Source organism: Pristiophorus japonicus, chromosome 15 (genome assembly GCF_044704955.1).
Source record: "Pristiophorus japonicus isolate sPriJap1 chromosome 15, sPriJap1.hap1, whole genome shotgun sequence".
Taxonomy (NCBI): Eukaryota; Metazoa; Chordata; class Chondrichthyes; family Pristiophoridae; genus Pristiophorus; species Pristiophorus japonicus.
Genome location: NC_091991.1, coordinates 105,967,670 through 106,039,758, shown reverse-complemented (window position 1 = coordinate 106,039,758; position 72,089 = coordinate 105,967,670).

The following is a 72,089-nucleotide window of genomic DNA, read 5'->3' as shown; positions in this document are numbered from 1 at the left end:
GACAATCACTATCACTAGGCGGGTAGTGCTGGACAGGCTAATGGGACTCAAGGTAGACAAGTCCCCTGGTCCTGATGAAATGCATCCCAGGGTATTAAAAGAGATGGCGGAAGTTATAGCAGATGCATTCGTTATAATCTACCAAAATTCTCTGGACTCTGGGGAGGTGCCATCGGATTGGAAAGCAGCTAATGTAACGCCTCTGTTTAAAAAGGGGGGCAGACAAAAGGCAGGTATCTATAGGCCAGTTAGTTTAACATCTGTAGTGGGGAAAATGCTTGAAGCTATCATTAAGGAAGAAATAGCGGGACATCTAGATAAGAATAGTGCAATCAAGCAGACGCAACATGGATTCATGAAGGGGAAATCATGTGTAACTAATTTACTGGAATTCTTTAAGGATATAACGAGCATGGTGGATAGAGGTGTACCGATGGATGTGGTGTATTTAGATTTCCAAAAGGCATTCGATAAGGTGCCACACAAAAGGTTACTGCAGAAGATAAAGGTACGCGGAGTCAGAGGAAATGTATTAGCATGGATCGAGAATTGGCTGGCTCACAGAAATCAGAGAGTCGGGATAAATGGGTACTTTTCGGGTTGGAAATCGGTGGTTAGTGGCGTGCCACAGGGATCGGTGCTGGGACCACAACTGTTTACAATATACATAGATGACCTGGAAGAGGGGACAGAGTGTAGTGTAACAAACTTTGCAGATGACACAAAGATTAGTGGGAAAGTGGGTTGTGTAGAGGACACAGAGAGGCTGCAAAGAGATTTAGATACGTTAAGCGAATGGGCTAAGGTTTGGCAGATGGAATACAATGTCGGAAAATGTGAGGTCATCCACCTTGGGAAAAAAAACAGTAAAAGGGAATACTATTTTAATGGGGAGAAATTACAACATGCTGCAGTGCAGAGGGACCTGGGGGTCCTTGTGCATGAATCACAAAAAGTTAGCTTGCAGATGCAGCAGGGAATCAGGAAGGCGAATGGAATGTTGGCCTTCATTGCGAGAGGGATGGAGTACAAAAGCAGGGAGGTTCTGCTGCAACTGTATAGGGTATTGGTGAGGCCGCACCTGCAGTACTGCGTGCAGTTTTGGTCACCTTACTTAAGGAAGGATATACTAGCTTTGGAAGGGGTACAGAGACGATTCACGAGGCTGATTCCGGAGATGAGGGGGTTACCTTATGATGATAGATTGAGTAGACTGGGTCTTTACTTGTTGAAGTTCAGAAGGATGATGGGTGATCTTATAGAAACATTTAAAATATGAAGGGGATAGACAAGATAGAGGCAGAGAGGTTGTTTCCACTGGTCGGGGAGACGAGAACTAGGGGGCACAGCCTCAAAACACAAGGGAGCCAATTTAAAACCGAGTTGAGAAGGAATTTCTTCTCACAGAGGGTTGTGAATCTGTGGAATTCTCTGCCGAAGGAAGCAGTTGAGGCAAGCTCATTGAATGTATTCAAATCACAGATAGATAGATTTTTAACCAATAAGGGAATGAAGGGTTATGGGGAGTGGGCGGGTAAGTGGAGCTGAGTCCACGGCCAGATCAACCATGATCTTTTTGGGTGGTGGAGCAGGCTCGAGGGGCTAGATGGCCTACTCCTGTTCCTAATTCTTATGTTCTTATGTTCTTATTAATGTTGGGGAAGTCCAGAACGAGGGGTCACAGTCGAAGGAGAAGGGGTAAGCCATTTAGGACCGAGATGAGGAGAAACTTCTTCACCCAGAGAGTGGTGAACCTGTGGAATTCTCTACCACAGAAAGTTGTTGAGGCCAATTCACTAAATATATTCAAAAAGGAGTTTGATGTAGTCCTTACTACTGGGGGGATCAAGGGGTATGGCGAGAAAGCAGGAATAGGGTACTGAAGTTGCATGTTCAGCCATGAACTCATTGAATGGCGGTGCAGGCTAGAGGGCTGAATGGCCTACTCCTGCACCTATTTTCTATGTTTCGATGTTTCTATGCAACCCCTCCCCTCGTGACCTGAGAGAGGTGTGTAACCCCTCCCCTAGTGCCCTGAGAGAGGTGTGTAACCCCTCTCCTCGCCCTGAGAGAGCTGGGTAACCCCTCCCCTAGCCCCCTGAGAGAGGTGTGTAACCCCTCACCTAGCCCCCTGAGAGAGGTGTGTAACCCCTCCCCTAGTGCCCTGAGCGAGGTGTGTAACCCCTCCCCTAGTGCCCTGCGAGAGGTGTGTAACCCCTCCCCTAGTGCCCTGAGAGAGGTGTGTAACCCCTCCCCTAGCCCCCTGAGAGAGGTGTGTAATCCCTCCCCTAGTGCCCTGAGAGAGGTGTGTAACCCCCTCCCCTAGCCCCCTGAGAGAGCTGGGTAACCCCTCCCCTAGCCCCCTGAGAGAGGTGTGTAACCCCTCCCCTAGCCCCCTGAGAGAGGTGTGTAACCCCTCCCTTAGCCCCCTGAGAGAGGTGTGTAACACCTCCCTTAGCCCCCTGAGAGAGGTGTGTAACCCCTCCACTAGTGCCCTGAGAGAGGTCTGTAACCCCTCCCTTCGCCCCCTGAGAGAGGTGTGCAACCCCTCCCTTAGCCCCCTGAGAGAGGTGTGTAACCCCTCCACTAGTGCCCTGAGAGAGGTCTGTTACCCCTCCCTTAGCCCCCTAGAGGTCTGTTACCCCTCCCTTAGCCCCCTGAGAGAGGTGTGTAACCCCTCCCCAAGCCCCGTGAGAGAGGTGTGTAACCCCTCCCCTAGCCCCCTGAGAGAGGTGTGTAACCCCTCCCTTAGCCCCCTGAGAGAGGTGTGTAACCCCTCCACTAGTGCCCTGAGAGAGGTCTGTAACCCCTCCCTTAGCCCCCTGAGAGAGGTGTGTAACCCCTCCCTTAGCCCCCTGAGAGAGGTGTGTAACCCCTCCCCTAGCCCCCTGAGAGACGTGTGTAACCCCTCCCCTAGCCCCCTGAGAGAGGTGAGTAACCCCTCCCTTAGCCCCCTGAGAGAGGTGTGTAACCCCTCCACTCGTGCCCTGAGAGAGGTGTGTAACCCCTCCCTTAGCCCCCTGAGAGAGGTGTGTAACCCCTCCCTTAGCCCCCTGAGAGAGGTGTGTAACCCCTCCCCTAGCCCCCTGAGAGAGGTGTGTAACCCCTCCCTTAGCCCCCTGAGAGAGGTGTGTAACCCCTCCCTTAGCCCCCTGAGAGAGGTGTGTAACCCCTCCCTTAGCTCCCTGAGAGAGGTGTGTAACCCCTCCCTTAGCTCCCTGAGAGAGGTGTGTAACCGCTCCCTTAGCTCCCTGAGAGAGGTGTGTAACCCCTCCCTTAGCTCCCTGAGAGAGGTGTGTAACCCCTCCCTTAGCTCCCTGAGAGAGGTGTGTAACCCCTCCCTTAGCCCCCTGAGAGAGGTGTGTAACCCCTCCCTTAGCCCCCTGAGAGAGGTGTGTAACCCCTCCCTTAGCTCCCTGAGAGAGGTGTGTAACCCCTCCCTTAGCTCCTTGAGAGAGGTGTGTAACCCCTCAGCCCCCTGAGAGAGGTGTGTAACCCCTCCCTTAGCTCCCTGAGAGAGGTGTGTAACCCCTCCCTTAGCCCCCTGAGAGAGGTGTGTAACCCCTCCCTTAGCGCCCCGCCCCACACTCAGATCCCAGCTGGTGAATTCTGTAGCTGGAGACGCAAACCATTTCCCGGCGCAAAATTTACCGCCTTGCCCTGGTTAACGCCGCAACGGAAGGGTAACCGAATTACCACCCCACAGGTATTTGCTCCCCTGTATATTGCACATAACACCCCGAGGATACAGTGCGGTAATATGGGCCGATACCCCAGACCAGCAGCATCTCACCACCCCGAGGATACAGTGGGGTAACCTCTATAGTAAAGGCAACACTTGATCATTCAGTGCTTTATTTATTTTGTCTCCAATTTCAATCACCATCATTTGTATTTTAATGGATAGATTCGGCTCAAGTACTTTTTAACCTCCCAGAGCAACCTAGGTTTCAGATAGTACATCAAAACATTGGCACTGATGCAATGACAACTTGGCCAAATGCTCACGATCCAGGCGTGGACAATGCTCGGTTTTTGCAATGGCGCAATTTGTCATCAGTCAGGCAAATGGGCCGATACCCCAGACCAGCAGCATCTCACCACCCCGAGGATACAGTGCGGTAATATGGGCCGATACCCAGACCAGCAGCATCTCACCACCCCGAGGATACAGTGCGGTAATATGGGCCGATACCCACACCAGCAGCATCTCACCACCCCGAGGATACAGTGGGGTAATATGGGCCGATACCCACACCAGCAGCATCTCACCACCCCGAGGATACAGTGGGGTAATATGGGCCGATACCCCAGACCAGCAGCATCTCACCACCCCGAGACTACAGTGCGGTAATATGGGCCGATACCCCAGACCAGCAGCATCTCACCACCCCGAGGATACAGTGGGGTAATATGGGCTGATACCCACACCAGCAGCATCTCACCACCCCGAGGATACAGTGGGGTAATATGGGCCGATACCCCAGACCAGCAGCATCTCACCACCCCGAGGATACAGTGGGGTAATATGGGCCGATACCCCAGACCAGCAGCATCTCACCACCCCGAGGATACAGTGGGGTAATATGGGCCGATACCCACACCAGCAGCATCTCACCACCCCGAGACTACAGTGCGGTAATATGGGCCGATACCCCAGACCAGCAGCATCTCACCACCCCGAGGATACAGTGGGGTAATATGGGCTGATACCCACACCAGCAGCATCTCACCACCCCGAGGATACAGTGGGGTAATATGGGCCGATACCCCAGACCAGCAGCATCTCACCACCCCGAGGATACAGTGGGGTAATATGGGCTGATACCCACACCAGCAGCATCTCACCACCCCGAGGATACAGTGGGGTAATATGGACCGATACCCACACCAGCAGCATCTCACCACCCCGAGGATACAGTGGGGTAATGGGAGGTTGGGAGGTCTGATTTCCACCCATTATTTCCATCTTTCTGGAACTGGAGGCTGTGACAAACGTTGAAGATCTGTTTTGATAGGCATACATATGTTTTGAAACTGTGAGCAGTCGAGGTGAATGGTATCATCCAGCTGTCTGTGCGCAGTCTTTGAGAAACGTACTTGTTCTGTGGTAATGTTAGTCTCTGTTTGACTGACTGCAATGCAACACAAAGTAAAACCTCCGTCACTGTTAGAGTGACTAAAAATGCTTTGGGTTAAATATTCATCTTGGACAATCAAACTCGTCAAACAGCAGCCTTGTCAGCTTTTCATTGTGGCTGTTTGGCCCAAACACTTCATGCTATGTCAATGACTGACTTCGCAAAACAGCCAATTGGGCTTCAACCAACCAAATAAACATTGGGGATATTTAAACGGTTCAGAGTGCGAGCTAGTAAACAAAACACATGAACGCCTCAGGACCCAGACGCAACACATCCCGACATGGTAATGTTAGGTGACTCAGTTAACGTACAGGAAATGGATGCTGTGGCATCCTTAGGGGATAGTGACCATTGAAATAATCAAGTTCAACATGACCTAAGGCGGGGATTCTGTGAACCTGGGCAGGTCGGGTGGGGCCACGATCCCGTTCCTCATTTCATGCCACTCCTCAGAACGATTTTCCCATAATGAGGCCTGTTAAGGCAGGCCTGTGCATTACCCAACCCTATTAAATGGTGCGGGTCTGATGATGTCATCGATGATTCATTTCCAACCCTGATATTTAAAGGAGCCTTGGCCACATTGCATTTGAAGTTTCATCTCAGATTGCGCAGGCAATGTATTCGAGCATTCGGGTGTTGCTACACCTTGAACACATGACTCTACAGAGGCAGAGGGCTGCACCCAGGATCTCAGATGACTCCCTCCAGATGCTTGTGGAGGGAATGAGAACACGCAGGGAGATCCTCGTCCCTTCTGATGGGTTCAAGAGACCTCCCCATGAGACCAAACGAGCCTGGCTCAACATAGCAGAGGGGGTGAACAGCAGGGATGTTGTGAGGAGGGCCTGGGTGCAGTGCCTCAATAATCACATTAGATCAGGAAAGGTCAGTGCAAAGCCACCCTCAACTTCATCCTGCTGTGCCTCTCATCACATCCCCATCACTCTGCCTTCCCTACCCTACTCCTGCACATCCTTACACCAACATACCTTGCACATCCACCCATCCCTCTCTCTTCACATTATCACATTACCATCTGACTAACCACCCCTCACACTTACCCTCATCTGAATGTAATCACACCAACCATTTGTCATTGGCATCTCACTCCCTCATCGTCACCCTCTACAGATGTAACCTATCAATTCCTTACACTTATTCTATCTTTCTCACTCAAACTTTTCTTTTCCTCTCCTTATTGTGGACACTCTTCTCCTGCAAGAAGGGAGAAAAGCGAAGGTGGCCCTCCATCATTGGCCATGTTAACTGCAGTAGAGGAGGTGGCCCTGGACGTATCAGGAGTTGCAGAGCTGCTGGAGGTGGGAGACAGAGAGAGGGGGATATCTCAGCAACCTGGTGACACAATTACATCTCATACCACCACATTGGCATACAGCAGGCACTCAGTAACTCTCCACTGGCTGGAGACATACCGAGCACAAAGGAAGATGGTTGTGATTGTTGGAGGTCAATCATCTCTGCCCCAGGACATTGCTGCAGGAGTTCCTCAAGGCAGTGTCCTAGGCCCAACCATCTTCAGCTGCTTCTTCAATGACCTTGTTTCCATCATAAGGTCAAAAGTGGGGATGTTTGCTGATGATTGCACAATGTTCAGTTCCATTCGCAGCTCCTCAGATAATGAAGCAAGTTTGGGCTGATAAGTGGTAATTAACATTTGTACCACACAGTGCCAGGCAATGACAACCTCCAACAAGTGAGAGTCTAACCACCTCTCCTTGACATTTAATGGCATTACCATCGCTGATTACCCCACCATCAATATCCTGGGGGCCACCATTGACCAGAAACTTAACTGAACCAGCCACATAAATACTGTGGCTACAAGAGCAGATCAGAGGCTGGGTATTCTGCAGAGAGTGCCTCACCTCCTGACTCCCCAAAGGCGATCCTGGAGGAAGCAGCAAGAAGTGCAGGGGGCTCTGACAGGTTTTGCTACTGCGAGGTCTGCAAATGTCCAGAGAATGGAGGAGTCCATCTCCAACATGAGCACCACTGTGTTGCAGTGATGGCGACTGTTGGCTCTTCCATGGAAAGGATAGCCTCCTGCATGGAGCAACTAATGCTCCACTCACAGGAGCACATGGTCTCTATGGAGCATAGATGGCTATCTATGGAGAATAGATGGCAGAGGCTCAAAGATCTCCTCTCTAGGAGAGATATCAGCATAGACCTGGGTCCTCATGGCCCCTCTGCTGTGCAGCAAGGTGCTCTCCAGCTCTCCAGCTCCTTGGTAGCAGGGAGGTACGGCTGGCCCATGAGAGGGATGACGGTGAGAGGGGACATGGTTGCTCTCAAAGTGCTCACATTTCTCACCCGGTTGCCTCCCCCTCAGTCAGAGCCCCAGATGCCTCCCCCCCTCTCTCTTCCTCGGATCGCGAAGGCCGAGTCTGCCTCTGCACAGTTGCAGGAGGAGCAGACTTTGGCGGGGCCCTCACAGGCTCCAAAATCCAGAGGACATCCGTCAAAAGTGTCTAAGCAGTCGCAGCAGGGAAGTGAAAGAAGTGGCTTGGTCATTGTAGGGATGCTTTATGGTGTTGTTGTGGGGTGGTTCCAACTTGGCACAGCATGTGGCAGCCATATGGGTGTAAGGAGAGAAAGCAGGAAAAGGGTACTGAGAGAATGATCAGCCATGATCTTATTGAATGGTGCTGCAGGCTCGAAGGGCCAAATGGCCTAGTCCTGCACCTATTTTCTATGTTTCTATGTTTCTAATGCCTGAGCTTAAGTAAATCTGGCCGTGATGAGCCCATCCCTGGTCTCCCGAGCAGCAATGTGCTCGGGTGCTGGTGGGATCTGGGCCACACGTTCCTCCTGCTCCTCCTTGTCTTCCAGCTGATGTTCCTCCCCCTGTGAAGAGGCTGTGGGCTCAGAGCCTTGCTCCTCATGCTGTGCTAGTCTTCGCTGCTGCACTATGTTGTGCAGTGTGCAGCAGACCACGACCATTGTGGAGATTCTGGCTGGTGCGTACTGAAGGGCTCCTCCTGATCTCTCAAGGCATCTGAAGCACATCTTCAGAATGCCTATTGTCTGTTCTACGAAACATCTGGTGAACATGTGGCTTTCATTATATCTCTCCTGGGCCTCACTACTTGGCCTCCTCGTGGGTGTCATGAACCACGTCATCAGTGGATAGCCCTTCCGGCCCAAGAATAGGACAAAATTAGGGCCAGGAGTCATTATATTTTTATGTGATGTTATAATCCTACATTATTTTTAAAAATCTATCTTCAACAGAGTAAGAGAACAGTTGAAGCAAGTTGACTGGAGATGTTGTTCAACAATAGTAGACAAGTGGAACACCTTTAAAGACATAATGCAGAGCATGCAGAATAAATAACCATGCAGAATCAGCAAGTTCACACTCACTGAGCAAGACGCTGAATGGAAGAACAAAAACAAAATTAGAGGATGAGAAAAGGAGGAAGAAAAGTCGTACAAATCCTGCAGGGTAGAAGGTGAAGGAATTCACTGGGATAAATATAAGGATAAATTGGGCTCCTTTGCGCCTGATAGGATTGTGACCATGCGCGGCGTGATCAGCGAGTCCCGCTAAATTCGGCGGCAGGTTTGGGGCGGCAGTACAACATTGCGCCCCAATCTCCTTCGCTCGGAGAGTGTGATATCATCGCCGTGCAAATGGCCCCGGTAGTGTCCCGGACCAGAAATTGTGTTCCGTCCCCTGCAGCATCGCCAGACGGAAATACCGGCAGCTGCAGGAGTCACGCATCGGGCAGCCGGGCACATCAGGGCCATTACTTAAAGGAGAGGTGGCCTCGGTAAGTAAAAACAAAGACTTCCCTTCACTCTTGCAGGTTTTCCGTGGGTTCCAGCCCATGATCTGCTCGAGTGCCGAACTGATCGAGCGGGGTCAGGTCTGGCGTCGTGGAGAAAGAAAGTTTTTTTTCCTTCACAGAGCGTGCAGCGATGGCCCTTCCCTTTATGGGAGGAAAGGAGTGTTTCAACACGGCAGCGCTGCATGGTCTAGTGTGTCGCACTCCACTCACCGCCCCGACTGCTGTCGATTGCGCTCTAGGAAGGAAGTGGAACGCTTGATTTAGCGTACCATTTCCTTCTTGGAGCGGCAGTGCTAAATTTTTTTAAAGTTTGACATTTTTGAAACCTTTAAAAGTTAGCACCCCAAACGGGACACTCCCCAATTTCACCTCCAGGGACGTACACTGTGTCATGTATGTAACCTCTATGTAACACCACTGCAATACTGTATATACTTAAGCCATGCACACCTTAACCACAGGGGGTGAACTTGTGGGAGACACTCCTTACCTGGTCATCCAGGTATATAAAGGGAGGTCCCATGGAGGGTCATGACTTCTTGGCCCTGTGAATAAAGGTTCAGATCATAGAGTGACCTTGTCTATAGAATGTGCCTCGTGTTGATTTTGTGCCATTGAGTAAGGACTTTACATTGGCGACGAGAAACGGGAATCAACGAACCACGAGAATGGCCACCGGTAGCATAGAGGAACGGTACTATGTTGGTGAGGACTGGGACGATTTCTTTGAAAGGCTTCAGCAAAGCTTTCTCACAAAAGAATGGCTGGGAGATGCAGCGGCCGACAAGCGAAGGGCCCATCTGCATACCAGCTGCGAACCTAAGACTTATGTGCTCATGAAGGACCTACTAGCACTTGAAAAGCCGGTGGACGAAACCTTTGAAGAGCTCAGCAAACTAATCGGTGAGCACGTCAAACCGGCGAGCAGCATACACATGGCCCAACACAGATTCTATACCCACTGACGTCATGAAGGACAGAGCATACCGGACTTTGTTGCGGACCTCCGGCGTTTGGCCAGCCTCTGTAAGTTCACAGACGCCTGCAGGGGGGAGATGTTAAGGGATTTCTTTATTGAGGGCATCGGTCATGCGGGGATTTTCCGAAAGTTAATTGAGACTTGACTTGACTTTGGAAGCGACGGCGTTGATGGCTCAGACCTTCATGGCGGGGGAGGAGGAAACCAGAATAATATACGCGTGCAATTCTACCTCCAACACGGCGGGGGATCAGGGAGTCAATATCATAAATGCAACTCAGAGCCCCGCAGGCAGGCAAGGGCAGTTCAACACACCCCAGGCAGCAATAGACCCCAGAGCAGGTTTTCAACAGAGACAATGGCAGGCTGAACGGACATTTACGCCATCACAGTGGACAATGCGGTCCGGGATGGGGCCATTGACACCCACTAACAGGGTACTCAAAGGTAGTCTGAGGGACAATCAGTGAGGAATGCCGGGTCATAGCTCCTTTGTTCACAACAATGGGAATCTCAGCTCATGCTGGAGGTGTGGGGGAAAACACTCCGCCAGGACTTGCAGGTTTCAACAGTTCGTCTGCAGAAATTGCAACCTCAGTGGCCATTTAGCTCAAATGTGCAAGAAGCCTGTAACCAAGCTAATTTACGAAGCGGATGGACCAGAAGAAGGGTCTGTGATGGTGGATGACTCTTGGGGCAAATCAATGGACGCTGAAGTTCAGCGGGTTCATGTGGCAAACATTCACAGCTCATATACCAAAACGCCACCAATGATGATGAAGGTTTTATTAAACGGCATCCCTGTACGCATGGAGCTGGACACGGGGGGCCAACCAGTCACTCATAAGCGTTCAACAATTCGAAAAGCTATGGCCACACAAAGCCAGTCGACCCAAACTAGAACGCATTGAGACACAACTACGGACGTATACCAAAGAATTCATTCCAATACTAGGCAGTTCAATGTTGGCGGTCACACACAATGGATCAGTGAACCGACTGCCGCTCTGGATTGTCCCGGGCAATGGTGCCGCACTGTTGGGAAGGAGCTGGTTAGCTGAGATGAACTGGAAATGGGGGGATGTGCACGCAATGTCATCTGTGGAGCGAAGTTCGTGCTCACAAGTCCTATAACAATTTGAGCCATTATTCCAATCTGGTGTCGGGATGTTCAAAGGTACCAATGTAGTGATACGCATCACCCCGGACGCCAGACCAGTGCACCACAAAGCTAGAGCGGTGCCGTATGTGATGCGGGAGAAAATTGAGAGCGAATTGGACCGTTTGCTGAGAGAGGGCATCATCTCGCCCATTGAATTCAACGACTGGGCAAGCCCCATCATTCCCGTCCTAAAAGCGGATGGTTCGGTCAGGATCTGTGGCGACTACAAGGCCACTATCAATCGGGTGTCCCTACAAGACCAATACCAGCTCCCGAGAGCGGAGATCTTTTCGCCATGCTGGCAGGCGGCAAGCTGTTTACCAAGTTGGAACTCACTTCAGCCTACATGACCCAAGAACTGGCCGACGAATCTAAACTACTGACCACCATCACCACGCACAAGGGACTGTTTGTTTACAGGTGCCCGTTTGGCATTCAATCAGTGGCCGCGATTTTTCAAAGAAACATGGAAAGCCTGCTTAAATCCATTCCTGGAACAATCGTATTTCAGGACGACATCCTCATCACGGGTCGAGACACCGAGGAACACCTCCACAACCTGGAGGAGGTGCTACGCCGACTGGACCGGGTAGGCCTGCGACTCAAGAAGTCTAAATGTGAGTTTTTGGCTCCTGAGGTTGAGTTTCTGGGCAGGAGGGTTGCTGCAGATGGGATTCGGCCCACCGAATCCAAAACAGAGGCGATTCGACGAGAGCCCAGGCCCGGCAACACATCGGAGTTGCGTTCATTTCTGGGATTTTTGAACTATTTCGGGAACTTTCTGCCGAACTTAAGCACGTTGTTGGAGCCACTTCACGTGCTCCTGCGTAAGGGTTGTGATTGGTTTTGGGGGGACTGTCAAGAACGGGCTTTCAATCAGGTGTGGAACCTACTTTGTTCAAATAATTTATTGACCCTATACTACCCCTGTAAGAAATTGGTTCTGACATGTGATGCGTCGTCCTATGGGGTCGGGTGCGTGTTGCAGCAGAGTAATGCTGAGGGCCAACTACAACCTGTGGCCTATGCTTCCAGGTCGCTCTCTCAAGCAGAACGGGGATATGGGATGGTTGAGAAGGAGGCACTCGCATGTGTCTATGGTGTAAAAAAAATGCATCAGTATCTTTCTGGCAGGAGGTTCGAATTAGAAATGGACCACAAGCCGTTAACATCCCTGTTGTCAGACAGCAAGGCCGTCAATGCCAACGCGTCAGCTCGCATACAGCGATGGGCTCTCACGCTGGCTGCTTATGACTACTCCATCCGGCACCGGCCTGGCATCGAAAATTGCTCTGATGCGCTCAGCAGGCTCCCACTGGCCACCACCGAGGGGGCAGCAGAACAAAGCACTGAGATGGTCATGGCTGTCGATGCCTTTGACAGCGCAGGCTCCTCATCACAGCCCGCCAGATCAAAACCTCAGAAGACAAACTCCTATCTCTGATTAAGAAATGTGTCCTGACTGGGGATTGGGTGCCCGCACATGGAGCATGCCCTGAGGAGGTCAGGCCATTTCACAGGCGGATGGATGAGCTCTCCATCCAAGCTGACTGCCTACTATGGGGCAGCCGGGTAGTCATGCCCCAGAAGGGAAGGGAGGCATTCATCAGGGAACTCCACAGTGAGCATCCTGGTATCGTTCTGATGAAGGCCATTGCCCGGTCACATGTTTGGTGGCCGGGAATTGATTCGGACCTGGAATACTGTGTTCCCAGGTGCACGATTTGTGCCCAGCTGGGTAATGCCCCCAGGGAGGCCCCGCTCAGCCCATTGCCCTGGCCCACCAGGCCATGGTCACGTATTCATGTAGACTACGCGGGGCCGTTCATGGGAAAAATGTTTCTCATTGTGGTAGATGCATACTCGAAATGGATTGAGTGCATCATTTTGAATTCGTGCACGACATCCACCACTGTGGAGAGTCTACGTGCGGTCTTTGCAACCCACGGCTTGCCGGACATCCTTGTTAGCAATAATGGCCCATGTTTCACGAGCTACGAATTCCGGAAGTTCATGTCAGGCAATGGCATCAACCATGTCAGGACAGCAATGTTCAAGCCGGCCCCCAATGGCCAGGTGGAACGTGTGGTCCAAATCATTAAACAAGGTATGCTCAGGATTCAAGGGCCCTCCCTTCAATGCCGCCTATTGCGCCTCCTGCTTGCTGGCCTATAGATCCCGACTGCACTCACTCACGGGGGTCCTGCCCGCTGAGCTACTTATGAAACGAACACTCAAAACTCGGCTGTCCCTCATTCACCCAGTCCTGACCGACATAGTTGAGGGCAAGCGCCAGTCCCAAAACAAGTACCATGACGGTAACTCAAGGGGGAGATGGATAGAAATAAATGACCCCGTATTTGTCCTCAATCACGCCTTGGGGCCCAAATGACTTGAGAATACTGTAAGAGGGGAACAAGGTCATCGTGGTTAAACTTAACAATGGGCAGATATGCCTTAAGCATCTGGACCAAGTTAAAAAAAAGGTTCAGCATAGACACTGAGAAACCCGAGGAAGATCATGAGATGGTGCTCACACCACTGCCAGTGAACGAGCAACAAGAACATTCAGCAGCATGCACAGTCCCTGCGGTCAGCCCGGACAGGCCGGAATCACCACAGGTGACAGACACTCACGCCAAGGCTCAACAACCAGAGCCCCAATTGCAGCGCTCCACGAGGGAGCGTAGACCACCTGAAAGACTTAACCTATGATCCCAATAAGACTTTGGGGGGGGAGGTGATGTCATGTATGTAGCCTCTATGTAAAACCACTGCAATACTGTATATACTTAAGAAATGCACACCTTGACCACAGGGGGTGAACTTGTGGGAGACACTCCTTACCTGGTCATCCACGTATATAAAGGGAGGTCCCACGCAGGGTCATCACTTCTTGGTCCTGTGAATAAATGTTCAGGTCATTGAGTGACCTTGTCCATAGAATGTGCCTCGTGTGAGTTTTGTGCCATTGAGTAAGGACTTTACACACTGTATAGCACCTCTATTTGTAATTTTCACCTTAAAATCATTTAATAATAAATAAGTTTGATCAGTAATTTATCACTAGCACTTTGTGGTTAGAATTTCATACTTTCTATATGGACAAGGGGAAACCACGTTAATTGATGGGACTGAATCTTGTGTTTATTTATGGGACTGAAGCTTGGGGCCGAAATTGCCCCTTCCCTTAAGGCCTGTTACCATTGGAAATCGGCGGCCACACTGTGGAGTGTGAGACTACAGAGCGTGATTGATTGACAGTGTGAGACTACAGTGGCCGATTGATTGACAGTGTGAGACTACAGAGCGTGATTGATTGACAGTGTGATACTACAGTGGATGATTGATTGACAGTGTGAGGATTCAGAGCGCGATTGATTGACAGCGCGAGGATACAGAGCGCGATTGATTGATAGTGCAAGGATAGTATTACAGCGTGCGATTGATTGACAGCACAAGGATACAGAGCGTAATTGATTGACAGTGCTGGAGGCACCTCCACTTGCCGAACACAGAGCTGACATCCAGGAGGCTGGGCTTGGGGAGGGGGTGGAAATGGGGGCAGTGCTGGCCGGCCAACGCCTCTTGCACATAGTGTGTGTCACCGAGGCTCGTGGGAGAAGGGTGCGCCGGGGGCAACGGCTGCAGAGGCAGCGGGCAAGAGCCACAGCTATCATGGCGTCTCAGCATGGAGTGGGCCAGGGAGATGTTGACAGAGGGGAGACCAGAGAGCTGCCACAGGAAGGCCCTCAGCAAGGGTGTCCCCTAAGGAGGAGAGTGAGGTGCATGGACCCCCTGCACCAGATACTGGGCGAGGAGGGCAGGAGGCAGCCTGCAGCAGAGCCAGATGCTGGGCAGCAGCAACGTACAGAGGTGGAGAAGCCAGCAGACCAGCAGGGAGAAGCCAATGGGCCACAGCAGGGAGCAAGATGGCTGCACAGACGTAGGGGGTGCCGGGCCATGTCAACAAAGGGTCTTCCATCACCAGCAGCAGTCAGATCTGGCGTAGCCTCCAGCTGAGATGGCATGACAGCAGCCACACTCTGGAAGCCATCAGAAACAACAGCAGTCGGATGCTCCGAGGCCTGTTATCCAGAGTGCATGGGAGTACTCTGAGCTTCCAGGGCAGCGGCTATCCTGTCCAAAGAAGCACAGCCACGCTCGCTGCCTCGTGCTCATTCTGCGATTCCAACATCGTCTGCACACTGGCAATGATGGTCCCCATGGTGTGCGCAGAGCTGTCCACAATGCAGGAGGTGGACTCCTCCACGCTCCTCCCCACTTACGGGCACTTCCTGCATTGCCCAGTGCTCTGATTGCACGACCTCCACCCTTTGCTCATAAGCTCCAACATTGACGGGCTGGTCTGAGTCCTCCTCACCATCGCCCCACCCCCAGGAGAGATGGCACCTGAGCTTCCCTTGGCCCTACACCATGCTGCAGCCCGCTAGGCCCTGGGGCATCACCCAATGTAGGCCCCATGGCATCACCCAGAGTAGGCCCCGGTGCATCACCCAATGTAGGCCCCATGGAATCACCCAGTGTAGGCCCCATGGAATCACCCAGTGTAGGCCCTGGTGCATCACCCAGTGTAGGCCCCGGTGCATCACTCAATGTAGGCCCCATGGCATCACCCAATGTAGGCCCCATGGCATCACCCAGTGTAGGCCCCGGTGCATCACCCAATGTAGGCCCCATGGCATCACCCAGTGTAGGCCCTGGTGCATCACCCAATGTAGGCCCCATGGCATCACCCAGTGTAGGCCCCGGTGCATCACCCAATGTAGGCCCCATGGCATCACCCAGTGTAGGCCCCGGTGCATCACCCAATGTAGGCCCCATGGCATCACCCAATGTAGGCCCCATGGAATCACCCAGTGTAGGCCCCGGTGCATCACCCAATGTAGGCCCCATGGCATCACCCAGTGTAGGCCCCATGGCATCACCCAGTGTAGGCCCCAGTTCTTCACCCAGTGTAGGCCCCAGTGTCTCACCCAGTGTAGGCCCCAGTGTCGGCCCAGGTGCTTCACCCAGTGCACACCCCTCTCCTAAATCTAGTATACCCGACCGCGGACTCCCAGTACCTGGGCTGGTGCGTGGGATTGTAGGAAGCAGTGATGCACTGTTGCTGGCAGAGCTCTCCCCCCATCCATCTCCCTCATCCGACATGCCGCTGAGATCATCCAGGCCCTCAACTGAGTCCTCCTGACTCTGGCTGCTGGTCGCGAAAAGGGTGTCGGTCTCGCTGAGGCTCACACTCGGGGTGTCATCTGCAATGATAAATGGGACAAGGGGTGCAGTGAGGGTGAGGTGAGTCATCGCACCATGCAGCAAGCAGCGTGCACACAAGCAGAAGCAATGGCCAGGTAGCCGAGTGCACTGTCAGGGACAGATGGCATTGCACAAAGGCCTTCCCTTACCCATGCTGCCCCCAGCGGGATCGGATCGAGCAGCAGCCACGAGCAATCCAACATGTGCGCCCGCTACACCCTCTCCTCCAGATCCGTCAGCTCCACATGTTCCGACTTGCCCCGTCAGTGCTCGGTGGCTGGGCACGATTCCACGCCACCTTGGCCTGCAAAGCAAAGCAGTGTGGGTAAGTGGGAGTTTCCCAAGGCCTCGGCAATAAGTGCGAGTCTGGCTCCATTACACGCAGCTGTCAATCTCACATGTAAGGGAGCCTCCATTGTGAGTGTGCGCACATACAGGCCTCCGCAATCAAAAGCTGCTTCAGCAACTGTGTAGTGTTGGTGAGAAAGACGTTAAGGTGAAGGAGAGTCTTGCAGATGTAAGGGGAGGAGTTGGGGGGACATGTACTCACTTTCATTCAAACACAGAAGCAACATACTGCAGATGCTGGAATCTGAAACAGAAACAGCAAATGCTGGAAATACTCAGCGGGTCAGGCAACATCTGTGGAGAGAGAAACAGAGTTAGCGTTTCAGGTAGATGGCCCTTCGTCAGAACTGGAAATAGTTAGTGATGTTACAGATTCTGAAGGAAATGCTGGGCCCCTGATGGAGGAGGGGGGTGGGGAGCGGGGAGAGGGGAGAGAACAAAAGGGAAGGTCTGTGAGAGGGTGGAAGGCAGAAGAGATTTGAGAGACAAAAGGGTTGATGGGCCAAATTGAGATGGTAATGGCACAGGTTAGGAAACAAAAGGTGAGTCTGGAGAGGCTGTGAATGGCATGGAAAACAGAGAGAAACAAACTAAAAATAAAAAGGTGTGGGAGGGAAGGAGTTTGTAAAAAATAAAGTGAGGAAAGGGAACAAAATGTGGGCAGCGGTTATGGTCTGAAATTGTTGAGCTCGATGTTGAGATCAGAAGGCTGTAAAGAGCCTAATTGAGAGATGAGGTGCTGTTCCTCGAGCTTGCGTTGAGCTTCAAAGAACAGTGTAGGAGGCCGAGGACGGAGAGGTCAGAGTGGGAGCGGGGAATTAAAGTGACAGGTGACCGGAACCTCAGGGTCACAGTTACGGACTGAACGGAGGTGTTCTGCAAAGTGGTCACACAATCTACGCTTGGTCTCCCCAATGTAGAGGAGACCACATCGTGAGCAGCGAATACAGTATACTACATTGCAAGAAGTACAAGTAAATTGCTAAGATTCCTTACCAATCTGTTACATTTTGAACTATTGCCAGTTCTGCTGAAGGTTCATTGACCTGAAACATGAACTCTGTTTCTCTCTCCACAGCTGCTGCTTGACCCTCTGAAATATCCAGCATTTGCAATTTTAACTCACTTTTATTAGTCGAATGAGGCCGTTGAGCCATTTCCAACATTGGGAGGGGGTACGCTGGTGAGTGGAGGTCCCCGGAAACCCCTCTGCAATCTCCCTCCAGGTATTTAAGAAGACGCTCCTAATTGGTTGCCCAGTATCAGGGTACAGTGACCGTCTACTTCCCCCCACAGCTTGCACCAGGCTTTCCAGTTCAGCGTCTCTGAAGTGGTTGGCCCTCCACAAACATCCCCCTGCAGCCATCTGCTCTGAGCAACTCGGACCGAAGGCAAAACACGGCGCCATAACCTGCCCAGGCAGCAGCCGCAGCGTGGGGGTCAATTGGGCAAGCGCGGAATCTGACCGTCCTAGTGCGGGATCTGACCGTCCTAGTGTGGGATCTGACCGTCCTAGTGCGGGATCTGACCGTCCTAGTGCGGGATCTGACCGTCCAAGTGTGGGATCTGACCGTCCTAGTGCGGGATCTGACCGTCCTAGTGCGGGATCTGACCGGCCTAGTGTGGGATCCGACCATCCGAGTGCTGGATCTGACCATCCTAGTGTGGGATCTGACCGTCCTAGTGTGGGATCTGACCGTCCTAGTGCAGGATCTGACCGTCCTAGTGTGGGATCTGACCGTCCTAGTAAGGGATCTGACCGTCCTAGTGCAGGATCTGACCGTCCTAGTGCGGGATCTGACCATCCTAGTGTGGGATCTGACCGTCCTGGTGCAGGATCTGACCATCCTAGTGTGGGGTCTGACCGTCCTGGTGCAGGATCTGACCGTCCTAGTGTGAAATCTGACCGTCCTAGTGCGGGATCTGACCATCCCAGTGCGGGATCTGACCATCCTAGTGCAGGATCTGACCGTCCTAGTGCGGGATCTGACCATCCTAGTGTGGGATCTGACCGTCCTGGTGCGGGTTCTGACCATCCTATTGTGGGATCTGACCGTCTAGTGTGGGATCTGACCATCATATTGTGGGATCTGACCGTCCTAGTGTGGGATCTGACCGTGCTAGTGCAGGATCTGACCGTCCTAGTGCGTGATCTGACCGTCCTAGTGTGGGATCTGACCGTCCAAGTGCAGGATCTGACCGTCCTAGTGCGTGATCTGACCGTCCTAGTGTGGGATCTGACCGTCCTAGAACGGGATCTGACCGTCCTAGTGCGGGATCTGACCGTCCTAGTGCGTGATCTGACCGTCCTAGTGCAGGATCTGACCGTCCTAGTGTGGGATATGACCGTCCTAGTAAGGGATCTGACCGTCCTAGTGCAGGATCTGACCGTCCTAGTGCGGGATCTGACCATCCTAGTGTGGGATCTGACCGTCCTGGTGCGGGATCTGACCATCCTAGTGTGGGGTCTGACCGTCCTAGTGTGAAATCTGACCATCCCAGTGCGGGATCTGACCATCCTAGTGCAGGATCTGACCGTCCTAGTGCGGGATCTGACCATCCTAGTGTGGGATCTGACCGTCCTGGTGCGGGTTCTGACCATCCTATTGTGGGATCTGACCGTCTAGTGTGGGATCTGACCATCCTATTGTGGGATCTGACCGTCCTAGTGTGGGATCTGACCGTCCTAGTGCGGGATCTGACCGTCCTAGTGCGTGATCTGACCGTCCTAGTGTGGGATCTGACCGTCCTAGAACGGGATCTGACCGTCCTAGTGCGGGATCTGACCGTCCTAGTGTGGGATCTGACCGTCCTAGTGCAGGATCTGACCGTCTTAGTGCGTGATCTGACCGTCCTAGTGTGGGATCTGACAGTCCTAGTGTGGGATCTGACCGTCCTAGTGTGGGATCTGACCGTCCTAGTGTGGGATCTGACAGTCCAAGTGCAGGATCTGACCGTCCTAGTGTGGGATCTGACAGTCCTAGTGTGGGATCTGACCGTCCTAGTGTGGGATCTGACCGTCCTAGTGTGGGATCTGACCATCCTAGTGCAGGATCTGACCATCCTAGTGCAGGATCTGACCGTCCTAGTGCGGGATCTGACCATCCTAGTTTGGGATCTGACCGTCCTGGTGTGGGTTCTGATCATCCTATTGTGGGATCTGACCGTCTAGTGTGGGATCTGACCATCCTATTGTGGGATCTGACCGTCTAGTGTGGGATCTGACCGTCTTGTGTGGGATCTGACCGTCCTAGTGTGGGATCTGACAGTCCCAGTGCGGGATCTGACCGTCCTAGTGTGGGATCTGACCGTCCTAGTGCAGGATCTGACCGTCCTAGTGCGTGATCTGACCGTCCTAGTGTGGGATCTGACCGTCCTAGAACGGGATCTGACCGTCCTAGTGCGGGATCTGACCGTCCTAGTGTGGGATCTGACCGTCCTAGTGCAGGATCTGACCGTCCTAGTGCGGTATCTGACCATTCTGGTGCAGGATCTGACCATCATATTACGGGATCTGACCGTCCTAGTGCAGGATCTGACCGTCCTTCAGTGGGATCTGACCGTCCTAGTGCGGGATCTGACTGTCCTACCGCGGATACTGACCATTCTAGTGCGGGATCTGACCTTCCTAGTGCGGCATCTGACCGTCTAGTGCGGGATCTGACCGTCCTAGTGCGAGATCTGACCTTCCTAGAGCGGGATCTGACCGTCATAGTGCGGGATCTGACCGTCTAGTGCGGGATCTGACGGTCCTAGTGCGGAATCTGACCGTCCTAGTGTGTGATCTGACCGTCCTGGTGCGGGATCTGACTGTCCTAGTGCAGGATCTGACCCTCTTAGTGCGGGATCTGACCATCCTAGTGTGTGATCTGACCGTCCGAGTGCGGGATCTGACCGTCCTAGTGCGGGATCTGACTGTCCCAGTGCGGGACCTGACCGTCTGAGTGCAGGATCTAACCGTCCGAGTGCGGGATCTGACCATCCTAGTGCAGGATCTGACTGTCCTAGTGTGGGATCTGACCATCCGAGTGTGAGATCTGACCGTCCTAGTGCGGGATCTGACCGTCCTAGTGCGGGATCTGACCATCCTAGTGTGGGATCTGACCATCCTAGTGTGGGATCTGACCGTCCTAGTGCAGGATCTGACCATCCTAGTGTGGGATCTGACCATCCGAGTGTGGGATCTGACCGTCCTAGTGCGGGATCTGACCGTCTTAGTGCGGGATCTGACCATCCTAGTGTGGGATCTGACCGTCCTAGTGTGGGATCTGACCGTCCTAGTGCAGGATCTGACCATCCTAGTGTGGAATCTGACCATCCGAGTGTGGCATCTGACCGTCCTAGTGCGGGATCTGACCATCCTAGTGCGGGATCTAACCGTCCTAGTGCGGGGTCTGACCGTCCTAGTGCTCATCTGACCATCCTAGGGTGGGATCTGACTGTCCTAGTGTGGGATCTAACCGTCCTAGTGCGGGATCTGACTGTTCTTGTGCGGGATCTGACGGTCCTCGTGTGGGATCTGACCGTCCTAGTGCGGGATCTGACCGTCCTAGTGCGGGACCTGACCGTCCTAGTGCAGGATCTGACCGTCCTAGTGCGGGATCTGACCGTCCTAGTGTGGGATCTGACCGTCCTAGTGCGGGATCTGACCATCCTAGTGTGGGTTCTGACCGTCCTAGTGTGGGATCTGACCATCCTAGTGCGGGATCTGACCATCTAGGGTGGGATCTGACCATCCTGGTGCGGGATCTGACCATCCTAGTGCGGGACCTGACCATCCTAGTGCGGGATCTGACCGTCCTAGTGTGGGATCTGACCGTCCTAGTGCGGGATCTGACTGTCTTGAGCAGGATCTGACCGTCCTAGTGCGGGATCTGACCGTCCTAGTGCGGCATCAGACCGTCCTAGTGTGGGACCTGACCGTCCTAGTGCAGGATCTGACTGTCCTAGTGCGGGATCTGACCGTCCTAGTGCGGGATCTGACCGTCCTATGTGGTATCTGACCATCCTAGTGCGGGATCTGACCGTCCTAGTGCGGGATCTGACCGTCCTAATTCGGGATCTGACCGTCCTAGTGCGGGATCTGACCGTCCTAGTGTGGGATCTGACCGTCTAGTGTGGGATCTGACCGTCCTAGTGCGGGATCTGACCGTCCTAATTCGGGATCTGACCGTCCTAGTGCGGGATCTGACCGTCCTAGTGTGGGATCTGACCGTCTAGTGTGGGATCTGACCGTCCTAGTGCGGGATCTGATGGTCCTACTGCGGGATCTGACCGTCTAGTGTGTGATCTGACCGTCTAGTGCGGGATCTGACCGTCCTAGTGCGGGACCTGACCGTCCTAGTGCGGGATCTGACCATCCTAGTGCGGGACCTGACCGTCCTAGTGCGGGATCTGACCGTCCTAGTGTGGGATCTGACCGTCCTAGTGCGGGATCTGACTGTTCTTGAGCGGGATCTGACTGTCCTCGTGTGGGATCTGACCGTCCTAGTGCGGGACCTGACCGTCCTAGTGCGGGATCTGACCGTCCTAGTGCGGGATCTGACCGTCCTAGTGTGGTATCTGACCATCCTAGTGCGGGATCTGACCGTCCTAGTGCGGGATCAGACCGTCCTAGTGCGGGACCTGACCGTCCTAGTGCAGGATCTGACCGTCCAAGTGTGGGATCTGACCGTCCTAGTGTGGTATCTGACCGTCCTAGTGCGGGATCTGACCGTCCTAGTGCGGGATCTGACCGTCCTAATGCGGGATCTGACCGTCCTAGTGCGGGATCTGACCGTCCTAGTGTGGGATCTGACCGTCTAGTGTGGGATCTGACCGTCCTAGTGCGGGATCTGACCGTCCTAGTGCGGGATCTGATGGTCCTACTGCGGGATCTGACCATCTAGTGTGTGATCTGACCGTCTAGTGCGGGATCTGACCGTCCTAGTGCGGGATCTGATGGTCCTAGTGTGGGATCTGACCCTCTAGTGTGTGATCTGACCGTCCTAGTGCGGGATCTGATGTCCTAGTGTGGGATCTAAACGTCCAAGTGCAGGATCTGACCATCCTAGTGCGGGATCTGACCATCTAGGGTGGGATCTGACCATCCTGGTGCAGGATCTGACCGTCCTAGTGCGGGATATGACCGTCCTAGTGCAGGATCTGACCGTCCGAGTGCAGGATCTGACCGTCCTATTGTGGGTTCTGACCGTCCTAATAATGGATCTGACCGTCGTAGTGCGGTATCTGACCATCTATTGTGGGATCTGACCATCCTAGTGCGGGATCTGATGGTCCTAGTGCAGGATCTGACCTTCCGAGTGCGGAATCTGACAGTCCTAGTGCGGGATCTAGCCGTCCTAGTGCGGGATCTGATGGTCCTAGTGCAGGATCTGACCGTCCTAGTGCGGGATCTGACCGTCATAGTGCGGGATCGGACCGTCCTAGTGCAGGATCTGACCGTCTTAGTGCGGGATCTGACCGTCCTAGTGCGGGATCTGACCGTCCTAGTGCGGTATCTGACCATTCTGGTGCAGGATCTGACCATCATATTACGGGATCTGACCGTCCTAGTGCAGGATCTGACCGTCCTTCAGTGGGATCTGACAGTCCTAGTGTGGGATCTGACCTTTCTAATGCGGGATCTGACCGTCCTAGTGCGGGATCTGACCGTCCTAGTGCGGGATCTGACTGTCCTACCGCGGATACTGACCATTATAGTGCGGGATCTGACCTTCCTAGTGCGGCATCTGACCGTCTAGTGCGGGATCTGACCGTCCTAGTGCGAGATCTGACCATCCTAGAGCGGGATCTGACCGTCCTAGTGCGGGATCTGACCGTCCTAGTGTGTGATCTGACCGTCCTGGTGCGGGATCTGACTGTCCTAGTGCAGGTTCTGACCCTCTTAGTGCGGGATCTGACCATCCTATTGTGGGATCTGACCGTCCGAGTGCGGGATCTGACCGTCCTAGTGCGTGATCTGACTGTCCCAGTGCGGGACCTGACCGTCTGAGTGCAGGATCTAACCGTCCGAGTGCAGGATCTGACCATCCTAGTGCAGGATCTGACTGTCCTAGTGTGGGATCTGACCATCCGAGTGTGGGATCTGACCGTCCTAGTGCGGGATCTGACCGTCCTAGTGCGGGATCTGACCATCCTAGTGTGGGATCTGACCGTCCTAGTGTGGGATCTGACCGTCCTAGTGCAGGATCTGACCATCCTAGTGTGGGATCTGACCATCCGAGTGTGGGATCTGACCGTCCTAGTGCGGGATCTGACCGTCCTAGTGTGGGATCTGACCATCCTAGTGTGGGATCTGACCGTCCTAGTGTGGGATCTGACCGTCCTAGTGCAGGATCTGACCATCCTAGTGTGGGATCTGACCATCCGAGTGAGGGATCTGACCGTCCTAGTGCGGGATCTGACCATCCTAGTGCGGGATCTAACCGTCCTAGTGCGGGGTCTGACCGTCCTAGTGCGGGATCTGACCATCCTAGTGTGGGATCTGACCGTCCTAGTGCGGGATCTGACCATCCTAGTGTGGGATCTGACTGTCCTAGTGTGGGATCTAACCGTCCTAGTGCGGGATCTGACTGTTCTTGTGCGGGATCTGACTGTCCTCGTGTGGGATCTGACCGTCCTAGTGCGGGATCTGACCGTCCTAGTGCGGGACCTGACCGTCCTAGTGCAGGATCTGTAGTGCGGGATCTGACCGTCCTAGTATGGGATCTGACCGTCCTAGTGCGGGATCTGACCGTCCTAGTGTGGGTTCTGACCGTCCTAGTGTGGGATCTGACCATCCTAGTGTGGGATCTGACCATCCTAGTGCGGGATCTGACCATCCTAGTGTGGGAATGATCGTCCTAGAGCGGGACCTGACCATCCTAGTGCGGGATCTGACTGTCCTAGTGTGGGATCTAACCGTCCTAGTGCAGGATCTGACCGTCCTAGTGCGGGATCTGACTGTCCTAGTGTGGGATCTAACCGTCCTAGTGCGGGATCTGACCGTCCTAGTGCGGGATCTGACCATCCTAGTGTGGGATCTGACAGTCCTAGTTTCGGGATCTGACCATCCTAGTGTGGCATCTGACTGTCCGAGTGTGGGATCTAACCATCCTAGTGCGGGATCTGACTGTTCTTGTGCGGGACCTGACCGTCCTAGTGCGGGACCTGACCGTCCTAATGCAGGATCTGACCATCCTAGTGCGGGATCTGACCGTCCTAGTATGGGATCTGACCGTCCTAGTGCGGGATCTGACCGTCCTAGTGTGGGTTCTGACCATCCTAGTGTGGGAACTGACCGTCCTAGTGCGGGATCTGACCATCCTAGTGCGGGATCTGACCATCCTAGTGTGGGATCTGACCGTCCTAGAGCGGGACCTGACCATCCTAGTGCGGGATCTAACCGTCCTAGTGCGGGATCTGACCGTCCTAGTGCGGGATCTGACTGTCCTAGTGTGGGATCTAACCGTCCTAGTGCGGGATCTGACCGTCCTAGTTTCGGGATCTGACCATCCTAGTGTGGGATCTGACTGTCCTAGTGTGGGATCTAACCGTCCTAGTGCGGGATCTGACTGTTCTTGTGCGGGATCTGACTGTCCTCGTGTGGGATCTGACCGTCCTAGTGCGGCATCTGAACGTCCTCGTGCGGGACCTGACCGTCCTAGTGCGGGATCTGACCGTCCTAGTGCGGGACCTGACCGTCCTCGTGCAGGAACTGACCGTCCTAGTGTGGGATCTGACCGTCCTAGTGCGGGATCTGACCGTCCTAGAGCGGGACCTGACCATCCAAGTGCGGGATCTAACCGTCTTAGTGCGGGATCTGACTGTCCTCGTTTGGGATCTGACCGTCCTAGTGCGGGATCTGACTGTCCTAGTGCGGGACCTGACCGTCCTAGTGCAGGATCTGACCGTCCTAGTGCGGGATCTGACCGTCCTAGTACGGGATCTGACCATCCTAGTGCAGGATCTGACCGTCCTAGTGCGGGATCTGACCGTCCTAGTGTGGGATCTGACCGTCCTAGTGCGGGACCTGACCGTCCTAGTGCGGTATCTGACCGTCCTAGTGCGGGATCAGACCGTCCTAGTGCGGGATCTGACCGTCCTAGTGCGGGACCTGACCGTCCTATTGTGGGTTCTGACCGTCCTAATGCGGGATCTGACCGTCCTAGTGCGGTATCTGACCATCTATTGTGGGATCTGACCATCCTAGTGCGGGATCTGATGGTCCTAGTGCAGGATCTGACCTTCCGAGTGCAGGATCTGACCGTCTTAGTGCGGGATCTGACCGTCCTAGTGCGGGATCTGACCGTCCTAGTGCGGTATCTGACCATTCTGGTGCAGGATCTGACCATCATATTACGGGATCTGACCGTCCTAGTGCAGGATCTGACCGTCCTTCAGTGGGATCTGACCGTCCTAGTGCGGGATCTGACCTTTCTAGTGCGGGATCTGACCGTCCTAGTGCGGGATCTGACCGTCCTAGTGCGGGATCTGACTGTCCTACCGCGGATACTGACCATTATAGTGCGGGATCTGACCTTCCTAGTGCGGCATCTGACCGTCTAGTGCGGGATCTGACCGTCCTAGTGCGAGATCTGACCTTCCTAGAGTGGGATCTGACCGTCCTAGTGCGGGATCTGACCGTCTAGTGCGGGATCTGACGGTCCTAGTGCAGGATCTGACCGTCCTAGTGTGTGATCTGACCGTCCTGGTGCGGGATCTGACTGTCCTAGTGCAGGATCTGACCCTCTTAGTGCGGGATCTGACCATCCTAGTGTGGGATCTGACCGTCCGAGTGCGGGATCTGACCGTCCTAGTGCGTGATCTGACTGTCCCAGTGCGGGACCTGACCGTCTGAGTGCAGGATCTAACCGTCCGAGTGCGGGATCTGACCATCCTAGTGCAGGATCTGACTGTCCTAGTGTGGGATCTGACCATCCGAGTGTGGGATCTGACCGTCCTAGTGCGGGATCTGACCATCCTAGTGCGGGATCTGACCATCCTAGTGTGGGATCTGACCGTCCTAGTGTGGGATCTGACCGTCCTAGTGCGGGATCTGACCATCCTAGTGCGGGATCTGACCTTCCTAGTGTGGGATCTGACCGTCCTAGTGCGGGATCTGACCTTCCTAGTGTGGGATCTGACTGTCCTAGTGTGGGATCTAACCATCCTAGTGCGGGATCTGACTGTTCTTGTGCGGGATCTGACTGTCCTCGTGTGGGATCTGACCGTCCTAGTGCGGGATCTGACCGTCCTAGTGCGGGACCTGACCGTCCTAGTGCAGGATCTGTAGTGCGGGATCTGACCGTCCTAGTATGGGATCTGACCGTCCTAGTGCGGGATCTGACCGTCCTAGTGTGGGTTCTGACCGTCCTAGTGTGGGATCTGACCATCCTAGTGTGGGATCTGACCATCCTAGTGCGGGATCTGACCATCCTAGTGTGGGATCTGATCGTCCTAGAGCGGGACCTGACCATCCTAGTGCGGGATCTGACTGTCCTAGTGTGGGATCTAACCGTCCTAGTGCAGGATCTGACCGTCCTAGTGCGGGATCTGACTGTCCTAGTGTGGGATCTAACCGTCCTAGTGCGGGATCTGACCGTCCTAGTGCGGGATCTGACCATCCTAGTGTGGGATCTGACAGTCCTAGTTTCGGGATCTGACCATCCTAGTGTGGCATCTGACTGTCCTAGTGTGGGATCTAACCATCCTAGTGCGGGATCTGACTGTTCTTGTGCGGGACCTGACCGTCCTAGTGCAGGATCTGACCATCCTAGTGCGGGATCTGACCGTCCTAGTATGGGATCTGACCGTCCTAGTGCGGGATCTGACCGTCCTAGTGTGGGTTCTGACCATCCTAGTGTGGGAACTGACCGTCCTAGTGCGGGATCTGACCATCCTAGTGCGGGATCTGACCATCCTAGTGTGGGATCTGACCGTCCTAGAGCGGGACCTGACCATCCTAGTGCGGGATCTAACCGTCCTAGTGCGGGATCTGACCGTCCTAGTGCGGGATCTGACTGTCCTAGTGTGGGATCTAACCGTCCTAGTGCGGGATCTGACCGTCCTAGTTTCGGGATCTGACCATCCTAGTGTGGGATCTGACTGTCCTAGTGTGGGATCTAACCGTCCTAGTGCGGGATCTGACTGTTCTTGTGCGGGATCTGACTGTCCTCGTGTGGGATCTGACCGTCCTAGTGCGGCATCTGAACGTCCTCGTGCGGGACCTGACCGTCCTAGTGCGGGATCTGACCGTCCTAGTGCGGGACCTGACCGTCCTCGTGCAGGAACTGACCGTCCTAGTGTGGGATCTGACCGTCCTAGTGCGGGATCTGACCGTCCTAGAGCGGGACCTGACCATCCAAGTGCGGGATCTAACCGTCTTAGTGCGGGATCTGACTGTCCTCGTTTGGGATCTGACCGTCCTAGTGCGGGATCTGACTGTCCTAGTGCGGGACCTGACCGTCCTAGTGCAGGATCTGACCGTCCTAGTGCGGGATCTGACCGTCCTAGTACGGGATCTGACCATCCTAGTGCAGGATCTGACCGTCCTAGTGCGGGATCTGACCGTCCTAGTGTGGGATCTGACCGTCCTAGTGCGGGACCTGACCGTCCTAGTGCGGTATCTGACCGTCCTAGTGCGGGATCAGACCGTCCTAGTGCGGGATCTGACCGTCCTAGTGCGGGACCTGACCGTCCTATTGTGGGTTCTGACCGTCCTAATGCGGGATCTGACCGTCCTAGTGCGGTATCTGACCATCTATTGTGGGATCTGACCATCCTAGTGCGGGATCTGACGGTCCTAGTGCAGGATCTGACCTTCCGAGTGCAGGATCTGACCGTCTTAGTGCGGGATCTGACCGTCCTAGTGCGGGATCTGACCGTCCTAGTGCGGTATCTGACCATTCTGGTGCAGGATCTGACCATCATATTACGGGATCTGACCGTCCTAGTGCAGGATCTGACCGTCCTTCAGTGGGATCTGACCGTCCTAGTGCGGGATCTGACCTTTCTAGTGCGGGATCTGACCGTCCTAGTGCGGGATCTGACCGTCCTAGTGCGGGATCTGACTGTCCTACCGCGGATACTGACCATTATAGTGCGGGATATGACCTTCCTAGTGCGGCATCTGACCGTCTAGTGCGGGATCTGACCGTCCTAGTGCGAGATCTGACCTTCCTAGAGTGGGATCTGACCGTCCTAGTGCGGGATCTGACCGTCTAGTGCGGGATCTGACGGTCCTAGTGCAGGATCTGACCGTCCTAGTGTGTGATCTGACCGTCCTGGTGCGGGATCTGACTGTCCTAGTGCAGGATCTGACCCTCTTAGTGCGGGATCTGACCATCCTAGTGTGGGATCTGACCGTCCGAGTGCGGGATCTGACCGTCCTAGTGCGTGATCTGACTGTCCCAGTGCGGGACCTGACCGTCTGAGTGCAGGATCTAACCGTCCGAGTGCGGGATCTGACCATCCTAGTGCAGGATCTGACTGTCCTAGTGTGGGATCTGACCATCCGAGTGTGGGATCTGACCGTCCTAGTGCGGGATCTGACCATCCTAGTGCGGGATCTGACCATCCTAGTGTGGGATCTGACCGTCCTAGTGTGGGATCTGACCGTCCTAGTGCGGGATCTGACCATCCTAGTGCGGGATCTGACCATCCTAGTGTGGGATCTGACCGTCCTAGAGCGGGACCTGACCGTCCTAGTGCGGGATCTGACCGTCCTAGTGCGGGATCTGACTGTCATAGTGTGGGATCTAACTGTCCTAGTGCGGGATCTGACCGTCCTAGTTTCGGGATCTGACCATCCTAGTGTGGGATCTGACTGTCCTAGTGTGGGATCTAACCGTCCTAGTGCGGGATCTGACCATCCTAGTGCGGGATCTAACCGTCCTAGTGCGGGATCTGACTGTCCTCGTGTGGGATCTGACCGTCCTAGTGCGGGATCTGACCGTCCTCGTGCGGGACCTGACCGTCCTAGTGCGGGATCTGACCGTCCTAGTGCGGGACCTGACCGTCCTAGTGCAGGAACTGACCGTCCTAGTGTGGGATCTGACCGTCCTAGTGCGGGATCTGACCGTCCTAGAGCGGGACCTGACCATCCAAGTGCGGGATCTAACCGTCTTAGTGCGGGATCTGACTGTCCTCGTTTGGGATCTGACCGTCCTAGTGCGGGATCTGACTGTCCTAGTGCGGGACCTGACCGTCCTAGTGCAGGATCTGACCGTCCTAGTGCGGGATCTGACCGTCCTAGTACGGGATCTGACCATCCTAGTGTAGGATCTGACCGTCCTAGTGCGGGATCTGACCGTCCTAGTGTGGGATCTGACCGTCCTAGTGCGGGACCTGACCGTCCTAGTGCGGTATCTGACCGTCCTAGTGCGGGATCAGACCGTCCTAGTGCGGGATCTGACCGTCCTAGTGCGGGACGAGACCGTCCTATTGTGGGTTCTGACCGTCCTAATGCGGGATCTGACCGTCCTAGTGCGGTATTTGACCATCTATTGTGGGATCTGACCATCCTAGTGCGGGATCTGATGGTCCTAGTGCAGGATCTGACCTTCCGAGTGCAGGATCTGACCGTCTTAGTGCGGGATCTGACCGTCCTAGTGCGGGATCTGACCGTCCTAGTGCGGTATCTGACCATTCTGGTGCAGGATCTGACCATCATATTACGGGATCTGACCGTCCTAGTGCAGGATCTGACCGTCCTTCAGTGGGATCTGACCGTCCTAGTGCGGGATCTGACCTTTCTAGTGCGGGATCTGACCGTCCTAGTGCGGGATCTGACCGTCCTAGTGCGGGATCTGACTGTCCTACCGCGGATACTGACCATTATAGTGCGGGATCTGACCTTCCTAGTGCGGCATCTGACCGTCTAGTGCGGGATCTGACCGTCCTAGTGCGAGATCTGACCTTCCGAGAGCGGGATCTGACCGTCCTAGTGCGGGATCTGACCGTCTAGTGCGGGATCTGACGGTCCTAGTGCGGGATCTGACCGTCCTAGTGTGTGATCTGACCGTCCTGGTGCGGGATCTGACTGTCCTAGTGCAGGATCTGACCCTCTTAGTGCGGGATCTGACCATCCTAGTGTGGGATCTGACCGTCCGAGTGCGGGATCTGACCGTCTAGTGCGTGATCTGACTGTCCCAGTGCGGGACCTGACCGTCTGAGTGCAGGATCTAACCGTCCGAGTGCGGGATCTGACCATCCTAGTGCAGGATCTGACTGTCCTAGTGTGGGATCTGACCATCCGAGTGTGGGATCTGACCGTCCTAGTGCGGGATCTGACCGTCCTATGGCGGGATCTGACCATCCTAGTGTGGGATCTGACCGTCCTAGTGTGGGATCTGACCGTCCTAGTGCAGGATCTGACCATCCTAGTGTGGGATCTGACCATCCGAGTGTTGGATCTGACCGTCCTAGTGCGAGATCTGACCGTCCTAGTGCGGGATCTGACCATCGTAGTGTGGGATCTGACCGTCCTAGTGTGGGATCTGACCGTCCTAGTGCAGGATCTGACCATCCTAGTGTGGGATCTGACCATCCGAGTGTGGGATCTGACCGTCCTAGTGCGGGATCTGACCATCCTAGTGCGGGATCTAACCGTCCTAGTGCGGGGTCTGACCGTCCTAGTGCGGGATCTGACCGTCCTAGTGCGGGATCTGACTGTCCTAGTGTGGGATCTAACCGTCCTAGTGCGGGATCTGACCGTCCTAGTGTGGGATCTGACCATCCTAGTGTGGGATCTGACAGTCCTAGTTTCGGGATCTGACCATCCTAGTGTGGCATCTGACTGTCCTAGTGTGGGATCTAACCGTACTAGTGCGGGATCTGACTGTTCTTGTGCGGGACCTGACCGTCCTAGTGCAGGATCTGACCGTCCTAGTGCGGGATCTGACCGTCCTAGTATGGGATCTAACCGTCCTAGTGCGGCATCTGACCGTCCTAGTGTGGGTTCTCACCGTCCTAGTGTGGGATCTGACCGTCCTAGTGTGGGATCTGACCATCCTAGTGCGGGATCTGACCATCCTAGTGTGGGATCTGACCGTCCTAGAGTGGGACCTGACCATCCTAGTGCGGGATCTAACCGTCCTAGTGCGGGATCTGACCGTCCTAGTGCGGGATCTGACTGTCCTAGTGTGGGATCTAACCGTCCTAGTGCGGGATCTGACCGTCCTAGTTTCGGGATCTGAACATCCGAGTGTGGGATCTGACTGTCCTAGTGTGGGATCTAACCGTTCTAGTGCGGGATCTGACTGTTCTTGTGTGGGATCTGACTGTCCTCGTGTGGGATCTGACCGTCCTAGTGCGGGATCTGACCGTCCTAGTGCGGGATCTGACCGTCCTAGTGCGGGACCTGACCGTCCTAGTGCAGGAACTGACCGTCCTAGTGTGGGATCTGACCGTCCTAGTGCGGGATCTGACCGTCCTCGAGCGGGACCTGACCATCCAAGTGCGGGATCTAACCGTCTTAGTGCGGGATCTGACTGTCCTCGTTTGGGATCTGACCGTCCTAGTGCGGGATCTGACTGTCCTAGTGCGGGACCTGACCGTCCTAGTGCAGGATCTGACCATCCTAGTGCGGGATCTGACGGTCCTAGTACGGGATCTGACCATCCTAGTGCGGGATCAGACCGTCCTAGTGCGGGATCTGACCGTCCTAGTGTGGGATCTGACCGTCCTAGTGCGGGACCTGACCGTCCTAGTGCGGTATCTGACCGTCCTAGTGCGGGATCAGACCGTCCTAGTGCGGGATCTGACCGTCCTAGTGCGGGACCTGACCGTCCTAGTGCGGGACCTGACCGTCCTAGTGCGGGAACTGACCGGCCTAGTGTGGGATCTGACCGTCCTCGTGTGGGATCTGACCGTCCTAGTGCAGGATCTGACTGTCCTCGTGTGGGATCTGACCGTCCTAGTGCGGGATCAGACCGTCCTAGTGCGGGACCTGACCGTCCTAGTGCGGGATCTGACCGTCCTATGTGGGACCTGACCGTCCTAGTGCGGGATCTGACCGTCCTAGTGCGGGATCTGACTGTCCTAGTGTGGTATCTGACCGTCCTAGTGCGGGATCTGACCGTCCTAGTGTGGGACCTGACCGTCCTAGTGCGGGATCTGACCGTCCTAGTGCGGGATCTGACTGTCCTAGTGTGGTATCTGACCGTCCTAGTGCGGGATCTGACCGTCCTAGTGCGGGATCTGACCGTCCTAATGCGGGATCTGACCGTCCTAGTGTGGGATCTGACCGTCTAGTGTGGGATCTGACCGTCCAAGTGCGGGATCTGACCATCCTAGTGCGGGATCTGATGGTCCTACTGCGGGATCTGACCCTCTAGTGTGTGATCTGACCGTCCTAGTGCGGGATCTGATGTCCTAGTGTGGGATCTAAACGTCCTAGTGCAGGATCTGACCATCCTAGTGCGGGATCTGACCATCTGGGGTGGGATCTGACCATCCTGGTGCAGGATCTGACCGTCCTAGTGCGGGATATGACCGTCCTAGTGCAGGATCTGACCGTCCGAGTGCAAGATCTGACCGTCCTAGTGTGGGTTCTGACCGTCCTAATGCGGGATCTGACCGTCCTAGTGCGGGATCTGACCATCTATTGTGGGATCTGACCATCCTAGTGCGGGATCTGATGGTCCTAGTGCAGGATCTGACCTTCCTAGTGCGGAATCTGACAGTCCTAGTGCGGGATCTAGCCGTCCTAGTGCGGGATCTGACCGTCATAGTGCGGGATCGGACCGTCCTAGTGCAGGATCTGACCGTCTTAGTGCGGGATCTGACCGTCCTAGTGCGGGATCTGACCGTCCTAGTGCGGTATCTGACCGTTCTGGTGCAGGATCTGACCATCACATTACGGGATCTGACCATCCTAGTGCAGGATCTGACCGTCCTTCAGTGGGATCTGACCGTCCTAGTGCGGGATCTGACCTTTCTAGTGCGGGATCTGACCGTCCTAGTGCGGGATCTGACCGTCCTAGTGCGGGATCTGACTGTCCTACCGCGGATACTGACCATTCTAGTGCGGGATCTGACCTTCCTAGTGCGGGATCTGACCATCTAGCGCGGGATCTGACCATCCTAGTGCGGGATCTGACCTTCCTATGCAGGATCTGACCATCCTAGTGTGGGATCTGACCGTTCTAGTGCGGGATCTGACCATTCTAGAGCGGGATCTGACGGCCCTAGTGTGGGATCTGTCCGTCCTAGTGCGGCATCTGACCGTCTAGTGCGGGATCTGACCGTCCTAGTGCGGGATCTGACCGTCCTAGTGCGGGATCTGACCGTCCTAGTGCGAGATCTGACCTTCCTAGAGCGGGATCTGACCGTCCTAGTGCGGGATCTGACCATCTAGTGCGGGATCTGACGGTCCTCGTGCGGGATCTGACCGTCCTAGTGTGTGATCTGACCATCCTAGTGCGGGATCTGACTGTCCTAGTGCAGGATCTGACCCTCTTAGTGCGGGATCTGACCATCCTAGTGTGAGATCTGACCGTCCGAGTGCGGGATCTGACCGTCCTAGTGCGTGATCTGACTGTCCCAGTGCGGGACCTGACCGTCCGAGTGCAGGATCTAACCGTCCGAGTGCGGGATCTGACCATCCTAGTGCAGGATCTGACTGTCCGAGTGTGGGATCTGACCATCCGAGTGTGGGATCTGACCGTCCTAGTGCGGGATCTGACCGTCCTAGTGCGGGATCTGACCATCCTAGTGTGGGATCTGACCGTCCTAGTGCGGGATCTGACCGTCCTAGTGCAGGATCTGACCATCCTAGTGTGGGATCTGACCATCCGAGTGTGGGATCTGACCGTCCTAGTGCGGGATCTGACCGTCCTAGTACGGGATCTGACTGTCCCAGTGTGGGATCTAACCGTCCTAGTGCGGGATCTGACCGTCCTAGTGCAGGTCCTGACCGTCCTAGTCTGGGATATAACCGTCCTAGTGCGGGGTCTGACCGTCCTAGTGCGGGATCTGACCATCCTCGTGTGGGATCTGACCGTCCTAGTGCGGGATCTGACCATCCTAGTGTGGGATCTGACTGTCCTAGTGTGGGATCTAACCGTCCTAGTGCGGGATCTGACTGTTCTTGTGCGGGATCTGACTGTCCTCGTGTGGGATCTGACCGTCCTAGTGCGGGATCTGACCGTCCTAGTGCGGGACCTGACCGTCCTAGTGCAGGATCTGACCGTCCTAGTGCGGGATCTGACCGTCCTAGTATGGAATCTGACCGTCCTAGTGCGGGATCTGACCGTCCTAGTGTGGGTTCTGACCGTCCTAGTGTGGGATCTGACCGTCCTAGTGTGGGATCTGACCATCCTAGTGCGGGATCTGACCATCCTAGTGTGGGATCTGACCGTCCTAGAGCGGGACCTGACCATCCTAGTGCGGGATCTAACCGTCCTCGTGCGGGATCTGACCGTCCTAGTGCGGGATCTGACTGTCCTAGTGTGGGATCTGACCGTCCGAGTGCGGGATCTGACCGTCCTAGTGCGTGATCTGACTGTCCCAGTGCGGGACCTGACCGTCCGAGTGCAGGATCTAACCGTCCGAGTGCGGGATCTGACCATCCTAGTGCAGGATCTGACTGTCCGAGTGTGGGATCTGACCATCCGAGTGTGGGATCTGACCGTCCTAGTGCGGGATCTGACCGTCCTAGTGCGGGATCTGACCATCCTAGTGTGGGATCTGACCGTCCTAGTGCGGGATCTGACCGTCCTAGTGCAGGATCTGACCATCCTAGTGTGGGATCTGACCATCCGAGTGTGGGATCTGACCGTCCTAGTGCGGGATCTGACCGTCCTAGTACGGGATCTGACTGTCCCAGTGTGGGATCTAACCGTCCTAGTGCGGGATCTGACCGTCCTAGTGCAGGTCCTGACCGTCCTAGTCTGGGATATAACCGTCCTAGTGCGGGGTCTGACCGTCCTAGTGCGGGATCTGACCATCCTCGTGTGGGATCTGACCGTCCTAGTGCGGGATCTGACCATCCTAGTGTGGGATCTGACTGTCCTAGTGTGGGATCTAACCGTCCTAGTGCGGGATCTGACTGTTCTTGTGCGGGATCTGACTGTCCTCGTGTGGGATCTGACCGTCCTAGTGCGGGATCTGACCGTCCTAGTGCGGGACCTGACCGTCCTAGTGCGGGATCTGACCGTCCTAGTATGGGATCTGACCGTCCTAGTGCGGGATCTGACCGTCCTAGTGTGGGTTCTGACCGTCCTAGTGTGGGATCTGACCGTCCTAGTGTGGGATCTGACCATCCTAGTGCGGGATCTGACCATCCTAGTGTGGGATCTGACCATCCTAGAGCGGGACCTGACCATCCTAGTGCGGGATCTAACCGTCCTCGTGCGGGATCTGACCGTCCTAGTGCGGGATCTGAGAATCCTAGTGTGGGATCTGACCGTCCTAGTGCGGGATCTGACCATCCTAGTGTGGGATCTGACTGTCCTAGTGTGGGATCTAACCGTCCTAGTGCGGGATCTGACTGTTCTTGTGCGGGATCTGACTATCCTCGTGCGGCATCTGACCGTCCTAGTACGGGATCTGACCGTCCTCGTGCGGGACCTGACCGTCCTAGTGCAGGATCTGACCGTCCTAGTGTGGGATCTGACCGTCCTAGTATGGGATCTGACCGTCCTAGTGCGGGATCTGACCGTCCTAGTGCGGGACCTGACCGTCCTAGTGCAGGATCTGACGGTCCTAGTGCAGGATCTGACCGTCCTAGTGTGGGATCTGACCGTCCTAGTGCGGGACCTGACCGTCCTAGTGCGGTATCTGACCGTCCTAGTGTGGGATCTGACCGTCCTAGTTTGTGATCTGACCGTCCTAGTGCGGGACCTGACCGCCTAGTGCGGGATCTGACCGTCCTAGTGCGGGACCTGACCGTCCTAGTGTGGGATCTGACCGTCCTAGTGCGTGATCTGACTGTCCCAGTGCGGGACCTGACCGTCCGAGTGCAGGATCTAACCGTCCGAGTGCGGGATCTGACCATCCTAGTGCAGGATCTGACTGTCCGAGTGCGGGATCTGACCATCCGAGTGTGGGATCTGACCGTCCTAGTGCGGGATCTGACCGTCCTAGTGTGGGACCTGACCGTCCTAGTGCGGGATCTGACCGTCCTAGTGCGGGATCTGACTGTCCTAGTGTGGTATCTGACCGTCCTAGTGCGGGATCTGACCGTCCTAGTGCGGGATCTGACCGTCCTAGTGCGGGATCTGACCGTCCTAGTGCGGGATCGGACCGTCCTAGTGCGGGATCTGACCGTACTAGTGCGGGATCTGATGGTCCTAGTGTGGGATCTGACCCTCTAGTGTGTGATCTGACCGTCCTAGTGCGGGATCTGATGTCCTAGTGTGGGATCTAAACATCCTAGTGCAGGATCTGACCGTCCTAGTGCGGGATCTGACCATCTAGGGTGGGATCTGACCATCCTGGTGCAGGATCTGACCGTCCTAGTGCGGGATATGACTGTCCTAGTGCAGGATCTGACTGTCCGAGTGCAGGACCTGACCGTCCTAGTGTGGGTTCTGACCGTCCTAATGCGGGATCTGACCGTCCTAGTGCGGGATCTGACCATCTATTGTGGGATCTGACCATCCTAGTGCGGGATCTGACCTTCCTAGTGCGGAATCTGACAGTCCTAGTGCGGGATCTAGCCGTCCTAGTGCGGGATCTGACCGTCATAGTGCGGGATCTGACCGTCCTAGTGCAGGATCTGACCGTCCTAGTGCGGGATCTGACCGTCCTAATGCGGGATCTGACCGTCTAGTGTGGGATCTGACCGTCCTAGTGCGGGATCTGACCGTCCTAGTGCGGGATCTGATGGTCCTACTGCGGGATCTGACCGTCTAGTGTGTGATCTGACCGTCTAGTGCGGGATCTGACCGTCCTAGTGCGGGATCTGATTGTCCTAGTGTGGGATCTGACCCTCTAGTGTGTGATCTGACCGTCCTAGTGCGGGATCTGATGTCCTAGTGTGGGATCTAAACGTCCTAGTGCAGGATCTGACCATCCTAGTGCGGGATCTGACCATCTAGGGTGGGATCTGACCATCCTGGTGCAGGATCTGACCGTCCTAGTGCGGGATATGACCGTCCTAGTGCAGGATCTGACCGTCCGAGTGCAGGATCTGACCGTCCTAGTGTGGGTTCTGACCGTCCTAATGCGGGATCTGACCGTCCTAGTGCGGGATCTGACCATCTATTGTGGGATCTGACCGTCCTAGTGCGGGATCTGATGGTCCTAGTGCAGGATCTGACCTTCCGAGTGCGGAATCTGACAGTCCTAGTGCGGGATCTAGCCGTTCTGGTGCAGGATCTGACCATCATATTACGGGATCTGACCGTCCTAGTGCAGGATCTGACCGTCCTTCAGTGGGATCTGACCGTCCTAGTGCGGGATCTGACCTTTCTAATGCGGGATCTGACGGCCCTAGTGTGGGATCTGTCCGTCCTAGTGCAGCATCTGACCGTCTAGTGCGGGATCTGACGGTCCGAGTGCGGGATCTGACCGTCCTAGTGCGAGATCTGACCTTCCTAGAGCGGGATCTGACCGTCCTAGTGCGGGATCTGACCCTCTTAGTGCGGGATCTGACCATCCTAGTGTGGGATCTGACCGTCCGAGTGCGGGATCTGACCGTCCTAGTGCGGGATCTGACTGTCCTAGTGTGGTATCTGACCGTCCTAGTGCGGGATCTGACCGTCCTAGTGTGGGACCTGACCGTCCTAGTGCGGGATCTGACCGTCCTAGTGCGGGATCTGACTGTCCTAGTGTGGTATCTGACCGTCCTAGTGCGGGATCTGACCGTCCTAGTGCGGGATCTGACCGTCCTAATGCGGGATCTGACCGTCCTAGTGTGGGATCTGACCGTCTAGTGTGGGATCTGACCGTCCTAGTGCGGGATCTGACCGTCCTAGTGCGGGATCTGATGGTCCTACTGCGGGATCTGACCGTCTAGTGTGTGATCTGACCGTCTAGTGCGGGATCTGACCGTCCTAGTGCGGGATCTGATGGTCCTAGTGTGGGATCTGACCCTCTAGTGTGTGATCTGACCGTCCTAGTGCGGGATCTGATGACCTAGTGTGGGATCTAAACGTCCTAGTGCAGGATCTGACCATCCTAGTGCGGGATCTGACCATCTAGGGTGGGATCTGACCATCCTGGTGCAGGATCTGACCGTCCTAGTGCGGGATCTGACCGTCCTAGTGCGGGATCTGACCATCTATTGTGGGATCTGACCGTCCTAGTGCGGGATCTGATGGTCCTAGTGCAGGATCTGACCTTCCTAGTGCGGAATCTGACAGTCCTAGTGCGGGATCTAGCCGTCCTAGTGCGGGATCTGACCGTCATAGTGCGGGATCAGACCGTCCTAGTGCAGGATCTGACCGTCTTAGTGCGGGATCTGACCGTCTTAGTGTGGGATCTGACCATCCTAGTGCGGGATCTGACCGTCCTAGTGCGGGATCGGACCGTCCTAGTGCGGGATCTGACCGTACTAGTGCGGGATCTGATGGTCCTAGTGTGGGATCTGACCCTCTAGTGTGTGATCTGACCGTCCTAGTGCGGGATCTGATGTCCTAGTGTGGGATCTAAACGTCCTAGTGCAGGATCTGACCGTCCTAGTGCGGGATCTGACCATCTAGGGTGGGATCTGACCATCCTGGTGCAGGATCTGACCGTCCTAGTGCGGGATATGACCGTCCTAGTGCAGGATCTGACTGTCCGAGTGCAGGATCTGACCGTCCTAGTGTGGGTTCTGACCGTCCTAATGCGGGATCTGACCGTCCTAGTGCGGGATCTGACCATCTATTGTGGGATCTGACCATCCTAGTGCGGGATCTGACCTTCCTAGTGCGGAATCTGACGGTCCTAGTGCGGGATCTAGCCGTCCTAGTGCGGGATCTGACCGTCATAGTGCGGGATCTGACCGTCCTAGTGCAGGATCTGACCGTCTTAGTGCGGGATCTGACCGTCCTAGTGCGGGATCTGACCGTCCTAGTGCGGGATCTGACCGTTCTGGTGCAGGATCTGACCATCATATTACGGGATCTGACCGTCCTAGTGCAGGATCTGACCATCCTAGTGTGGGATCTGACCGTCCTAGTGTGGGATCTGACCGTCCTAGTGCGGGATCTGACCATCCTAGTGTGAGATCTGACCATCCTAGTTCGGGATCTGACCGTCTTAGTGTGGGATCTGACCATCCTAGTGCGGGATCTGACCGTCCTAGTGCGGGATCGGACCGTCCTAGTGTGGGATCTGACCGTCCTAGTTTGGGATCGGATCGTCCGAGTGCGGCCTCTGACCGTCCTAGTGCGGGATCTGACCATCTAGGGTGGGATCTGACCATCCTGGTGCAGGATCTGACCGTCCTAGTGCGGGGTCTGACCGTCCTAGTGTGGGACCTGACCGTCCTAGTGCGGGATCTGACCGTCCTAGTGCGGGTTCTGACTGTCCTAGTGTGGTATCTGACCGTCCTAGTGCGGGATCTGACCGTCCTAGTGCGGGATCTGACCGTCCTAATGCGGGATCTGACCGTCCTAGTGTGGGATCTGACCGTCTAGTGTGGGATCTGACCGTCCTAGTGCGGGATCTGACCGTCCTAGTGCGGGATCTGATGGTCCTACTGCGGGATCTGACCGTCTAGTGTGTGATCTGACCGTCTAGTGCGGGATCTGACCGTCCTAGTGCGGGATCTGATGGTCCTAGTGTGGGATCTGACCCTCTAGTGTGTGATCTGACCGTCCTAGTGCGGGATCTGATGTCCTAGTGTGGGATCTAAACGTCCTAGTGTAGGATCTGACCATCCTAGTGCGGGATCTGACCATCTAGGGTGGGATCTGACCATCCTGGTGCAGGATCTGACCGTCCTAGTGCGGGATATGCCCGTCCTAGTGCAGGATCTGACCGTCCGAGTGCAGGATCTGACCGTCCTAGTGTGGGTTCTGACCGTCCTAATGCGGGATCTGACCGTCCTAGTGCGGGATCTGACCATCTATTGTGGGATCTGACCGTCCTAGTGCGGGATCTGATGGTCCTAGTGCAGGATCTGACCTTCCTAGTGCAGAATCTGACAGTCCTAGTGCGGGATCTAGCCGTCCTAGTGCGGGATCTGACCGTCATAGTGCGGGATCGGACCGTCCTAGTGCAGGATCTGACCGTCTTAGTGCGGGATCTGACCGTCCTAGTGCGGGATCTGACCGTCCTAGTGCGGGATCTGACCATCATATTACGGGATCTGACCGTCCTAGTGCAGGATCTGACCGTCCTTCAGTGGGATCTGACCGTCCTAGTGCGGGATCTGACCTTTCTAGTGCGGGATCTGACCATCCTAGTGCGGGATCTGACCGTCCTAGTGCGGGATCTGACTGTCCTACCGCGGATACTGACCATTCTAGTGCGGGATCTGACCTTCCTAGTGCGGGATCTGACCGTCTAGCGCGGGATCTGACCATCCAAGTCGGGATCTGACCTTCCTAGTGTGGGATCTGACCGTTCTAGTGCGGGATCTGACCGTTCTAGAGCGGGATCTGACGGCCCTAGTGTGGGATCTGTCCGTCCTAGTGCGGGATCTGACGGTCCTAGTGCGGGATCTGACCGTCCTAGTGTGTGATCTGACCGTCCTAGTGCAGGATCTGACCCTCTTAGTGCGGGATCTGACCATCCTAGTGTGGGATCTGACCGTCCGAGTGCGGGATCTGACCGTCCTAGTGCATGATCTGACTGTCCCAGTGCGGGACCTGACCGTCTGAGTGCAGGATCTAACCGTCCGAGTGCGGGATCTGACGGTCCGAGTGCGGGATCTGACCGTCCTAGTGCGAGATCTGACCTTCCTAGTGCGGGATCTGACCGTCCTAGTGTGGGATCTGACCATCTAGTGCGGGATCTGACGGTCCTAGTGCGGGATCTGACCGTCCTAGTGTGTGATCTGACCGTCCTAGTGCGGGATCTGACTGTCCTAGTGCAGGATCTGACCCTCTTAGTGCGGGATCTGACCATCCTAGTGTGGGATCTGACCGTCCGAGTGCGGGATCTGACCGTCCTAGTGCGTGATCTGACTGTCCCAGTGCGGGACCTGACCGTCTGAGTGCAGGATCTAACCGTCCGAGTGCGGGATCTGACCATCCTAGTGCAGGATCTGACTGTCCTAGTGTGGGATCTGACCATCCGAGTGTGGGATCTGACCGTCCTAGTGCGGGATCTGACCGTCCTAGTGCGGGATCTGACCATCCTAGTGTGGGATCTGGCCGTCCTAGTGCGGGATCTGACCGTCCTAGTGCAGGATCTGACCATCCTAGTGTGGGATCTGACCATCCGAGTGTGGGATCTGACCGTCCTAGTGCGGGATCTGACCGTCCTAGTACGGGATCTGACTGTCCTAGTGTGGGATCTAACCGTCCTAGTGCGGGATCTGACCGTCCTAGTGCAGGACCTGACCGTCCTAGTGTGGGATCTAACCGTCCTAGTGCGGGGTCTGACCGTCCTAGTGCGGGATCTGACCATCCTCGTGTGGGATCTGACCGTCCTAGTGCGGGATCTGACCATCCTAGTGTGGGATCTGACTGTCCTAGTGTGGGATCTAACCGTCCTAGTGCGGGATCTGACTGTTCTTGTGCGGGATCTGACTGTCCTCGTGTGGGATCTGACCGTCCTAGTGCGGGATCTGACCGTCCTAGTGCGGGACCTGACCGTCCTAGAGCAGGATCTGACCGTCCTAGTGCGGGATCTGACCGTCCTAGTATGGGATCAGACCGTCCTAGTGCGGGATCTGACCATCCTAGTGTGGGTTCTGACCGTCCTAGTGTGGGATCTGACCATCCTAGTGCGGGATCTGACCATCCTAGTGTGGGATCTGACCGTCCTGGAGCGGGACCTGACCATCCTAGTGCGGGATCTAACCGTCATCGTGCGGGATCTGACCGTCCTAGTGCGGGATCTGACTGTCCTAGTGTGGGATCTAACCGTCCTAGTGCGGGATCTGACCGTCCTAGTGCGGGATCTGACCATCCTAGTGTGGGATCTGACCGTCCTAGTGCGGGATCTGACCATCCTAGTGTGGGATCTGACTGTCCTAGTGCGGTATCTGACCGTCCTAGTGTGGGATCTGACCGTCCTAGTGTGGGATCTGACCGTCCTAGTGCGGGATCTGACCGTCCTAGTTTGGGATCTGACCGTCCTAGTTTGGGATCTGACCGTCCTAGTTTGGGATCTGACCGTCCTAGTGCGGGACCTGAACGTCCTAGTGCGGGATCTGACCGTCCTAGTGCGGGACCTGACCGTCCTAGTGCGGAATCTGACCGTCCTAGTGTGGGATCTGACCGTCCTAGTGTGGGATCTGACCGTCCTAGTGCGGGATCTGACTGTTCTTGTGCGGGATCTGACTGTCCTCGTGTGGGATCTGACCGTCCTAGTGTGGGATCTGACCGTCTGGTGTGGGATCTGACCGTCCTAGTGCGGGATCTGACCGTCCTAGTGCGGGATCTGATGGTCCTACTGCGGGATCTGACCGTCTAGTGTGTGATCTGACCGTCTAGTGCGGGATATGACCGTCCTAGTGCAGGATCTGACTGTCCGAGTGCGGGATCTGACCGTCCTAGTGTGGGTTCTGACCGTCCTAATGCGGGATCTGACCGTCCTAGTGCGGGATCTGACCATCTATTGTGGGATCTGACCATCCTAGTGCGGGATCTGACCTTCCTAGTGCGGAATCTGACGGTCCTAGTGCGGGATCTAGCCGTCCTAGTGCGGGATCTGACCGTCATAGTGCGGGATCTGACCGTCCTAGTGCAGGATCTGACCGTCTTAGTGCAGGATCTGACCGTCCTAGTGCGGGATCTGACCGTCCTAGTGCGGGATCTGACCGTTCTGGTGCAGGATCTGACCATCATATTACGGGATCTGACCGTCCTAGTGCAGGATCTGACCATCCTAGTGTGGGATCTGACCGTCCTAGTGTGGGATCTGACCGTCCTAGTGCGGGATCTGACCATCCTAGTGTGAGATCTGACCATCCTAGTTCGGGATCTGACCGTCTTAGTGTGGGATCTGACCATCCTAGTGCGGGATCTGACCGTCCTAGTGCGGGATCGGACCATCCTAGTTCGGGATCTGACCGTCTTAGTGTGGGATCTGACCATCCTAGTTCGGGATCTGACCGTCTTAGTGTGGGATCTGACCATCCTAGTGCGGGATCTGACCGTCCTAGTGTGAGATCTGACCATCCTAGTTCGGGATCTGACCGTCTTAGTGTGGGATCTGACCATCCTAGTTCGGGATCTGACCGTCTTAGTGTGGGATCTGACCATCCTAGTGCGGGATCTGACCGTCCTAGTGCGGGATCGGACCATCCTAGTGCGGGATCTGACCGTCCTAGTTTGGGATCGGATCATCCGAGTGCGGCCTCTGACCGTCCTAGTGCTTAATCTGACCATCCTAATGCGGGATCTGACCATCCTAGTGCGGCATCTGACCGTCCTAGTGCGGGATCGGACCGTCCTAGTGTGGGATCTGACCGTCCTAGTTTGGGATCGGATCGTCCGAGTGCGGCCTCTGACCGTCCTAGTGCTTAATCTGACCATCCTAGTGCGGGATCTGACCATCCTAGTGCGGCATCTGACCTTCCTAGTGCGGAATCTGACCGTCCTAGTGTGGGATCTGACCGTCCTAGTGTGGGATCTGACGATCCTAGTGCGGGATCTGACCGTCTTAGTGCGGGATCTAACCGTCCTAGTGCGGGATCTGGCCGTCCTAGTGCGGGACCTGACCATCCTAGTGCAGGATCTGACCGTCCTAGTGTGGGATCTGACCATCCTAGTGCAGGATCTGACCATCCTAGTGCAGGATCTGACCGTCCTAGTGTGGGATCTGACCGTCCTAGTGCAAGATCTGACCGTCCTAGTGTGGGATCTGACCGTCCTAGTGCAAGATCTGATGGTCCAATTGCGGGATCTGACCGTCCTAGTGCGGGATCTGACGGACCAAGCGCAGGATTTGTCAGTCCAAACGCGTGATTTGTCGGTCCAAACGCAGGATTTGTCGGTCCAAGCGCGGGATTTGCCGGTCCAAGTGTGGGAGGAGTAGGGGAGGAGTTAAACTAATATGGCAGGGGGATGGGATCCAATGCAGGGAGACAGAGGGAAACAAAAAGGAGGCAAAAGCAAAAGACAGAAAGGAGATGAGGAAAAGTGGAGGGCAGAGAAACCCAAGGCAAAGAACAAAAAGGGCCATTGTGTAGCAAAATTCTAAAAGGACAAAGGGTGTTAAAAAAACAAGCCTGAAGGCTTTGTGTCTTAATGCAAGGAGTATCCGCAATAAGGTGGATGAATTAACTGTGCAAATAGATGTTCACAAATATGATGTGATAGGGATTACGGAGACGTGGCTCCAGGATGATCAGGGCTGGGAACTCAACATCCAGGGGTATTCAACATTCAGGAAGGATAGAATAAAAGGTAAAGGAGGTCGGGTAGCATTGCTGGTTAAGGAGGAGATTAAGGCAATAGTTAGGAAGGACATTAGCTTGGATGATGTGGAATCTATATGGGTAGAGCTGCAGAACACCAAAGGGCAAAAAACGTTAGTGGGAGTTGTGTACAGACCTCCAAACAGTAGTAGTGATGTTGGGGAGGGCATCAAACAGGAAATTAGGGGTGCATACAATAAAGGTGCAGCAGTTATAATGGGTGACTTTAATATGCACATAGATTGGGCTAACCAAACTGGAAGCAATACGGTGGAGGAGGATTTCCTGGAGTGCACAAGGGATGGTTTTTAAACCAATATGTCGAGGAACCAACTAGGGGGGAGGCCATTTTAGACTGGGTGTTGTGTAATGAGAGAGGATTAATTAGCAATCTCATTGTGCGAGGCCCCTTGGGGAAGAGTGACCATAATATGGTGGAATTCTGCATTAGGATGAAGAATGAAACAGTTAATTCAGAGACCATGGTCCAGAACTTAAAGAAGGCTAACTTTGAAGGTATGAGGCGTGAATTGGCTGGGATAGATTGGCGAATGATACTTAAGGGGTTGACTGTGGATGGGCAATGGCAGACATTTAGAGACTGCATGGATGAACTACAACAATTGTACATTCCTGTCTGGCGTAAAAATAAAAAAGGGAAGGTGGCTCAACCGTGGCTATCAAGGGAAATCAGGGATAGTATTAAAGCCAAGGAAGTGGCATACAAATTGGCCAGAAATAGCAGCGAACCCGGAGACTGGGAGAAATTTAGAACTCAGCAGAGGAGGACAAAGGGTTTGATTAGGGCAGGAAAAATGGAGTACGAGAAGAAGCTTGCAGGGAACATTAAGACGGATTGCAAAAGTTTCTATAGATATGTAAAGAGAAAAAGGTTAGTAAAGACAGACGTAGGTCCCCTGCGGTCAGAATCAGGGGAAGTCATAACGGGGAACAAAGAAATGGCGGACCAATTGAACAAGTACTTTGGTTCGGTATTCACTAAGGAGGACACAAACAACCTTCCGGATATAAAAGGGGTCGGAGGGTCTAGTAAGGAGGAGGAACTGAGGGAAATCCTTATTAGTCGGGAAATTGTGTTGGGGAAATTGATGGGATTAAAGGCTGATAAATCCCCAGGGCCTAATGGACTGCATCCCAGAGTACTTAAGGAGGTGGCCTTGGAAATAGTGGATGCATTGACAGTCATTTTCCAACATTCCATTGACTCTGGATCAGTTCCTATGGAGTGGAGGGTAGCCAATGTAACCCCACTTTTTAAAAAAGGAGGGAGAGAGATAACAGGGAATTATAGACCGGTCAGCTTGACATCGGTAGTGGGTAAAATGATGGAATCAATTTTTAAGGATGTCATAGCAGTGCATTTGGAAAGAGGTCACATGATAGGTCCAAGTCAGCATGGATTTGTGAAAGGGAAATCATGCTTGACAAATCTTCTGGAATTTTTTGAGGATGCTTCCAGTAGAGTGGACAAGGGAGAACCAGTTGATGTGGTATATTTGGACTTTCAGAAGGCTTTCGACAAGGTCCCACACAAGAGATTAATGTGCAAAGTTAAAGCACATGGGATTGGGGGTCGTGTGCTGACATGGATTGAGAACTGGTTGTCAGACAGGAAGCAAAGAGTAGGAGTAAATGGGTACTTTTCAGAATGGCAGGCAGTGACTAGTGAGGTACCGCAAGGTTCTGTGCTGGGGCCCCAGCTGTTTACACTGTACATTAATGATTTAGACGAGGGGATTAAATGTAGTATCTCCAAATTTGCGGATGACACTAAGTTGGGTGGCAGTGTGAGCTGCGAGGAGGATGCTATAAGGCTGCAGAGCGACTTGGATAGGTTAGGTGAGTGGGCAAATGTATGGCAGATGAAGTATAATGTGGATAAATGTGAGGTTATCCACTTTGGTGGTAAAAACAGAGAGACAGACTATTATCTGAATGGTCACAGATTAGGAAAAGGGGAGGTGCAATGAGGCCTGGGTGTCATGGTACATCAGTCATTGAAGGTTGGCATGCAGGTACAGCAAGCGGTTAAGAAAGCAAATGGCATGTTGGCCTTCATAGCGAGGGGATTTGAGTACAGGGGCAGGGAGGTGTTGCTACAGTTGTACAGGGCCTTGGTGAGGCCACACCTGGAGTATTGTGTACAGTTTTGGTCTCCTAACCTGAGGAAGGACATTCTTGCTATTGAGGGAGTGCAGCGAAGGTTCACCAGACTGATTCCCGGGATGGCGGGACTGACCTATCAAGAAAGACTGGATCAACTGGGCTTGTATTCACTGGAGTTCAGAAGAATGAGAGGAGACCTCATTGAAACGTTTAAAATTCTGATGGGTTCAGACAGGTTAGATGCAGGAAGAATGTTCCCAATGTTGGGGAAGTCCAGAACCAGGGGACACAGTCTAAGGATAAGGGGTAAGCCATTTAGGACCGAGATGAGGAGGAACTTCTTCACCCAGAGAGTGGTGAACCTGTGGAATTCTCTACCACAGAAAGTAGTTGAGGCCAATTCACTAAATATATTCAAAAAGGAGTTAGATGAAGTCCTTACTACTCGGGGGATCAAGGGGTATGGTGAGAAAGCAGGAATGGGGTACTGAAGTTGCATGTTCAGCCATGAACTCATTGAATGGCGGTGCAGGCTAGAAGGGCCGAATGGCCTACTCCTGCACCTATTTTCTATGTTTCTATGTTTCTATGTTTGTCGGTCCAAGCGCGGGATTTGTCGGTCCTAGTGTGGGATTTGTCGGTCCTAGTGTGGGATCTGACCGTCCTAGTGTGGGATCTGACCGTCCTAGTGTGGGATCTGACCGTCCTAGTGCGGGATCTGACCGTCCTAGTGTGGGATCTGACCGTCCTAGTGTGGGATCTGATGGTCCTAGTGTGGGATCTGATGGTCCTAGTGTGGGATCTGACTGTCCTAGTGTGGGATCTGACCGTCCTAGTGTGGGATCTGATGGTCCTAGTGTGGGATCTGACTGTCCTAGTGTGGGATCTGACTGTCCTAGTGTGGGATCTGACCGTCCTAGTGTGGGATCTGACCGTCCTAGTGTGGGATCTGATGGTCCTAGTGTGGGATCTGACTGTCCTAGTGTGGGATCTGACTGTCCTAGTGTGGGATCTGACCGTCCTAGCACGGGATTTGACGGACCAAACGCTGCTCGGCTGCCACACTACTGCAACCAGCCCATTAACCAGTCATCACCATTCCACTCCGTTTAGCTGCCGAAAAAGCGGAATTTCGCTCTTGACACTTCAGCATCCACAGCGGCGGGAAGGGAGGCTAAAATGCGGTAGGTGCGACACGTTTTCATCCCCCTTGCCTTTATTGATGTGACTGAATCTCGTTTTTTTTGAAGGGGCTGAATCTTGGGGCCGAATTTGGTCAAAGCTTCGGCCCGCCCAAAGTGCCGCTGATGGCCGCCAATGTACCGGACGGTTCTTTCGGCGGGATTTTCATCGCCGAGACCTCTCGAAGGTCGGCGGGCGGCAATCTGGGCGGCAGCGGGCGGGAGCTCTCATTCTCGGCGGCAGAGGTGCTTGCTGCCCAAGTGCCGCCGAGGATGGAGTCGGGCCCACGGAGGGTCAGAGAGGTAAAAATAAAAATCAACAACAAATAAAAAAAGAAAAATCTGATGACCTTCAGGGGACCCCATCCAGGTAAATACCTGTAAAGAAATAATTTAAAAACATTGCACGAACTGTTTTGCCCCATCTTCTCACCCGCCGTTGGGGACAGAGCAGCCTCCATGCAGAGGCCCACCGCCGATTCCCGCTCACACCAATCTGGCACCTCGGCAGGCGGGAGTCTACTTACGCTCATCAGCCGCCCGTTGACGTCGGCGGGCGTTTCCCGACGGCTCTCCCCTCCTGCCCGCTCCAACCCACGTCGAAATTGACAATGCGCGGTTCGAGCAGAGGAAGATAATGTCAGCCCCACCTCTGGATGCGGGACGATGCATTGGTATTGATACCTTTGTTTTCCGAAAACAATGAAATGAGTGGCTTGTGATCTGTTTCCAGTTCAAACTGAAGACCAAACAGGTACTAATGCACCTTTTTAAACCCATACACACAGGCTAGTGCTTCTTTTTCTACCAGGCTGTAGGCTCTTTCTGCCTTTGACAAACTTTTAGAAGCATACGCAACAGATTGTAGTTTACCCAACTCATTAGCTTGTTGGAGCATGCAACCAACTCCATATGACAAAGCATCACAGGCCAATACTAGATGCTTACATGGATCATAATGTACCAGCAACTTATTAGAGCAAAGCCGATTAGTAGTTTTCTCAAAAGCTCTGTTTTGAGACACACCCCAAACCCAGTTGTCGCCTTTTCTGAGCAGCATGTGCAGTGGCTCTAATAAAGTGCTCAATCTAGGTAGGAAATTACCGAAGTAGTTGAGTAGTCCAAGGAACGAACGCAGCTCCGTCACGTTCTGAGGCTTGGGTACATTTTTGATGGCTTTGGTTTTTGAGTCCGTGGGCCTGATGCCGTCAGCAGCAATTTTCCTCCCCAGGAATTCAACTTCCGGTATCATGAAGATGCAATTCAAACATTTCAGTCTGAGTCCCGCTTTGTCCAGATGATGGAGAACCTCTTCCAGGTTGTTCAGATGTTCGGCGGTGTCATGTATTCAACTATCATTGTAACCCATGTATAAACTGACCTAAGTTGTACACCGTGAGAACACTGACCACTAGGTGGTGAACTTGTGGGAGACACTCCTAACCTGGACTTTCAGATATAAAAGGGGAAGCTCCACCCACCTTCATAATTTCAATGCTGGCTATTAAAGGTTACTAGTCACAGAGTGACCTTCTCTCAAGTATGGGCCTCGTGTGCATTTATACTGTATAGTAAGGACATATCATTGGCGACGAGAAACTGGGATTTAAACCACGCGAGCATGGCCACTCGCAGCACAGACGAGAGATACTGTGTTTGGTGATGATTGGGACGATTTTATTGAGAATCTGCAGCAAAGTTTTGTCACTAAGGAATGGCTGGGACAGGATTCGGCTGACAAATGCAGAGCTCATCTCCTGACGGTTTGTGGCTCCAGGACGTACTCCCTGATGAAGGACCTTCTAGCGCCAGAGAAGCCGGCGGACAAGACTTTTGAAGAGCTCAGTAAGTTGATCGGGGAACACTTTCAACTGGCGAGCAGCCTGCGTATGGCCAGACAATGGTTTTACACGCACCGGCGGCAAGAAGGGCAAAGCATTCCAGACTTCGTGGCAGACCTCCGGCGACTGGCAAGCCTATGTAAGTTCCCAGATGCATGCAGAGCGTAGATGCTGCAAGACTTTTTTATTGAGTACATCGGGCATCCTGGGGTTTTCAGGAAACTGATTGAAACCAAAGACTTGACTGTGGAAACGGCAGCTTTGATGGCCCAGACATTTATCTCAGGGGAGGAAGAGACCAGAATGATGTTTGACAAAAATCTTGGTTTAAATGCAGCAAATGGACAGAGAGTCAACATTGTTAACGCGGAACACAGTTCTCCAGGCTGACAGAGGCAATCGGACATGCCCGAGCATGTCGTCGAACCCAAAGAGGGAATTCAACAGAGACAATGGCTAGCTGAACGGCGATTCATGCCAAGGGACAATACGGCCAGTAATGGGGCCATCAACACCTGTTAATGGTGCATTTAAGGACAGTTACAGAGACAGTCAGAGACGATCGACTGGTAATGGATCTTTTGTTTCCAACAATGGCTTATGTTGGAGGTGTGGAGGCAAACACACAGCCAGAGCTTGCAGGTATCAGCAATATACCTGCAGAAATTGCAACGTCAGCGGTCACTCGGCGTGTATGTGCAGGAAGCCTGCAGCCAGGTTGATGTACGAGGAGGATGGGCCCGATGTAAGCCCTACGAGGCCAAATGAACACTGGGGGAAATCGCTGGAAGTTGATGTTCAGCGAGTTCATGTGTAGCACATATACAGTTCATACACCAGGACGCCACTGATAATGATGAAAGTGCTCCTCAATGGCATCCCAGTATCAATGGAGCTCGACATGGAGGCCAGCCAGTCCCTGATGAGTATCAAACAGTTCGACAAGTTGTGGGCTTCCAAGGCTAGGAGGCCAAAATTATTGCCGATTGACGCACAACTACGGACATATACAAAGGAGATCATTCCGGTGTTAGGCAGCGCCACAGTAGTCATGACCCACAAAGATTTGGAGAACAGATTGCCACTCTGGATTGACCCGGGGGATGGTCCCGCACTATTGGGGAGGAGTTGGCTTGCTGTCATGAACTGGAAATGGGGCGATGTCAATGCAATTTCCTCTGTGGAGCGAGTATCATGCTCACAGGTCCTGGACAAATTTGACTCATTATTTCGACCCGGCATTGGCACTTTCATGGGGACCAAGGTAGTGATTCACATAAACCCGGACGCCAGGCCAGTACACCACAAGGCCAGAGCGGTGCCGTACATGATGCGGGAAAAGATAGAATGCGAATTGGACCGCCTGATGAGGGAAGGCATCATCTCGCCAGTCGAATTCAGTAACTGGACGAGTCCGATTGTGCCGGTGCTCAAGGCGGATGGGTCGGTCAGGATATGTGGCGATTACAAGGCCACCATCAATCGGGTGTCACTCCAAGACCAGTATCCGCTACCGAGAGCGGAGGACCTCTTTGCGACGCTATCTGGTGGCAAACTTTTTCCAAAATTGGACCTGACCTCAGCTTACATGACCCAGGAGCTTCGAGTGAGTTGAAGAAGCTGACCACCATCACGACACACAAGGGGTTGTTTGAGTACAACAGATGTCCGTTCGGGATTCGCTCGGCCGCCGCGATCTTTCAACGAAATATGGAAAGCCTCCTCAAGTCGATTCCAGGGACGGTGGTTTTTCAGGACGACATCCTCATCACGGGTTGCGATACTGAAGAACACCTCCACAACCTGGAGGAGGTGCTACGCAGACTGGACCGGGTAGGGCTGCGACTGAAAAAGACGAAGTGCTTCTTCTTAGCCCCAGAAGCAGAATTCCTGGGGAGGAGGGTAGCAGCAGACGGGATCAGACTCACTGCATCCAAAACGGAAGCGATCCAGAGAGCACCCAGATCCATAACATGACGGAGCTGCGTTCGTTCCTGGGGCTCATGAACTATTTTGGTAACTTTCTTCCCAAATTGAGCACGCTGTTAGAGCCACTACAAGTACTCCTACACAAAGGTCGCGAATGGGTCGAGGGGGACAGCCAGGAAAGGGCTTTTAATAGAGCACGCAATTTGTTATGTTCCAACAATCTGTTAACGCTGTATGACCCATGTAAGAAACTTGTTTTAACATGTGATGCGTCGTCCTATGGTGTCGGGTGTTGCAGCATGTTCATGCCAAGGGTCAGTTATAGCCAGTAGCTTATGCCTCCAGAGTCTGTCCCAGGAAGAAAGGGGCTACGGAATGGTAGAAAAGGAAGCGCTTGCATGTGTATATGCAGTAAAAAAAATGCACCAGTACCTGTTTGGCAGGAAATTTGAGCTGGAGACAGATCACAAACCCCTAACGTCCCTTTTGGCCGACAACAAGGCCATAAATGTATTGGCCCGCATACAGAGGTGGGCACTCACGTTAGCCGCCTATGACTATACTATTCGGCACAGACCAGGCACTGAAAACTGCGCCGATGCACTCAGCAGGCTCCCACTAGCCACCACCGAGGGGGCAACCGAGCATGCTGCTGAGATGGTCATGGCTGTTGAAGCTTTCGAAAGCGAAGGCTCACCCGTGACAGCCCGTCAGATCAAAGTCTGGATGAACAGAGTCAAGAAATGTGTCCTGAATGGGGACTGGGCAGCCACGTACGGGGCATGCCCTGAGGAATTCAAACCATTTCACAGGCGCAAGGATGAACTCTTGATTCAGGCCGATTGCCTACTGTGGGGAAACCGAGTAGTCATGCCCCAGATGGGCAGAGAGATGTTCATCAGAGAACTCCAGAATGAGCACCCGGGCATTGTCATGATGAAAGCAATTGCCAGGTCACACATTTGGTGGCCAGGGATAGATGCAGACCTGGAACTTTGTGTTCGCAGGTGCAACACGTGTGCCCAACTGGGCAATGCGCCCAGGGAAGCCCCCCTTAGCCCCTGGTCCTGGCCCGCCAAGCCATGGTCACGCATCCATGTGGATTACGCAGGTCCTTTCATGGGAAAAATGTGTTTGGTTGTAGTAGACGCCTACTCCAAATGGATCGAGTGTGACATTCTCAATTCAAGCACATCCTCTTCCACGGTAGAAAGTCTACGGGCAATGTTCGCCGTCCATGATCTACCAGACGTCTTGGTCAGCGACAATGGCCCGTGCTTCACAAGCATTGAATTCCAGGACTTCATAGCAGGAAATGGTATCAACCATGACAGAACGGCACCGTTCAAGTCGGCCTCAAACGGCCAGGCAGAACGAGCAGTGCAGATAATCAAACAGGGGATGCTCAGAATCCAAAGCCGCTTATCACGCCTCCTGTTGGCCAATAGATCCCGAGCACACTCGCTCACAGGGGTCCCACTCGCAGAGCTGCTAATGAAAAGGACGCTCAAAACCAGGTTATCCCTTATACACCCCACCATGAAAGAAATTGTAGAGAGCAGGCGCCAGTCACAATGTGACTACCATGACGGGAATGCGAGGGCGCGATGTATTGATGTAAATGATCCTGTTTTTGTCCTCAACTATGCTGCAGGGCCTAAATGGCTCACAGGCACTGTGATTGCCAAAGAGGGGAATAGGATTCTGGTAGTTAAACTTACCAATGGACAAATCTGCCACAAACACGTGGATCAAACAAAAAGGAGGTTCAGCAACCCCATAGAAGAAGCAGAGGAAGAACACGATGTAGAGTTCACTCCTCCACAGGTGACTGAACACCGGAACCAAGTGGAGGAGAGCCCAGTCACTGTGGGCAGTCCAGACAGGCCTGATGCACCGCAAACAGCAGACACTCAGGCCAGCGCCCAACAACCGGAGCCCCAACTCAGGCGCTTTACAAGGGAACGTAAACCAGCAGAGAGACGTAACCTGTGATCCCAATAAGACTTTGGGGGGTAGGTGATGTCATGTATTCAACTGTCATTGTAACCTATGTATAAGCTGACCTAAGTTGTACACCTTGAGAACATTGACCACTAGGTGGTGAACTTGTGGGAGACACTCCTAACCTGGACTTTCAGGTATAAAAGGGGAAGCTCCACCCACCTTCATCACTTGAGGTCTTGGCAATAAAGGTAACTGGTCACAGAGTGACCTTCTCTCAAGTATGGGCCTCGTGTGCATTTATACTGTATAATAAGGACATATCAGGCGGTGTCACGATCTGTGACCAGGATGTCATCATGGAACACAACGGTTCAAGGGACGGACTTCAGTAGACTCTCCATGTTCCTCTGAAATATGACTGCAGCCGAGCGAATTCCGAAAGGACATCTGTTGTAGATAAACAGTCCTTTATGAGTGTTGATGCAAGTAAGTTTCTTCGACGTCTCAACCAGCTCCTGTGTCATGTAGGCCGATGTCAGATCCAGTTTAGTGAATGACTTCCCCCCCCCGGCTTGCGTTGCAAACAGGTCATCAGCCTTCGGTAACAGGTATTGATCCTATTTTGAAACTCGGTTCATCGGAACCTTGTCGTCTCCACAAATCTTGACAGTGCCATCACTCTTCAACGCAGGAACAGTGGGGTTGGCCCATTCATTAAATTCGACCAGTGATATGACCCCTTCACGCGGGAGTCTGTCCCATTCGATTTCGACCTCCTCCTTTATCATGTACAGAACCGCCCGAGCTTTATGATGGACGAGTCCTGCATCTGAGTCCACATGGATCTGCACCTTAGCTGCCATGAAATTGCTGTAGCCTGGTTCAAACAGCGAGGGGAACTTACTCAGCACTTGAGCACACGAAGTATCATCCTCCGATGACAACGTTTTGATGTCGTTCCAATTTTATTTGATTTTTTCTAGCCAATTCCTGTCAAACAGCGTTGGACCATTGCCCGGAACAATCCATAATGGTAAATTATGAACCGCACCATTATACCACACCTTGACTACTATACTGCCAATCACCATTATGAGTTCTTTAGTGTATGTATGCAACTTGGCATTGAGTTTTGGCCTCACAGCCTTAGTATCCCACAGCTTGTCGAATGTTCTCGGGCTTATTATTGATTGACTCACACCCGTGTCCAATTCCATCGGTACCGGCACACCGTTAAGTTTCACATTACTCATTATCGGTTGGCTCTTTGTTAGGAATGAACACAGTCCATACATTTCCTCTTCTGGTATTTCAGATTGCATATCCGGATCCTCGCGATACTGGTCATCATCCTCCACGTGGTGTGTCGCAGCACGCTTGCTCATTTGCGGACACATGCGCTGAGATGCCCCACTCTCGAACAGCCTTTACAAATGTACTGTTTAAACCAACACTGATAAGGCTGATGATTGCCCCCACAATGCTAACACAGTGAAATCGGATTCATTCCCTTTGGCGAACTTTGGGCAGCCACAGGTTTCGCATACGGAGTTGAATAGGCCCTGCCATATGTAGCTCTACCAGACGAAGATACAATCTTGTTTACAGTACTTGCCGAGTTCTGATTTTTCGATGATATCGGCTTTAAGTTTTTGTCCGTCGTCATGCATGCCTGAGCAATCATAATAGCCTTGCTCATATCCAGCGTCTCCGCCACCAGTAGCTTATGCAGGATCACCTCGTGGTTGATGCCGATTACAAAGAAGTCCCTCAGCATGTCTTCTAATTTTTGAACTTACATGGTCCAGCTAGACGTCTTAGGTCGGCAACGAATTCCAACACATCCTGGCCCTCAGAACGAACGTGCTTGTAGAATCGATATCGTGAGATGATGATGCCTTCTTCTGGTTTGAGATGGTCACGTAGCAGAGCACTCAATTCCTCATAGTCCTTGTCCATTGGACTTGCAGGCGAGAGAAAATTCTTTATGAGTCCACAGATTTTCGGACCGCAAACCGTGAGGAAGACCGCCCTGCACCTAACTGCGTCAGTGAGTTCCTCCATTTTGTTTGCCACTAAGTACTGATCCAGGCGAGCTACAAAATCTGCCCAGTCCTCTCCCTCCACGAATCTCTCCAGAATTCCAATCATGCTAATTTTTGCATGCAAAGGTTCTTAAGTTACCTCGTCGCCAAATGTTATGTATGTAATAACTCGATAGACTGAATACTGTAAACTAAACACAGGTACAAACCTGGCTCTGCTTTATTAGAGCCCAAAGTGATTACATTACATGATGGCTTGCCTTTTATACCTGGGCTGCACACACGTGGTGCCACCTAGTAACCCTAAGCATGCATACATGACAGTCAGTTTTGGAGCTCGCCTCCTGAGTGGTCCAGGCATCTAAAGCGCTGCTTAAGCACTCTAATGGTTTCTCCACGATATTGCAAGTGGCTCTGTGGCTCTCATTGTATCACCTCTCGGCTTCGTTGTGGGTGTCATGCAGGGGGGTCATCAGTCAGGTGGCGAGGCTATATCCTTTGTCACCAAGCATCCAACATTGACCTTGTGGCTGATTGTTAAACAAGTCAGATACAGTGCTCTCATGCAGGGTGAGCATCATGATTACTGCCTGGAAATTTAGCATTTACTGCCATTATAATTTGCTGGTGGTCGGCAACGAGTTGGACATTCAGGGAGTGGAATCCCTTGCAGTTCCTGAAAACCTCTGCATCCTGAAAAGGCGCCCGCATCGCGATGTGCATACAGTCTATTGCTCCCTGCAACTTGGGGAAGTTTGCAATTCTGGAGAGTCCTAGAGCCCTCTCAGTCTGAGCCTCCCTGGTCATAGGGAAGCTGATCAAATCCCTCCTGCATGCGTACAGGGCTTCAGTGACCTGTCTAATGCAGCAGTGTATGGCATGCTGAGATAGATGGCAAATGTCGCCAACTGAGGCCTAAAAAGAACCCGAAGCGTAGAACGAAAGTGCCGCGGTGACTTTGACCTCGACGGACAGTGCAGTACTGATGGTGCTGGCAGACTGCAGATCTCCCCTTATCAGCTGGCATACCTCAGTGATAACCTCTTTGTGGAAGCGCAGTCTCCGAAGGCTGTTGGTGTCAGGCAAGTCGAGGTAAGACCGCTTGTCCCTGTACTTGCAAGGGGTGTAACGTCTGGTCATCCTCATCAGTCTTGCCCGTCTTACATTGGGCACATAATGCTGTGAAGCATACCTTTGACCATCTCAAGTCTGCAGCATGTAATTGGTCATCAAGAGAGGGTGAGAAAGGACAGGCCCCATTGCAATCGCTCTCTGTTTTCCACCGATTGGTCACAATGAATGAATGTCCCGACGAAGACACCTATTGAATTCCAATCATTCACAGTATGGTAAAGATGTTTGTAGAGATGTTCACCTCACCTCCAAAGGCCTCCAGAATACATCCGAACTCCCCCTGAGGTTGAAGCACAGTAGCCTTTTAAATTATGCGACATGTGATGTAGAACATGGCGTCCATAACGCTGTGATTAGTTTCGGTTAGTTCCACTTTTACCGGGCGGTATTTTGGGCGAGCGATATTGTGGACGATATGTGTGCGAGGTGGTGAAAGTGACACTGGGTGATCTCATGGACGTTAGTTTTGGCAAATGTGCTCTTTACGACAAAAAAAAGTGGGCGGGCGATATTATTGAATCATGGTGTTAATTCCGTGCGGAAACTAACGCTGGGCGATATTATAGGCGTTGGTTTTGCCCATTCCGATGATTCCGCCCCAAAAAAGTGGGCGGGCGGTATTATTTTTTCCCGGCGTTACACACATGGGGAAAGTAACGCTCGGTGATAAGTTTCCGAAAAATGCCCATCAGTTTCCATTTTGTGGCTAAATGGGCAATATCTGGCCGTTATACGTAATTTCAGCGGTAAAATGGGCGTTAAGTGGGTGTTAAGCAGGTAAAAAAAAGTGGAAAATCTAGCCCATGATCTTTTGTTTATTGACACAACTGAATCTTGTGATTGTTGATATTAATCTTATGTTTCTTGATGAACGGAATCTTGGATTTATTGATGTGTATCTAGTGCTAATTGATGGGACAGAATCTTGTGATTGTTGATGTGAATCTTGTTTTGATTTATGTGACTGATCCTTCTGTTTATTTTAGTCACGGAATATTTTGTTTATTTATGGGTTTGAATCTTGTGTTTATTGACATAAATCTTGTGTTTATTTAAGGGACTGAGGGCTAGATTTTACACTTTTGTGCAGATCGCCCAAAAAAGGGTGGTATTTCCGGCGTGGGCAGTAAAAATGGGTTTTCAGATCGCTGGCTTGTCGCCCATTCTCAAAGCCCCAAGTCTCCATTTTTGAAGTTGAGCATTACCGCGAGCGATATGAAATGGGCGGCAGCGTTAAATCTCTCCGATCTTCTGCCGTAAAGTATCGCCATCCATAGCAACGGCATGGCAACGCTCGATTCCCGCAATTCAGGAGGTCAAGGGTCATCATGACATGTGCAGGAGAGGAGACAGAGAGAGAGGGAGCTGAGAGGGAGTGAAGGTGTGTGTGGGTGTGGTGTGGCTGCTTTGGGAGGAAGGAGGGAGAGTTTAGAGCTTTAAGCAAATTGGGCACAAAAATAAGCTGTTACCAATCAGCGACGAGGTTCTCGGACGAGGCAAATGCCTCCCTCCTGCAGGAGGTCGAGTTACGCTGGGGTGATTTGACACAGGGAGGGTGTGGGCAGCCCACCCCAAAGGCCTACCAGAAGATATGGGCCGAGATAGCAGAGGTGGTCTCGTCGGCGACCAACGAGGTGCGTGAGGGCAACCAATGTCGTAAGCGATGGAATGACTTTGTCGGATCCACAAGAGTAATTATTACATTGATTTACATGTACTTATGTATTTCTATAATTTGATTTGTAACAGTCATGAGTGACTATCAGCAAATGTGAGGTCTTTAACTTTGACCGGGAATGTTGTAGTTAATGTTGTTTATGCATGCCTGTTTACTGTGTGATGTCTGTAACACTGTTATGCCACATTGAATGTACCTTAAACTGTACACACCTCACCAGTACATCAGAGGGTGCTGCTGGAGACCTAGGGGTTGCCTGCACACAGCAGGTAACCCAGTATAAAAGGGAACTCACAGCTTGTTGTCATCACTCAGGAGCTGCAAATAAAGGACGACAGATCTACACAGTTTAAGTACCATACCCTGCCTCATGGAGTCATTACTAAAGGTGCCGACATACGCTACAACTGGCGACGGGAATACGGAATCACGAACTACATGCTCAACATGTCTAACCTCAGCAACTTTCAACATTTTTCAGAGGGGCAAGATTGGGACGCTTTTGTGGAAAGATTGGAGCACTTCTTTATAGCCAATGACCTGGACGGGGACACACCGGCCACACTACCGAACAAACGCAGGGCCATCCTGCTTAGCAGTTGTGGGCCCACCATCTACAGTCTCGTCAGGGACTTACTAGCCCCGGAGAAGACAACCACCAAGAGTTATGAGCAACTTGTAACAATCATACAGGAACAACTAAAACCAAAAGAAAGAATCCTCACAGCCAGGCACCGGTTTACCGGCGACCTGAGGGCCAAGAAATTGCCAAGTATGCTGCACACTTAAGAAGACTAGCTGCACCGTGTGATTTTGGCGACCACCTTAGTGAACTAAGGAACATGTTTGTCATCGGAATCGACCACGAAGACCTACACAAATTGCTCTCGGCTGACATCACGGTCACCCTGCAGAAAGCAATTCAAGTGAGCCAGGCCTACATGGTTTCGGCCGACGACTCCAGGCGAATACTGACCCAGGACTCTAAACCGGCGAGCGCAGTGCACCGCATGGATACTTCTAAAGGCAGAAATGCTGCCCCGAGTCCCGCAATCCTGAGTCCGCCACATGGGGCAAACTGGATGGCCCCGTGCTGGCACTGTGGAGGAAACCACAGGGCCCACCAGTGCCACTACAAAGACTATGCATGCAAAGGCTGCAAAGAGAAAGGGCACCTTCAGAGAATGTGCAGAAAAGGCTATACTCACCGCGTCTCTGATGAGTTGGCTAATCACCGGGGCCCCTACACAGATGAAGATAAAGTTGCTCAAACCCTGGAAGAAGAGTATGGAATCTTTACCTGCTCCACCGGAAGTTCTCCATGGATGATGGAAGTGGACATCGATGAGGTCCCAGTCTCCATGGAGATCGACACAGGGGCGAGCCAGTCTGTGATGAGCCAAATGACCTTTGAAAAAATTTGGATGAATCCTGCCACTCGACCAAAACTGTCGCCATTCCAGGCAAAGCTGCTCACCTATACCAAAGGTAAAATCCAAATCGTTGGCTGTGTGGACGTCCAGGTCTCCCAGGGCGGCGTGTTGAACAAACTCCCCCTGTGGATTGTAGCTGGCGACAGTCCCACGCTGCTGGGCAGGAATTGGATGAACCGGGTCCACATCAGGCGAAGTGGCCCTGTGGAAGAAAAGACCACCACAGCCCACCTGCAGGAAAGCCAGGAAATGGCTGCAGCACCAGCAGCACAAGGAGAAACACGTAATCAAAATGGCCACCACCATGCCGCCAGTGAGCATGGAGGAGCATCACATGATACCAAGCGGCCAATCGGATTTGAAGGCTCCCTTAAAGGAGACCGGTAACCAAAGAAATTTAAAGGGGAAGTTTCAACTATTTGAGTACATGGACTTTAAAGCTAAAGATGCGATTAAAGGGTGCAAGTATGAAAATGTATGCAATGTAACAATGAATTGTGATGCTGGTTTAACTAATGTGACTAATAATATGAATGCAGGTGTCAGTAAGGTTAGGAACAAGTTTACTATGCTTAACAGTAATGATAGAGATTGTGAAATGCCTAATGTAAGCATGTCTGTTGAAATCAGGACACCCAAAAGTGATGCAAATGCTAGAATGTATAATGCAAGCTCGACTATGTGTGATCAGAGCCAAGGTGTCATGTATACCGGTAGGACACTGCCAAAGGACATTGGGTCCTACAGGGACCATGCTGATGCCAATGGAATCCCCCTGTGGGAGACCCCCAGGTCCAGCAGGCTACCTGACCATGTAGCCTGGACCATTGGAACGAATGTGATGCCTCTTGCAGGACACACACACAGGCAGTGGGAGCAGACCCACTACAGGGGCAGTGGTCAATGGGCAGCCCAGCCACCACCAATGGAAACCTGCACCAGACCAGCCCTACAGCCCCTGGCCACCAGGGACAACACCAGGAGCATGAGGCCAATACCCTCCAGCTTCCCTGGCAAACCCTGGGATGACCTGACTCTCATCCCCATTGATGGACAAGAAGCCCACCCAGTTTTGTGGCCCTACCCACAACTCCACAACTACCCACATCACAGTGTATACAAACCACCCACTGCTGCCGTGGCTACCTCCCCGAGGGATCCCACAACAGTGACACCCACTTGGTCTGTGTGTGAGGGAGGGGAAACGTATGAGGCCAGCCTCAAGCACAGGGGTCACACCTGGCAACCACACAACCCTCACCACAACCTCCCATAGCCCACCACTGATCACCTCCCCTGGTCATGACATAAGGATATGAAAAATGCTCAGGGTGGAGTATTGTTGGGTATGCATGCCTGTTTACTGTGCGATGTCTGTAACACTGTTATGCTACATTGAATGTACCCTTATACTGTACACACCTCACCGGTACACCAGAGGGTGCTGCTGCTGGAGACCTAGGGGTTGCCTCACACGGCAGGTAACCCAGTATAAAAGGCAACTCACAGCTTGTCGTCGTCACTCAGGAGCTGCTAATAAAGGACTGCAGGTCTGCACATTTTAAGTATCATACCCTGCCTCGTGGAGTCATTACTAAAGGTGTCTACATACACTACAGTTAAAGCCTGCGGTCACGGTGTACGTCTTTAGGTAAAGAATGATAATTATCACAATAATCATGATTACATCTGTCGGTTATGTGTTGTATCAGTCTCTGTGACAGTACCTAGCAATGATATCACGCAATGATCTCATGCCATGTCGTCCTGTCACCTTTTACAGAAGAAGCTATCGACGATGAGATCCATGCAGAGGCGAATGAGTGGGAGGCCACTAGTCCCCAGCGACATCACTGACATAGAGGAGCGGGTGCTCCATCTGTGGGGAAGCACCCCCGGACAGCCACGGACGCATCTGCAGACCCTGAAGTGATGCCACGTGAGTAAAGTTTACACCATTGCGTGATGTAAAGTCAATAGATCCCACATCAACTCATATTCAAACAATCATATATGATAGATGTTTTCTAAAATTGTAATAGAAATAATACTGGCCTAATGAAAACCATTGCAATGCAGAATGTGTTGATGGTCATAAAATGTGATGCCTGTGATGATTTTGATAGCAGTGGTGCTTTTGTCGTGCATATGCTGTGTGAGGCGCTGGACTCACCTTGTGACCCTAGCACACCCTTCTCCTCTAATAATCTCAATTGTGTTTTGCAGCTCAGCCAGCAGCGCTCCCCAGGGAAGGCCACAGAGACCAGAAGGTGGGGGCGATCCTACTACATCTGGTGCTGAGAAGCTCCTATTCTCGCCCGTCAATCCGCTGGGTCTGTTCCCTATCGCTGAGAGCGCTGACTTCGAAGAACCTGCATTGCCACACTCCAAAAGCCATTCCACCCCAAGGCCATCTAGTGCTCCTCCGGTCATTCCCACCTCCACTCTGGAGGTACCGGTCCCAAGCACCTCACCACAGGGTACCCCATTTGTCCCCAGGATGGCGCCAACCCTGCAGAGGTTTTGTGGAGGCAGCAGGTCTGGTCCACGTGTGCCACATGAGAGCGGAGAGTTGGTGCAGTTGTCCAGGAGGACTGTAAACATTGGTGACCAGCTCATCGAAGCTTTGGGGAGGCATATCCCGATACCTGGCCACCATGACTGAGTACATTCCGCGGATGGGAGGCCCTGGATGCGATAGCCAGGAACACTGCTGCCACAGGCCTCTCAGTGGTCCCCGAGCACAGCACTCCACCCCTAGGTTCCGCACCAACACTGCAAACGACAGATGAGAGCAAAGACCAAGATCCTGCTTCTGCATCAGAGAATGTTGCTCCCTCGGCACCCCCCGCTCCCGTACCCGCGCAACCACCGCCTCTGCCTCCATCCCCCCCAATGAGGCACCACCTGAAGAGCTCCTCGGCCAGGCGCCGTGGAACGAGGAGGGGAAGGGGTAGAGATGGGGAGAAGAAGGGGAGGGGAGAAGGGAAGTATTGTGTATACAATAACTGTTAGACTGAGTACTGTTTAACTCCAAGAGGTATGACCTTGGCTCTGCTTTATTAAGGCCCAAAGTGACTAATATACAAAATGGCTGGCCTTTTATACTTGGGTTGCACACACGTGTGTGCAGCCCAATGGCCTCCAACAGTGACGCCATCTAGTGGCTAGTGATCCCAACAGTACATACATGACAATACCCCTCTCTGAGATATTAACGCAGTCTTTTACAAATTGAGACGGTCTGGTGTTTTATGCTCCCAGGCTGATTGTCTCAGTTCAACTCTAGCCTTGGGTGAGTGTTCAGAGTCTGTTGTGACTGGTGGCTGGGTGGCTGACCTGGTGGGAGTGGCAATGGCCATGTCAGGGATTGAAAGTCTATTTTCATTGAACATGTCAGTGATTGAAAGTCCCGATTCACTGATGACCACTGAGTCCTCTGATGACTGAGGGTAGGTTGGTTGGTCGTCGATTGTCTCTTCCTCCGACTGTGTGCCGCAGTTTTGTCTGATCCATATGTTTCCTTCGTGTTTGCCTATTTTTGAGCTTGACAATAAATACTCTGTTGCCCTCCTTGGCCATGACAGTACCAACGATCCACCTGGGACCCTGACCATAATTCAAAACTTTTCAGGATCATTTACAGAAATATCGCATGACACAGCTGCGCGACCGTGATACCCTTGCTGACTTTGTCTTCTCTATTCAACATGATTATTCAAGTCTGGGTGTACAAGAGATAGCTTGGTCTTAAGACCTCTCTTCATCATTAGTTCAGCAGGCGAGACCCCGGTAAGCGTGTGTGGTCTTGTCCTGTAACTAAGCAGTATGCATGACAGGCGAGTCTGCAGTGACCCTTGGGTTACTCGCGTCATACTCTGCTTTATGATTTGGGCAGCACATTCTGCTTGACCATTGGATGCAGGTTTGAACAGTGCTGACCTTAAATGTTTGATACCATTGAGTTTCATGAACTCTTGAAACTCCTGACTGGTGAAGCATGATCCGTTGTCGCTAACAACGATGTCAGGCAGACCATGTGTCACGAACATGACACTGAGATTCTCACTGGTAGCTGTGGATGTGCTGGATGACATGATTATACACTCTATCCACTTTGAATTATGGGCGTTGATTTCGCCCATTCTGATGATTCCACCCAAAAAAAGTGGGCGGGCGGTATTATTTTCTCCCGGCGTTACGCACATGGGGAAAGTAATGCTCGACGATAAGTGTCCGAAAAATGGCCGTCAGTTTCCATTTTGTGGCTAAATGGCCGATATCTGGCCGTTACACATCATTTCAGCGTTAAATTGGACGTTAAGTGGGCTTTATGCATGCAAAAAACGTGTAAAATCTAGCCCTGAGTCTTGTGCTTACTGATGGGACTGAAACTTGTGCTTACTGATGGGACTGAATCTCATGTTTTTTGACAGGACTGAATATTGTGATTGTTGATGTGATTCTTGAGTTTACTGATGGGACTATATTTTTTGTTTATTGATGTTAATTTTCTGTTTATTGATGGGACTGTACCTTTTATTACTTGATGGGACTCAATCTTATGTTTACTGATGGGACTGAATCTTGTGTTAGTTGAAGTGAATCTTGTGATTATTGATGAGACTGAATCTTGTGTTTATTGATGTGAATATTATTTTTATTGATGAACGGAATATTTTGTGTATTGATGTGAGTTTTGCATTTATTGATGGGACATGGGGCTAGACACTCCATAAGTTTTGCATCGCTACTGCCCACTTAACTTCCATTTTAACACTGAGATGAGGTACACCGACCAGATATCGACCTTTTCGCAAAAAAATGTCAACTAACACCCATTTATCGCTCACTTATCGCCCAGTGTTACTTTCGGCATTTAGTTAATGCTGAGAATTTAAAATACCACCCGCCCATTTTTTCTTGCCGTAAACGTCAGAAAAATGGAAACTAACGCCCATAATATTGCCACGCGTTACTTTCGGCATCTCGCCCACATATCGCCGAAAATATCACTCATCGAAACAAACGCTGAGTTAAAGTTGCACTCACCTGAACTTAACCCAACGGTATGGACGTAATGTTGTAAATCGGAGGAGTTTTCATAAAAAAAGACTTCTTCAACTTCTGGGGAGTTTTGATGTAATCTGGAGTTATTTTAAGGTGATTTGAACATTTAACACACATCTTATACTGTGGACGAATTGAATTTATTTTATTTGTTTTAGTAGGTAAATTTATTGTTTGTGAACAATAGGTCTAATACTGATAGTTATTGTAATGGGGCCTGTAATTTCTCAGTCTGTCTTGATGACTACGCACATGCTGCAGACTAGAGATGGCAGAAGATTTATTGAAGAGCATTGTGTACCCAATCAAAGCGGTGGGAGATTGAGGAGGAGGACGAGAACTTACACCCGACGCACTTACCGGGAGAAGCGGTCTTATTTGAAAAAATGCGCAACAATGTTATGTAAAATAAAATTAATTTAATATGTGTATTAAGTCATACTGAGAACTGTACAAAACACCCCATCCCACCCCACAATAAAATTAAAACATTTATATCATCTATTACATTTTTAACACTTCCATCAAGACTTCAAACACAGAGAACACAAATGCAAAAAGACAAGGTACCCCCTTCCCCCAAACCTCCCAACAAAATAGCAACAACAACATCAAAATACTCTCACAAATACAACTCCTGCGGCCATGAACCTCACTTTCCTTTTCCCCCCACTTCTCCTCCCCACCTCTAACCTTCCCCTTCCCCTCCCGACTCCAAGCCGTCTTGCCAAAGTGCTCCTCAGGCGCTGCTTCATTGAGGGAGATGACGGCAGATCCGCTGGTTGGCCGGATGCTGGAGAAGACGGTCCCCAGGAGGGAACGGCCTCCGAGCCAGAAGCAAGAGCTTCCTCCTGACTCGCATGTGTCATTGGCAATGGGGTGCGGCTCCTTGGGGTTCAGTGCCGCATTCCGCGAGCCCTGTGGCACCAGTGTTCCTGGCTATCACCTCCAGGGCCACTGCCATCCATGGCACCTACTCTGTCATGGTTGCGGACATGGTGGGCAGCTGTTGGGATATGCCCCCCATTGTCTGGGGGATCTGCTGACCTATTTTAACACGCCTCCTGGACAAATGTATCATGTCCGCACTGAAATCTTCCGCTCGTGGAGCTGCCCTGCTGCGTCGAACCAACCTCCGCGGGGTGGGCGCCGGCATGGAGACACTTGGGGTGCCCTGCGGCAAAGTGCTTGGGCCCGCTACCTCCGCGGTGGAGGAGGACATGGCCACAGGAGAACTAAATGTCATCGGTGTTGTTGACATGATGGAGCTTGTTGCTGCAGGCTCCTCAAACTCCGCACTGTCATCAGTGGAGAAGGCACCCTGCAGCTCCACAAGCGAGATTTGGAGCTCCTCACCACCGCTGACGTCGCCGCCGGATCCGTACCTTACCTCGGTGGTGTTGGCAGAGACTGCGCTGTTGGCTGAGCTACAAAACATAAATGAGGTAATTAGAGGAGAAAGGGGTGCTAGGGTCATACGCTATAAATTCAAACATAGAAACATAGAAAATAGGTGCAGGAGCAGGCCATTCAGCCCTTCCAGCCTGCACCGCCATTCAATGAGTTCATGGCTGAACATGAAACTTCAGTACCCACTTTCTGCTTTCTCGCCATACCCCTTGATCCCCCGAGTAGTAAGGACTACATCTAACTCCCTTTTGAATATATTTAGTGAATTGGCCTCAACTACTTTCTGTGGTAGAGAATTCCACAGGTTCACCACTCTCTAGGTGAAGAAGTTTCTCCTCATCTCGGTCCTAAATGGCTTACTCCTTATCATTAGACTGTGACCCCTGGTTCTGGACTTCCCCAACATTGGGAACATTCTTCCTGCATCCAACCTGTCCAAACCCGTCAGAATTTTAAACGTTTCTATGAGGACCCCTCTCACTCTTCTGAACTCCAGTGAATACAAGCCCAGTTGATCCAGTCTTTCTTGATAGGTCAGTCCCACCATCCCGGGAATCAGTCTGGTGAATCTTCGCTGCACTCCCTCAATAGCAAGAACGTCCTTCCTCAAGTTAGGAGACCAAACTGTACACAATACTCCAGGTGTGGCCTCACCAAGGCCCTGTACAACTGTAGCAACACCTCCCTGCCCAGGTTAGTCAAACACGATCTTGCCTTAACAAATCCGTGCTGACTATCTCTAATTAATCCTTGCCATTCCAAATGTAGATTTATCCTGTATTTCAGGATTTGTCCAATAATTTTCCCACCACTGAGGTTCGGCTGACAGGCTTCTAATTACTTGGCCTATCCCTTTCTCCCTTCTTAACCAAGAGTACTACATTAGCAGCCCTCCAATCCTCTGACACCATGCCCAAACCCAAAGAGGACTGGAAAATGATTGTCAAGGTCTCTGCTATTTCCTCTTTTACTTCGCTCAACAGCCTGGGATGCATTTCATCCGGGCCTGGGGACTTATCTACTTTGGGATTGGATCATGTGTTAATGAGAGGACTAAATATTCTTTTCATTGATCGGGCTGAATCTTGTATTTATTGATGGGACTGAATCTTGTCATAATATAACAAATAATCAGATTAGCTGGTCATTATCACATTGCTGTTTGTGGGAGCTTGCTTGTGCACAAATTAGATGCAGCGTTTCCTACATTACAATACTGACTACACTCCAAAATTACTTAATTATCTCTGAAGTGCTTTGAGACTTCAGGTGGTCATGAAACGTGCCATACAAATCCAAGTCTTTAATTTTCATTTTTTATTGACGGGACTGAACCTTATGTTTATTAATGGGTCTGAATCTTGTGTATATTGATGGGATTAAATCTTGTATTTATTGATTCATTGATTAAATCTTATATTTATTGATGGGTCTGAATTTTGTGTTTATTGATCGAACACAATCTTGTGTTGAGCGACAGGATTGTCTATTGTGTTTATTGATGAGACTGAATCTTGTATTTATTGATGGGTCTGTATAAGAACATACGAACATAAGAAATAGCAGCAGGAGTGGGCCATTTGACTCCTGCTGCTCCGCCATTTAATAAGATCATGGCTGATCTGATCGTGGACTCAGCTCCACTTCCCTGCCCGCTCCCCATAACCCTTTACTTCCTTATCGCTCAAAAATCTGTCCATCTCCACCTTAAATATATTCAATGACCCAACTTCCGCAGCACTCTGGGGCAGAGAATTCCACAGATTTACAACCCTCTGGGTGAAGAAATTCCTCCTCATCTCAGTTTTAAATGGGCGGCCCCTTATTCTGAGGTTATGCCCCCTAGTTTTAGTTTCCCCGATGACGGGAAATATCCTCTCTGCATCTACCTTGTCGAGCCCCCTCATTATCTTATATGTTTCGATGCGATCACCCCTCATTCTTCTGAACTCCAATGTGTATAGGCCCAACCTACTCAACCTTTCCTATGCAGAAGATAAGGGTACGCGGAATCAGAGGAAATGTATTAGCATGGATAGAGAATTGGCTGGCGAACAGAAAGCAGAGAGTTGGGATAAATGGGTCCTTTTTGGGTTGGAAATCGGTGGTTAGTGGTGTGCCACAGGGATCGGTGCTGGGACCACAACTGTTTACAATATACATAGATGACCTGGAAGAGGGGACAGAGTGTAGTGTAACAAAATTTGCAGATGACACACAGATTAGTGGGAAAGCGGGTTGTGTAGACGACACAGAAAGGCTGCAAAGAGATTTAGATAGGTTAAGCGAATGGGCTAAGGTTTGGCAGATGGAATACAATGTCAGAAAGTGTGAGGTCATCCACCTTGGGAAAAAAAACAGTAAAAGGGAATATTATTTGAATGGGGAGAAATTACAACATGCTGCAGTGCAGAGGGACCTGGGGGTCCTTGTGCATGAATCCCAAAAAGTTAGTTTGCAGGTGCAGCAGGTAATCAGGAAGGCGAATGGAATGTTGGCCTTCATTGCGAGAGCGATGGAGTACAAAAGCAGGGAGGTTCTTCTGCAACTGTATAGGGTATTGGTGAGGCCGCACCTGGAGCACTGCGTGCAGTTTTGGTCACCTTACTTAAGGAAGGATATACTAGCTTTGGAGGGGGTACAGAGATGATTCACGAGGCTGATTCCGGAGATGAGGGGGTTACCTTATGATGATAGATTGAGTAGACTGGGTCTTTACTCGCTGGAGTTCAGAAGGATGAGGGGGGATCTTTTCGAAACATTTAAAATAATGAAAGGGATAGACAAGATAGAGGCAGAGAGGTTGTTTCCACTGGTCGGGGAGACTAGAACTAGGGGGCACAACCTCAAAATACGGGGGAGCTAATTTAAAACCGAGTTGAGAAGGAATTTCTTCTCCCAGAGGGTTGTGAATCTGTGGAATTCTCTGCCCAAGGAAGCAGTTGAGGCGAGTTCATTGAATGTATTCGAGTTACAGATAGATAGATTTTTAATCAATAAGGGAATTAAGGGCGGGAAAGTGGAGCTGAGTCCACGGCCAGATCAGCCATGATCTTGTTGAATGGCGGAGCAGGCTCGAGGGGCTAGATGGCCTACTCCTGATCCTAATTCTTATGTTCTTTTGTTCTTGTGTTCATAAGTCAACCCCCTCATCTCCGGAATCAACCTAGTGAACCTTGTCTGAATTGCCTCCAATGCAAGTATATCCTTCCTTAAATACGAAGATCAAAACTGCATGCAGTATTCCAAGTGTGGCCTCACCAATTACCCTGTATAACTGTAGCAAGATTTCCCTGCTTTTATACTCCATCCCCTTTGCAATAAAGGCCAAGATACCATTGGCCTTCCTGATCACTTGCTGTACCTACAAACTAACCTTTTGTGTTTCATGCACAAGTACCCCCAGATCCCGCTGTACTGCAGCACTTTGCAATCTTTCTCCATTTAAATAATAACTTGCTCTTTGATTTTTTTTCTGCCAAAATGCATAGAAACATAGAAAATAGGTGCAGGAGTAGGCCATTCAGCCCTTCGAGCCTGCACCACCATTCAATAAGGTCATGGCTGACCATTCACCTCAGTACCCCTTTCCTGAATTTCACAGGTTAACAACTCTCTGGGTGAAGAAGTTTCTCCTCATCTCAGTCCTAAATGGCTTACCCCTTATCCTTAAACTATGTTCTCTGGTTCTGGACTTCCCCAACATCGGGAACATTCTTCCTGCATCTAACCTGTTCAGTCCCGTCAGAATTTTATATATTTCTATGAGATCCCCTCTCATCCTTCTAAACTCCAGTGAATACAGGCCCAGTCGATCCAGTCTCTCCTCATATGTCATTCCTGCCATCCCGGGAATCAGTCTCGTGAACCCTCGCTGCACTCCCTCAATAGCAAAAACGTCCTTCCTCAGATTAGGAGACCAAAACTGAACACAATATTCCAGGTGGGGCCTCACCAAGGCCCTGTACAACTGCAGTAAGACCTCCCTGCTCCTATACTCAAATCCCTTAGCTATGAAGGCCAACATACCATTTGCCTTCTTCACCGCCTGCTGGACCTGCGTGACAACTTTCAATGACTGATGTACCATGACACCCAGGTCTCGTTCACCTCCCGTTTTCCTAATCTGCCGCCATTCAGATAATAATAATAACATGACCTCACACTTTCCAACATTATACTCCATCTACCAAATTTTTGCCCACTCACTTGGCCTGTTCCGGCTAGTGATCCCGGTGCTGTTGAGGTGCAACCTGTCTGGTTTCTATAGGTCCCACCTCCCCCAGAAGCGGTCCCGATGCTCCAGGAAACTAAAGCCCTTGGTGGGACTGAATCATATGATTATTGATTTGAATCTTGTACTTATTTATGGGACTCAAACTTGTGATTATTGACAGGACTGAATCTTGTGATTAATGATCTGAATCCTATGTTTCTTGATGTGAATCTTACGTTTATTTATGCAACTAAATCTTGAGTATATTGGTGGGACTGCGTCTTGTGTTTCGTGATGGGACTGAATCTTGTGTTTATTTATGAGACTGAATTTTGTTTTTATTGATGAGAATCTTGCGATTATTGATGGGACTGTATCTTGTGTTTATTGATGGGATTGGTTCCGCAATGTACTGTTCAAAGAAACTATCCTGGATACACACTATGAAATCTTCTTCAAAGCTACCCTGGCCAATTTGCTTTGTCCAATCAATATGAAGGTTAAAATCGGCCATGATTGTTGCCATTCCTTTTTTTTACAAGCCTCCATTATTTCTTGATTTATACTCCGTCCAACAGTGTAACTACTTTTAGGGGGCCTATAGATTACACCCACTGACGACATTTTCCCCTTATTATTCCTTATCTTCACCCAAACTGATTCAACATCTTGATCTTCTGAGCCAGTATTGTTTCTCACTAACGCACTGATCTCATCCTTTATTTACAGAGCTACCCCATCTCCTTTTCCTTTCTGTCCTTTCAAATTGTCAAATGCCCCTAAATATTTAGTTCCCAGTCCTGGTCACCTTGCAACCATATCTCTGTAATGGCCATCAGATCATACCCATTTGTATCTATTTGTGCCCTCAAACAATCGATTTATAAGAACATAAGAACATAA